Raw genomic sequence first — 60,948 nt, 5'->3', positions numbered from 1 at the left:
TCTAAGTTTAATATCTTATTTAGCACTAGGACCCAAACTATTTAACAAGTCTTCACTACCTCAAGCCTTCTCCTGGCCATCTTACTCCTTACCTCAGCAAGTCTTGAAGAAATCATTGAGCAATTTGCAGGGTTTGGACGTGAACAACGATGACTGCTCTGTGTGGACATTAACTATGCCAGGATTCATTTCATAAGAATGAGGAGTTTGTCATTTTAAGTTGTGCAGAGCGTTGTGTGCCAGATGACTTCTGCCTTCATCCCTGGAGACTGCTACTGAGCCAGTTCTGAACAGATGCAGCTTTACAGACCACCTTCTTCTGGAATCATCAAATAGTCAAAACAATTTTATGGCCTCCAAACATTCAACTTCTCTTTTTAAAACAAAACACACACACAAAATCCCAACAACCCTATCTCCATTAGAAAGCAGCTTCCAACACTTTTGTTCTGCTCAACTTACGAGCTGAGAATTTACCTCACAGCTGCAGAAGTAGAAGCCCTTCCCTCCATGTTTTAGCAGGGAAGGCACTGTAGAACAGTGGCATCAAGCCCAACAAGTATATTCCATTACCATTCCCAAAGTGTTTCCCTAACAGCAGGCTGATGAGAAGCAAGGAGAAGGTAGTTGTGTTGACTTCTTTTTTTTGTAGGCCAACTCATTCTTTCCTTGCTGGGAAGAAGTTAGCACAGTTAACATGAAAAGAAATTAAACCAGATGATAAGAGACCTGAGGAAGATCTGACTCTATGCCTTGTCTTATTAAACAAAACTTTGTGTTGTTGCATTCAATCCATAGAATATTAAACTCTACATACTCTGGAACTGGCTTGCAGCCTAACAAAACTGGAACCACCCCATGCATATTGGCTTTATATAGATAGGTACAGAAATACACAAAGTTGAAATGATTCATGCTCTCTGGAATGAAGGGCAGCAGCACAACTTTGCTAAAGCACAGATATTCATAGGAGCAGGCAAAACAGACCAAGAACTCTGATGGCTGGGAAAAGTCACTAAGGGCTCTTCTTGGTAGCTATGGAAAAGGCTGAACATTACTGCAAAAGCGTGAAGAGAGGGCAGCAGGATCCCACAGACAAGAAGCCTGGAAAGTTCATGGTCAAACAGAGTTTAGAACTTCTTTTGAATCACCAGTCAATTAAAACAAAAACCTGTGAAATAAATCAACCACCAAATGTCTAAAATTAAAATCCAGCTGACACCTGACATTAGAGTCCTGTTTCTCTTTTGAGGCAGTCACCTACTTAAATCATTTGAGGAGCTTCTCTGCACGTGACACAACCAGAGGACAAGGCAAAGGTAAGGTACAGCGACGAAATTAAAGCCCAATATACATAAAACTCTGAGTATCATGCTTCTTACAATGCAAGAAATGCTCTCCACTTACAAGCTGAAAGTACTGCTCTAAATGAAACAGAGCCTCAAGGTGTTTTCAGCCATACATTCCACACTTTTCTTAACTACACAAGTGACGCTTCAGTGCTTTAATGAAAACACTGCTTCAAAAAAATGCCAAAACAAAACTTACAAACAGCCAAGTGTTCTAGAAATATCCTAAACTGTTTTGAATTTCTTTTAATCATCACTTCAGGATGTCAGAGTTCCTAAGAAGAACTAGCTCATTTTCCAAAGGTTTGATCTGAGACTGCTGATACCAAAGCAGAGAACGACTGTAGATGTGTGCCAATGTTATTTTTCCACAGAAAGGCAGTGAACTTTGTGAAAAGAAAGCAATGTCAGGTTAGACCATTATGCTGCTTCATCAACTCCAAACTCATTGTAGTAGAGTTTTGTATTGCACTAATGAGATGCCAACACTCACCAAACAGATGTCCAGCCTTCAGAAGCCAGACGTCAAAGTTCTGCAGTTCTGCCACTTGACATTTTGGGTCTATGCCCTCCTTTGTGATAACAAATATCAGGCCACAAACTAGCATCTCTTTAGATATCTAATATGTTTAACACTCAAACCAGCTTGAAAATCTAAACACTTCTGCTGTTAGCTTTGAATTCTCCTCAAAGAATTATGCTGCAATATATACCAGATGAATAGGCTAGGGATAATGCAGCTATTGGCAGTTGTCAGGATGGGTTTCTCTGCCATTTTGGATGTATATTTTTAATCCTGCAGTATATACAAAGTTCAAACCATCTCCCCTCCTCAGTGCCTTTGTTAGCAAAATCTAAATCCACCATCCTACCACACATGTCAATGCCTAAAACTGAAAATCTTAAAAGTCACTCCTAATCATATGTTCTGTATGAGCAGGTACAAAGAGAGGTTTGTATGCAGGACATCTGTAGAAACAGACAGAACAGCATTATGCTTTTCAAGTACCAATTAATAGGCCCCAGGGCATTTTCTTCACAGGGCAAAGAGGGAAATGCGATAGCAAAGTTAAACAAACGATTCAGCATCAGCCAGAGCAGTCTGGAACACTGAAGGCAGCAGAATTCTCTCTCAGCCTCTCATTTAGAACAACTTAACCACAACGCAACTGCTTATATATCGTTAGTATGTAAGTTAGCTTCTGCACCTCTACAGCCCAGTTAGGAGAAACTGCCATGGCTTAAACAAAGCCAGCAGTGTTATGCTGACAGATGTCTTCCAAAATTTGGTGCTGTTACAGTATACACCTAAGACAAAGCTGTGCCAAGAGAGGTTTAGATTGGATACTAGGGGAAAACTCTTTACTGAAAGCGGTCAGTCGTAGAAACAAGCTGCCCAGCAAGGTGATGGAGTCACCATTCCTGGAGGTGTTCAAGAAGTGTGTAGAGGTGATGCTTCAGGATACACTTCAGTGGATATAGTTGGGTTATGGTTGGACTCAACAATCTTAAAGGTCTTTTCCAACCTTAATCATTCTATGAAGGGTCTTTGTTTGACCCTTTACGGACTTGGAGAGTTACATTAAGGCTGACTAAACCCCCAGGATGTATCTCAGAGATCCAGCTCCTTACTGAAAACAGTCAGAACATCAGAACTGCAAATGAAGCAACACTGAACACAATTTTATGTGGTCTTGCTAGAAAAGCCCTCGCTCCTCCAATGAAAATAACAGCAACAACTGTCCTTCCTTCTCTGCCCAGGCTTAGCTTAAACAACTTAACTGTGCAATGGAAAAAATACTCACACCCATCCCATATCCATTCACACACACATATATATATATATATATATATATATATATATAAACCAAAAGCCAATCAGTAAGGTCATGTCTCTCTTTTTACAATTATGTTTCCAGACTTGCCTCCAATCAAACTAATGCTCCAAGAGCAGAACTATCACATTAATGGTTACTTTTCTTTATTATCTACAAACCCTTTTCTGGCTAAAGTAGTAAAGACTCTATAGGAGTCTGATAACTTTACAAGGTGATGGCATTTCTGTGTTCATTGTAAGTCATTTCTATTGTGAACTGCTAACAACTTTTTGAAGTGCAGCACTGATTTGGAAATGCAGGCACACTAATACATCAATTGCCATGACTAATGTATAAACTTTTAATGACCTTGGCAAAATCTCTCCTTCATTGGGCAGGTGCCACTGTTTTGACTGTACAAAATGTTTTGGAAATATGTTGAAAATTACACATGTTTTGGAAAATATTTCAGGATTTCAGTATAGCAAATGAAGCTATATTAAATAAAAGTTTGACATGGAGGAGAAAACACTCCAAAGTTGTGCAAGTTCTACTGTTTTTTCTCCCACAAAAAAAGCCTATATCCTCCAAGTGTTGTACATTCACAGAATGCTGACTTTTTATCCAAACAAAGTTAGGAAGGTAAAACATTGTCTTGAATGGTTTTCAGTTTCATTCAGTCACTGTCATCTTCCTGTTTCAGACCACCTCCTTGATCATTATCACCCTCTCCATCGCTTTCCTTGTCCCAGTCTTTCATAGAAGCTCCCATCATGAAGTCATCACGCAGTATATTCCATTCTGGCCCCTCTTCACCCTAAATGTTTGAGGGAAGGAGAACGGGGAACAGAGGAAGATGAGGTGAATGTGAAAGCCAGCTCTTACTGAAACCAAACTTAACACCTCTCACACGCTTGCAGTTTGCATCAGCAGACCTTCTGAGGTCTGCTCTTTATATGGATGGGACACAGAAATATACAGAACAATCATAAAATGACTTGATGCTAAAAAGCAAACTTGCTTTAACCAACCAATAAAAGAAATATGGAAACAAAACAATTATTCCTCACAGATGAAATAGTCAACCCTGGGCATGGCTTCCTTTATTAAAATCTTTCTTGGCAATCAGAATGGATTCATGATACTATTTATTAACTCCCAGGTGCTGCTTCATTAGAACATTTCTTGGCACATTTCTACAACACAAATATGGATTTAATAAAAGCTTACCACTCCCCCCCTACCCCCTGATTTAATATTTAACATATTCTGCAATACATGAACCAAATCCCCTTTATGTGGATCATTACCTCACTACCTGGGCTTGTCATATGGTGCAAAGCTGCCTCTAAAAGAAACAGTTGACCTACACTCAGCAAGCCAACAACACCTTACTCCAAATTTCCTACTACTTGAAAATGGATAAACTGAGGCCACACTACGCAGGCTGCTGAATAATAAAGGAAAGTAAGAGGAGTGGAGTTTTTCGGTGAGCACTAAAAGCAGTGCTGGGTTGCAGGCGTTAAAGGACAGATCGTATATGGGCAGTGCAACAGCGCCACCCTGTGGCAATAGACTCAAAGAACAGCTCAAAGCTACATTCTTACTGATGTACTAAAAACTGTTCCATGAAGTGAAGGATTTCAGTGGTTTAAGCCTTAGCAGCAAAATACCTCTGAGGAACAATGTGGCTCAGTGTCCAGAAGGCAAGCAAAAAAATGTTGTGTGAAAGTGGAATCGGAGGCACTGAAAACAACTATTTAGTTTTGCAGGCCCTTTGAAACAACGCCAGGTGAGGGGGCTTGGAGCACAGCCCTGCAAGGAGCAGCTGAGGGAGCTGGAGGAGGCTCAGGGGAGACCTCATTGCTCTCTACAACTACCTGAAAGGAGGCTGTAGCCAGGTGGGGGTTGGTCTCTTCTCCCAGGCACCCAGTGACACAACAAGAGGACACAGTCTCAAGCTGCACCAGGGCAGATTTAGGCTGGACATTAGGAAGAAATCCTTCACAGAAAGAGCCACTGCCCATTGGAATGGGCTGCCTGGGGAGGTGGTGGAGTCACCATCCCTGGAGGTGTTTAAAAGGAGGCTGGATGAGGCATTTAGTGCCATGGTTTAGTTAATTAGAAGGGTTAGGTGATAGGTTGGACTCTATGATCCTAGAGGTTTTTCCCACCCTGGTTAATTCTGTGATCCTGTAATACAGGCCATCTCAGGTGTGCTTTTCTCACTCCCCAGCTCAAAAGGACAGACCTCAACTGACTCACCCTAGTTTAAGTAACTACTACCCACTAATACTCTACTGTGGTGGGAGTCATCTGTGACAGCACCTTCTGTAGATGCAGATTTGCTGATTAGTTCCAAAATGAGATCACTGTAAGCATCTATTCATTCCTCTTCTTTGTTATGCATAGAGGAATATGCAATACATAGAACTATAGCATATTTGAGCTGACATTGGTGCAGTCTTCAGGAGAAAGCAGTTTACATAATTATATAGAAGGAAAAATGAAGAACAGAGAATGCAGGTCCATCTCTGTAAATCTAATACATCCTATCATGACAGCAATATTATTTGAGTGCAAAAAGCCTGCCACTTAATAGGTGTTCAAAGTAGAAACGCTGAACATGACTTCTCCTGCAGTTCTTTTTGAAAGACTACTCCCACAAAAACAGTGTTAACAACTCTTAACACTTTCCTTCCCTAATCTCCCAGGGCCCAGTTAAAAAAAAACAGGAATTCTACAGCTGTCCCTCAAGATGTGTGCATTGTGTTATATTCTGTTTGTTGGCTTGTGGTTTCTTGTTTTGGCTTGTTTGTTTGGGGGGGTGATTGTCTTGTTTTGTTGGGTTTCTGTTTGTTTGTCTTTCAAGGGGGGGGGAGGATTGTAGTTTGAGGGGGTTGTTGTTTTTCTTGGGGTTTTTTGGTTTGGTTTTGGGTTGGGTTTTGTTTGTTGTTGTTGTTGTTGTATTCACACATGCCTATTTTTAAGACTAAGTCTCCAATCCCAAAAATCACTCTTTTCCCCTCAGTAGTGCCTCCTAACCCGTTTCCATGCTCGAAGCAATTAACTTCAAATGCTATACCCAGCAAATCCTGAAATCATCTCAGACAGGCTCATCAATTATCTGGAATTAAAGAGTTACAGATAAGGTAGGTCCCTAGGCAGAGCTTCAGCTAGATGTTCACATGGGAATGATCTGTGTTAGCACAAACACAGCTATTCTGTTCTGGAATGCAAGGAGAGGGTAGCTGGCTTTTTTTGTTGTTTTTGGTTGGTTTCTCTCCCCACTTTTAAACTATTTCAGTTGTTGTATATGTTTACCTTTGCAGAACTGAGAAATGTCAGACAGCTTTTCTCCTTTTCAGTCTCAGAACTTTTACAAATCACTGTCTGAGCATGCCACAAAGTTAAGTTTGAAATACCTAGATGGAAAAATCCCATCTTCCTTACAATCTGATGTTCTGAGTTCCTTTTTCAATAATAAAGCCTGCAGAGATTTTAACTTTTTTTTCCTTCCTTTTTTTCCTCCCCTTTTTCCCCCTCCGATGCATAGAACAGGGATTTTTTTTTTGTTTTGTTTTTTAAATAGCACAGAAGCAGATCATTGTCACCAATGACAGTGAAAGGCTCAGGGTTTGAAAAGCCCAATGCTCAAATTCATCCCAAGCTACTACTCAGCAACCATTAGCCCTTCTTTCTGGTGATGTCAAGTGAACAACAGGACAAAACCAGGATCTCAACAAAAGAGGGACGCTGATCCTCCACAGCATTACTCACTATGTAGGGCACCACAAAGGTTTGAATGGAGTTTTACAACAAGCTCTAAAGAAAAAGACAGAGGTAGCATGTATCTGCCTCAAAGATGAAGATTAAATGCTTGAAAGCAAATATTTGATCAATTTTAAGCATGCTCTCAAGTGAAGAAAACCCCATGCTTAATATCTTCATTCCTAACTAATTTGCTGCTCTATTTTCCTCTCAGAATAAAACCTCCCTAAATCTATCCCATCACCAAACATTCTTCAAGTCTTTAGAAAATATGCAGCAAGAAGATTTGTATAATTAACCATTAGTTCAACTGTAACATCATTTCCCCAAGTTGCTTTATGTAAGAATGGTAGAACACTTTTGTTTTCAAGCCCATAATCTGATTTCATCTAAATAAAACACAACTGATTCTTGGCACAGGGAAAATAAACTAGCTTTCATTCTCTACAACTGCTTTTGAACTCCCAGTCAGCTGTTCATCCACGTCTCCCACATTTCACTACAACACTGAAGTCCCCCCTTTGAACATCCCCAAATGAAAACAAGGCAGACTGTATAAACATTAGTGTGCAGTGCTACATAAAGTGGATCCTTTGACAAGGCAAAGAGTGAAAAAAATCGGTGCTGCTTTTTTAACTCTTTTTTGGTACATACATTTCAATGAGTTTGTTCTTTGCCTGAAGGTGTGGCAGTCTATTTCAAAAGGTCTGAGAGGCAGCAGTTAGTAAAATATCTCAGGAGTCACTGGTACGTAGTGATGAGCTATCGTGAGCTGAAATAACACAGACTCAAATATCCAGTGTGGGTGTGCAGATACTTATTTGATGGGACAGGCCAACAGATCAGTTGAAAAGACACTATAGAAATAAAGCAAATATCATCTGGCCTGCTATCACAGCATAAGCTAAAGTCTGACCTAAGTGTGGCTCTGTTGGGGGAAGATACATCCCAAAACAACTGTAGTTTGAAGACATACCTTCTAAAATCTGCACCAGGACAAAACATGAACTGAGATTCTTAGCCAAATTCTAATAAAACCACCCACCCAACAATAAAGCTTAGGTCTGTCACCAATAACAAACAGCTACCCCATGCAGCACTTAGGCTGAAGGAGGAAATGGTCTATGAAAACCCCATGGCATCATCATCATCAGCTATATGATCAAGGTAGAATCTCCCTGTTTGCTTTATTCCTTTACCACTGCAAAAATTTGGAACTATGTAATTAACTCTTTATAAATAACATTACAGAAAGTACTTTCAGCTGAGACCTGCCAAACTCAACACTGGAGTTGCAGGCTTCACCGGCACTCCAGTGGAAGATTGATACTCTCTACTCCTTCTCAAGTTAGAATCAAGCAGGTTGGAAGAGACCTCCAAGATCATCCAGTCCAACCTAGCACCCAGCCCTAGCCAATCTACTAGACCATGGCACCAAGTGCCTCATCCAGTCTTCTCCTGAACACCTCCAGGGACGGTGACTACTCCACCACCTCCCTGGGCAGCCCATTCCAATGGCAAATCACTCCCTCTGTGAAGAAGTTATGAAAAGCCACAGCAGAATACTTCTGCACATACCTGCTCCAGTCTGCAAGTGAGTGCCTTAGCTCAAAGCCTGCTTCATTTGAAAGTCTAAAGGAATTAAGTTCAGTGTAAGTTACAGGACACTGTCATTTTCATCTCTTGCTTTACTGGCACAGCAACATGCTAAAATAAGAGCAGAAAAGTTTGCCACAGCTGTTTGGAACCCTACACACAAGCAGACTCAAGTCCCCAAAGGCTTACTGATGACTAGCAACACTAAAAGGTATGTTTTGAAATCAGAGTGGACAGACTGAAGACAGCATTTCACTCTTCAAGTGACACAAGGCAGTGGGCAGCACTTAACCCAGTTTCTGCATCCGCAAAAAACTGCAAACACACCACATCACTGCAGACATTCCCCTACAGCCTGTGTCCAGAAGACAGTAACTGCAGGCCATCAACAGATGAACATTTCTCAGACCTAGGAATTACAGTCATCACACTGCACTCCCACGCCTTTGCTCCATGTACAACATGAGATGCCAGAGCTTGCAGGGACATCTCTCTTTACCATCACATACAATAAACGTTTATTTGTACCTGTCAGGGAAGGAATTCCTAACATAAATCTCTCTCAAGCAACCACTCTAAGCCCTGGGAAAACAATTCTAACATGTCTAATTAAATTGAACTGCCTCCCCAGGTTCTTCTCTTTTGCTCAATACAAATACCTAAGACTTTGAAATACAGGGAGGCTTTTGTCAAGATGAAGAAGTTAAAAAGTGTACATACTGCCAAAACACATTCTCACATACATCTGACAACTGCCTTCCCTGCCAGCCTTTATCTTGCTCTGAATGACTGCTGCTATTCTGTTTCTCATCCCCAAGCAAGTCTGTTTAATCCTAGCTTGAAAAACCAAACAGCAGAGGCATATACACTTTACACTGAGGTGTGTTAAACCTCAACTAAAAAGGAAATAAAAACCAAGAAACAAAGCAACAAATGGAACAAACAAACAATATCAAAACTCCCAAAATAACAGCAACGACAAAAAGTCAAAGAAACAAACAAACAAATCTCAAACCCACAGAAAAAGAAGCCCAAACAAAAACAACAAGAGAAAAACACCAACTCCTTTCCCACAAGGAAAAAACAAACCAAAAAATAACCATTACTTGGTAGAAGTGGAGGAGGAAATGGAAAACAAAGAACAGCATCATAAGAATTTTCCCCAAATTCATTTTCAGAAATATCCAAGCTCATAGGTTAATAAGTGTCCTCTGTGCTGGAAAGAAATAAAACACAACTGCAGCTGAAGTAGCTAAAGTAACAACAGAAACAGAAAACATAATGATTTTTAGCAGAAAAAATGATACTTGTGTTTAATAATCAGTGCTGTTTGCAACTTTATCTGATTTTAATTACAGTTAGACCTTGACTACAAGAAAGGTTCCTAGGAATACCTGATCCCAAACAGACAAAACTGCCACAGATCTGAAAACAGAATCTATCCAATATCACTACCATCTTGGACTTCTGAGCTGAAGTCTCACAGTAATTCACTTTGGTAAGCATTTCCAAGCTTGCAGAACATGCAAGCTGCACAACAGAAGTCTATTCTGCCACAGTATAATTCTTCCCAATCATTTATTCCTTAAGGTGAGAGTGACTCAATACCCATTTGCATCCTCCCTCCAAATAAAAAGCCAGAGTGACTGAACTAAATTTCCCTGGTACTGCTGAAGTGACACAATATTGCAGATATCAACAGTGGCATGGAAGATTTACTCAGACCACAAGGTCTCTTGTGCACACCAAATATGCTCTGGCATTTCTACTAAATAAATCTGAGAATGAAATGTTTTACAGTGTGTTCTGAAATCTGCTGTTCCTGTTCAAACTTCTCTGCAAGTAACACCACTGGAATTTTTACTACAAGCACAACAAATACTGATTTTCCTTTTGAGCACAGCCAGAAGACCACCCAGAGCTTAATGACCTGCATGAGGAATCTCCCCATCCTTACATCCTCCTCTAGGGTTTACTATAACTGGGGATGTACAAATCAGAAGGAATGTTTTGGGTTGGCAAGCAGAGGCTTAGAGGGGTCAAAACTGTATTACAGAATATCTAAAACCAAGCATTCATATGGACTTAAGCAAAGAAAAAAACCATCCATTAGCATTGTTACTCATCATTATGCTCAGCTGTAAAGAGCAAGCACAGAAAGAGCTTATGAGAGAACAGATTTCTTCATCCTTAGTTCATCTGAAACCCCAGAAATCAGTATTTCTGTCAGAAAAAGCAAAGAATTCAAACACAACACAGGGCCCTTCTGCATATATGGCACTCTGTGACTCCTCAGCCCATGCTGTCTCTGAAACCTTTCTGCTGGCACAAGGATTATCCTACTGTGCTTCAGGAACAGTGTATGGCCACGCTGGCATTGACATTCCCTTTACACATTTTCAGTGAAATCAACACAGCTACACCCAGGAGCTACTCACAGCAGAAAACTTCTCAAAAATAGAGAAAGAAATCACCTGAAAACAAGCCTCACCTAATGAAACAATCTTATTCTAGTTAAGTTACAATATAGGTATGAACTGATACTAGAGGTAAAGCTAATAAATTCCCCTTGGGGAATTGTACATTGTACAGAACAGTACATTGTCATGTACTGTTCTGTAAAGTACAAGGCAAAATGATGGTATGGGGCATATCCAGTGATTACATCACTGTGTTCTTCCCAATTGTCAGCCCAAAAGTGACACAAAATAAAGACAAGGAAGCATTTTTAAGTAGGTACCAAATAGAAACTAGCTCAAAGTAGACTGAACATTATTACAGCCTTCCCAGAAATCAGAGTCTCCAGGAGGGCCTCCCAACCATCCTTCCACCTTCTTTCCACCCCTCTACCTTATGCCAGACTTTGCCTTACGTGCAAGGTGAGTTTGGAGGATCGGCAAGGAGGGTTAGAAAGCAGAAGGATTAGTTACGCAGAAAAGCAGGCAAGGGAGAAAAGTACAGGCACCCAGAGACACACACCAACTGTCTTATCTATGTTTTGTGTTCTTGTTTTCATACATCTCATCAAGCCTATGAGTGCAGCAGACATCACCACTGTTTCCTTTTCACAGCCTATAATCTAATTTCTCTCACTATAATATTCCAGCTAGCCTCAAACTAGCACACTGGAAAACAAGGGTCTGGTCAAGAGTAAAGCCTCTGATATGCTAACCCTCTAAAGTCAAGTAGTCTTTCAAGAGACCACTTCAGACAAGCACTTTTGAGTCACAACAGGTTTTTCTCAGGTGTCACACATCTATGCAAGACCTTTATGTACTATCTCAGCTGGGCACCTCAAAATTTCTGCAGGATTCTGTAAAAGCTTGCCTGTTGGCACAGTAAGGAAACATACAGGCCCACAGCTGTCTGGAGCTACTTTTTTGACCTTTTTATTATTTTTTAGAATAAATTAGCAGCTTGAAGATTTTTTAATGTGACTCAGATTCTTGCCTCCAAAGATGCTGAAATCATCCGCTGTTTTTCATTACGGTTCAGCAAGAGGCGTAACAGAGTGAGTCCCAAAAGGTTGCCTCAAACAATGAAGGCTACAGTAATGACCAAGTCCTTCACTTCCCAGCACTTAAGAAATCATCTCACAGAGTAGCTGATGAGGAAGAAGTGGGGCTAATAAAAAGCCTCCTCTTCCTTACTCAGGATTTCCATTTACATCTGAGCCCTGGAACAACTATAAGGATCCAAAAAACTATGAGGCAGGAGGGAAAAAAGCAAAAACAAACCACACCAAACCACAAAGAACTCACTTTTCTGTATTTTTATTACTAAATGTGAAATACTGAGGGTTTTATGACTGTTAAGCAGCTTGTATGGCTAAACCTCATTGCCCCTTCTTTTACTTAAATGCTTTTTGCAACATATCCTAAATGTCTGCAAATCCAAGTATCTTTGATTTTATATTCCTGTAATTTCCCTCACGTTGTCATGGGTGAGTGGCAAACTCATTGAGGAACAGAACATACCCCTCAACACTTCCAGGCTGCTTTCTAAAAGCAGTTTAAACCTGAAGTGGGAATATGTAAACTGCATGTGATCCCAGTTTCATAGCTTAGCCATCTGGCTACCCTTTTGTCTGCGTTTCTGACCCTTCCATCTCCTCCTACGTTTCTGCATGGGTTTTCCCAATGCCTGCAGGTGGAAAAGAAATGACACAGACAACATACAGAACATTGTCCAGGGCTCAGCAACAAACTAAAGAGACAGTCTTAGTATTATTTGTAAGAATAGGAGGTGGGAGAAAAAATAAAGTATATTTACTAAGCTTCCAGTAAACTTCAGAAACAGTCATTGAATTGACCAGATTTTCCCATAGGGAAAAAACAACCCTACACTCAGCAACCCTCTAACCACTGGAAGCTGGAAGCAGTTTGACCAGCTGGTCTTGAAGTCTACAAAGACAGAGTAGGTGCCCAAAGAGCTCATTTGTGAAACAGATCTACTAGTTCAATATTTCTTCTTACTTCCAGACAACGCTTTTTAATACAAACTTAGATATGTTTTTCTCTAAGTACATTGCCTATAAGTTGTAAAGCCAAAAGTGCAGAGCTGATTTTACAGGGCTTCCAACTCCATTTACCAGATAAAAGTCTAATAGTTTTTACTTTCTGTGTTTTGTATAGCTACAGGAAGATCAAAATATAGATACAGCCAAATTTTCAATTGTGGCTGTTTTAGACATAGTTTTACTGAAAAAAAGAGCCTTGCAACACCTGGGAAAACAGAATGGCATCTTAGTTATCTTGTGCACTAGTGACTGGAAAAGCAACTTAGTTATCTTGTGCACTAGTAACTAGCAAAGTAACTTAGTTATCTTGTGCACTAGTAACTGGCAAAGCAACTTAGTTATCTTGTGCACTAGTGACTGGCAAAGCAACTTAGTTATCTTGTGCACTAGTGACTGGCAAAGCAACTTAGTTATCTTGTGCACTAGTGACTGGAAAAGCAACTTAGTTATCTTGTGCACTAGTAACTAGCAAAGTAACTTAGTTATCTTGTGCACTAGTAACTGGAAAAGCAACTTAGTTATCTTGTGCACTAGTAACTGGCAAAGCAACTTAGTTATCTTGTGCACTAGTAACTAGCAAAGTAACTTAGTTATCTTGTGCACTAGTAACTAGCAAAGCAAGTTAGTGGCAAATATTACAGATGGTGTTGACATCTCAATACCAAGTCCCTGCTCATATTCACTTAGAAAATCTGACAAACGTCAACTGCTTCATGCTGAAAGCTTCTGCAATGTTTCAACTAAAACCACTTTATTCCTTTTCAGAGAAAGACAAACTTAAAAGTGTTTTGTCTGTAACTTTAAGGAGAGAATAAAGAGAGATTTCCTACAGACATCCATTAAAAACTTGCATCATTCATTCACTCTTTTGGAACCTAAAGAAGCAGTTAAGGGTGGATTTTGTAGTGAGGAGCAGGTCTTTTGCTATCCCCACAGACATTCTCCCAAATCTGGACGAATTATAAACATCTGGAGAGGACTGCCATCCCCAAACCTGATTTCATCACCCAAGTGTATAGGACAGGCATTTGGTATCCAGATTATCTTAAAATATCTATCTACATTGATCACATACTATCTGCATATTAGAAGACAGCATTACACTGGACTGTATGTGATTCATGATGACAAACAGGGAACTGGTCATTCTGTGCAAGCAGATGACAGGGCTGATTGTGCATTAGGCACCAAGATGCTGAGCTGAATGCTTAAGCCAAAGGTGAAGGAAGAAAGAGCACATTCAGGAATATAAATATGAAGAGCACAAACAGAGAGCTTGATGGAAACAAAGGGCAAAGGCACAATCTTTGTCCCTTCCTGACTTCTGATCAAGTGGACAGAAATGGAAATCAAACGATGTGATCCTACTAAAATACAGCTGTCATGTGACCCTTAATCTGCTTAGATGGAGTGGAACTCACAAGGTTCTTTACATCTGTCAATCAAATACACACTGAAATACTGGCAAAGGTCTACATTCCCTTCTTAACACAGATGCGTGTTACCAGCCACAGCAACAGATAATGAACAGAGCCTGTAGGCCTTAAAAACCTATCCCTGCTGATGACACAAACTGGGTAAGTCAATACATGTTCCTGTAATCAAGTAAGAATGCTGCCATTAAACAACTTCTAATGCTGCACAACAATCCTTTGCCTTAAGGAAGTTCTTCACAGAGAGAGTGATTTGCCATTGGAATGGGCTGCCCAGGGAGGTGGTGGAGTCTCCATCCCTGGAGGTGTTGAGGAAAAGACAGGATGAGGCACTTAGTGCCATGGTCTAGTTGACTGGATAGGACTGGATGATCTTGGAGGTCTCTTCCAACCTGGCTGATTCTATGACTCTATGCTCTGTTAGGAATATTGTATTTATATGTATAATTTGTTTGTTAATTACTGAGGTATAACTCAGTCACTGAGCAGTTCAGAAATAGAAGGCACCAGCTGTAATGCTGAGAAAGATGCAGGTCAGGAGTTCAAAAATTGAGATTAAAGGGATGACTTTACTGTCTTTGTCATGCTTGCTGTAAGTAATTAGATCTATCTATCTATCTCAATGAAAAAAGTCCAAATACACCATACAGTTAGGTAGTCAGCAACCTTTTGGTATAAAACCAAAGTGCCACATATGAAACACAACTACTCCAAACGTTTACAAAGTGATCTTCAAAAGAATGTACACACATTCAGGAAAAAAAAAAAAAGATATAAAAATGCATGATTTATAAAGGAATCTAAATGAAAAGTTTCTGTGCATGTGATGGGAAGACATTTATTAAAATTGGGTGAACACATCTAACTGTGGCTGCAGCTGAACTGAATTAATACTTGGCTGCCCTCTCAAACCTGCTGGAATACATGCGAGCCTGGTTACTCCTTCAATTAGTTCTCTAAGAGCAGCACACAGCAGCTGTAGTAACAAACTTCCTCTACTCTGTAATGTCATTATCCTCTAATTAAGAAAAGCCTCCTTTAAATATTAAAAGAGGTGTTGATACACCTTACCAAATTTCTAGGAGTCATCTATGTGGCCAGTAGGACAAGGGAGGTTATTCTGCCCCTGTACTCAGAACTGGTCAGGCCACACCTTGAGTACTGTGCCCAGTTCTGGGCTCCTCAATTCAAGAGATGCTGAGGTGCTGGAACATGTCCACAGAAGAGTAACAAGGCTGGTGAAGGGCCTGGAACACAAACCCTATGAGGAGAGGCTGAGGGAGCTGGGGGTGTGCAGCCCGGAGAAGAGGAGGCTCAGGTGTGGCCTCAGTGCTGTCTACAACTACCTGAAGAGAGGTTGTGGCCAGGTGGGGTTGGATCTTCTCCCAGGCAACCAGAAACAGAACAAGGGGACACAGTCGCAAGTTGTGCCCGGGGAAGTACAGGCTGGATGTTAGGAGGAAGTTCTTGCCAGAGAGAGTGATTGGCATTGGAATGAGCTGCCCAGGGAGGTGGTGGAGGCACCATCCCTGGACATGTTCAAGAAAAGCCTGGATGAGGCACTTAGTGCCATGGTCTGGTTGACTGGACAGGGCTGGGTGCTAGGTTGGACTGGATGATCTTGGAAGTCTCTTCTAACCTGGTTGATTCTATGATCCATGCCTCAGAAACAAACAATTTCCTACAGCTGGTTAAAGTGACTGTTCAGACTACCATCCCTCTAAACAGGTACGTGGATAAAATCATCTTTTCTCTTCCCCATCCCAATTCCACACAGTGGAAAGCTGTGGAAAAAAGCAGATAACGTGCCAATTGCCATTGCAGCTGCAAGAAAAAGGAATGCAGTCACTCTCACAGGTTTTAAATAGACAGAATTTTTAAGCTGGAAAGCACATTTCTATCCCCATCTAACTTGAAAAATGAAAGCTCCCATGGCACTTGTGTCCCAGCAAGAGCAACAGCCAAAGCCAGAAGTGCTGTATTCATCCTGCCCTTGAACCATCGTAAAACTACTGTTTAAAATATTTATTGAACAGTGAGTTTTATAAACAAAAGAAAAATCTACAGTAAACCTGACCAGTTTGTGTTTACAAATTACTCACCAAACACTTGGAGCACTTAGGAAATACACTTCAGGCAGAAGAAACTTCTCTGGAAAAGCATTTTATTTCAAGTCCCACATGAGCAATATGAGACAGCACTGATACAAAATACCGCTTGTATTCTTCTCTGCTCATCTTTCTTCTCATCAGTACATTATTTTAGAACAGGTGCTGTTTTAAGACCAACACACTGACTTTCCAGATGCTGTCACAACATAGGAAGCAAACTGTACCTCCAAATCATGTAGTTAGCACAGTTTGAAGAAAAATTGACTTGCAGAATTTGCCTCATAGTTACTGAAGCAGACCATAAAGTCCCACTCTCGCTTCCAGCCCTGAAATGCTCTGCAACATATCTGATGTAACAAGCAAACTCCTAAGCTGAAGCAAACAAAGATGATTCAGAAAACCACAGTACAAAGGCCTAAACTGAAAACAAAGGTTGATGCATGCAGGTTTTGCTTGTCACAACAAACATTTGTAACTTTCATGTCAGTTATTTATATGTCATTTGAAACACTTTTACCACCCAGCAGTGCTTTACAAGGAGTAGCACTGGTGGCAAGCACAAAGTCAAGATCAGAGCTTCTAGTACTAAATGATCTGGTTGTAACTCACATGTAATAAAGGAGAAGAGTTGAGGCTGCTCTAGGAATGTGAACTCTAAAATTTCCTTGTTTTCTTACAACTGAGATTTTAGGGTCCTATGCAATTCACTACATCAGTCAACTTGTCTGTACTATAAAAGATGAGAAACTTCACTCAACTCTGGAAGCAAAGGTATCATAGAATCAACCAGGTTGGAAGAGATCTCCAAGATCATCCAGTCCAACCTAGCACCCAGCCCTAGCCAGTCAACCAGACCATGGCACTAAATGCCTCATCCAGGCTTTTCTTGAACACCTCCAGGGACAGAGACCTCACCACCTCCCTGGGCAGCCCATTCCAATGCCAATCACTCTCTCTGGGAAGAACTTCCTCCTAACATCCAGCCTAAACCTCCCCCAGCACAACTTGTTCTGTTGCTGGTTGCCTGGCAAAAGAGACCAATACCCACCTGGCTACAACCTCCCTTCAGGTAGTTGTAGACAGTAATGAGGTCTGCCCTGAGCTTCTTCTTCTCCAGGCTAAACAACCCCCAGCTCCCTCAGCCTCTCCTCACAGGGCTGTGTTCCAGGCCCCTCACCAGCTTTGTTGCCCTTCTCTGGACATGTTCCAGCATCTCAACGTCTCTCTTGAAATGAGGAGCCCAGAGCTGGACACAGCACTCAAGGTGTGGCCTGACCACTGCTGAGTACAGGGGTAGAAGAACCTCCCTTGTCCTACTGGCCACACTGTTCCTGGTCCAGGCCAGGATGCCACTGGCTTTCTTGGCCACCTGGGCACACTGCTGGCTCATCTTCAGCTACCATCTACCAGCACCCCCAGGTCCCTTTCTTCCTGGCTGCTCTCCAGCCACTCTGTCCCCAGCCTGTAGTGCTGCTTGGGGTTGTTGTGGCCAAAGTGTAGAACCCTGCACTTGGCCTTGTTAAATCTCATCCCATTGGCCTCTGCCCACCCATGCAGCCTGGCAAGGTCCCTCTGCAGGACTTTCCTACCCTTCAACATATCCACACCTGCTCCTGGCTTGGTGCAGGGTACTATCCTAATACATAATCTTAAAGAGGACTCGAAATCTCTGCCAATACCTACTTTGGTATTTACAGACAGAAAGATGACTTCAGCCTCTAGAGCTGGAGAGACAGCATCTCTGATATGCACCTCTTCTAAACTTGCAGCCTAATGTTTCTTATAGTATCTTACAAGTGGGAAGCTGCAAGATACAATCAACACATTGAAATCAAAATCTCATCTGCCAGGACTGTGTTGAACAAGATTTAAAGCTCTTCTGCTTCCCAATAAATGCTCCTCCCCAAACACATCCCAAAATTAAAAAAAAAAAAACAAATCCCACCCAAACCAGCAGGAGTTTAAAAAGAAAAATTTAAATCTTTTTCTTTCCCATAGCAAGGCTTTCAGATAAGGTGGTGAGGGGAGGGTAATTAGATGATCTTACCCAGAGGCAAGCATCACATACAGTCAGGGAAAATTATTACACAGTCAGCTGGCTCAGCAAGAACTACCTTGATAAACAGCTAATGATAGGAAAGGCAAAGCTTTTGGCTCTGACAGAAGTAATTACTCCCATCTGGGCACCAAAAAGAAAAATCCCCAAGAAGAGCTACAGTTTCACATGGCACAGGAAAATTTTCACAGTCTTTTCTTACCCACATGGGATGGGTGTACCCTAAATAGTATTTAACCAATGGCTAAAAGTATTCAAGACTAGAAACAGCATTCTTACAGGGCACAGACTACCTGGTCTTCCCATCAATGTCTGAAGCTGATGGCAAGAGAGAACAAAAGTGGTTCTCAAAGTGGTTATGCTACTGTGCAAAAGATGGGACTTCACAGAGCAATTTTTCTCTTTCTCACACATGTATAGACCCAAGTTGTCAACTTAGAAGAGGTTTAATTCACCAACACCAGACACCCAAGAGAAGCCACCAAACTTTCAAAACTAGAGGAGCTATTTTTGTATTCAAAAACCACTGTAAAGTTAAGAGAAAGCACTTGCCCATTCTCACAAATACAGTCAAGTCTCCTTTCATAGCACAAGGCTTGAGTCAAGAAAAGTTTTGCTTTCACTGGTAAAACTTTATCCTGCTATTTTTCCTGCTGACTGCTTGTTTTATGTGGGTGGGGTAGTATTTTTATTGTTCTGGACTGCATTTTAATTGATGGCAGAGTGCCTGGAGTTTGGGATTGGCATCTCTTCCATTGTTTTTGTTGAGATAAACAAATGTATTTCCCCCCTCTTTTACAGAAAATTAAATGCATGCCATACTCTCAACTGCTAAAAAACAAAGCAGGCTGCTACAACACAGAAATAATGCCACAAAACAAGCAAAAGCTTTCAGATGGCACAAAATAATCTGCCAAGCTTCTTGCAATAGCAAGAAATTCACCACCCAAAAAGCCTCATTCCTGTTTATTAACCTCTGAGAAACCCTCAAAGACCAAGAAGCAGAGATATGACAGTGAAGGCCAGTAGTACTGTTTGGTGGCTAAAAAGCTTGTGTCGTTCTGAGCACACTGAAGATCAGATTTTGGCCTCAACCTCAAGAATCAACAACTATTAACAGTGGGAGCCTGCTAAATAGGTAGGATATGTTCTCAAGAGAAAATAAGGCAGATTGGAAACGGCTTGAAAGAAAGAGAGTTTGGTTCAGCAGTGAATGGAGAAGCACTGAAGCAAATACCACACAGGAAGAGAGGGTGGTCTATCCAGGCAGCTATAACTCAAATCCCCTCCTCAAACAAACAAAAAAACCCAACCAACCAAACAAACAATTACAGCTTTATATTACAGAAGTCAAAATCTGGAGGTTTTGTTCACAAGCCATGTGAAAGCAGCACCTATATAAATACTCAAAATGAGCACTACCCAACCAGCATTTAAAGCAGCTCCAGAGCATTTCTATGGAAGTGTGCTCTGTAAGACTTCTCTTTTTTCACAGTATTGAAACATTTGCAGTGTTTTCTGACCTAGTCATTAGAAAGCTGCCCTGTTACAATCTGACACAAAGCAGAAAAACTTCCTATTTTTTGCTCAGCTATTGATTCAATGTCCACCACAAGCAAGTAAGCTGGAATTAGTTAAGGCAAAATAGTGTCAGCATCAAGCTAAATTGTTCTCATTATCCAAAGAATCTAAAAAATACTTCAGTATTACACTTGCATGAAAATTGTAGGAGCTCTTCATGCCAGGCAGTGTTTCAGCATGCTCCCCAAGTGCACACAAACAAAAAACATATGACAAACTGTTGTCTCCCAACTGATTAAAGTATTTCTTCCTGGCACAGAAAAGCACTTGGTTAACTGCTGTGAGCCTGAGCCAAAAGAAGTATTCCACCCACTACCAAGCACAAAGTTCAGACCTGAGCACAAATACGCCTCAAAAACGTGCAGCTTCTGAAATACGAGGAAGAGCAACTTGTTTTCAACTCTGAGCTACTTGGTGAGCTGAAAGAACTGATAAAGAGCTGGACTACTACACTGTCTCTCTTAAGCACGTTTGGAAGATGTGTTAAAATGCTTCTTTTCAAAACATCCTAACAGTACTAAAGCCACAGCAGCCTAACACACACAGAATTAGAGAAAGAAAAGCCGACACACAATGTTTAATAGATCTCAAGTTTCTTTCTGTTGTGGTATTCACTTGTATGACAAAAGCCTTTAGTTCCAGATACCATAACTATTCAGAAGAATGGAGTTTGAAACACCCTAGAGTGTGGGTACACACAAGTAGCACAGTCTTAATACACCGTGTAAGAGGAAGTGCCCCCACACCTTCAACAATTTTAAAGAGCTGATAACTACTCTTGGCCAAATTCCAAATGTCATAAGCCACTAAAATCCTGTAGTTTATTCCATGGTCAGTGCAAAAACCAAGATAAAATCCAATTTTTTGTGTTCTTTCCTTAACCACACAACTAAACCAAGTTAGTTATACTCAAAGCTTGATGACTTATCAGAAGAGCTTTCATGTTTTGTGCCCTGATAGTCAAAAAGACAGGGAAAACAGGCTAAGAGCTACTTGCTCCCTTCTTAATTAGTCTCAGGAAAACCCAGGCACTTGGATCTCAGCTGTTCTGAAGAGCAGGCCCATTAACAATCATTACACTAAGAAGGTATCTTGCATGCACTTTTTTCCCCAGACTAAGCCTACCTGTTTACTTTTCTTTGTGGCCTTTCCAGCAGGATTCTTGCTTTCTTTAGCATCCTCCATGTTTCTTAAAACATTGATGAAATCTTTCTTTGAAACAGATGACATCAGTTTAGCACGCTGCCTGACAGAGCTCCCAGCTTTCTTCACCTTCTCATCAACGTTTTTTTGGTGTGTCCTGACAGCATTAAATAACTGCACAACACCTCTGGGATGGGAAAAAAAACAAAACAACAAAAAGAAGTTTAAAGTTCCCTTTACAGAAATCAAAGTGCTACCAAAGTACTGCTCAGAGCAGATGCCAGATGGCTTCTAGCTCCCCAAAACTCAGGCCCAGAGAGTGGTGGTGAACAGTGCCACATCCAGTTGGCAGCTGTCACTAGTGCTATTCCTCAAGAATCAGTGCTGGGCCCAGTCCTGTTCATTATCTTTATGGATGATCTGGACCAGGGGATTGAGTCCAGCATCAGTAAGTTTGCAGATGACACCAAGCTACAAGCAGGTGTGGATATGCTGGAAGGTAGGAAAATCCTGCAGAGGGACCTTGCCAGCCTGCATGGGTGGGCAGAGGCCAATGGGATGAGATTTAACAAGGCCAGGCGCAGGGTCTCGCACTTTGGCCACAACAACCCCAAGCAGCACTACAGGCTGGGGACAGAGTGGCTGGAGAGCAGCCAGGAAGAAAGGGACCTGGGGGTGCTGGTAGATAGTAGCTGAACCTGAGCCAGCAGTGTGTCCAGGAGGCCAGGAGACCCAATGGCATCCTGGCCTGGATCAGGAACAGTGTGGCCAGCAGGACAAGGGAGGTTATTCTGCCCCTGTACTCAGCAGTGGTCAGGCCACACCTTGAGTGCTGTGTCCAGCTCTGGGCTCCTCAATTCAAGAGAGATGTTGAGATGCTGGAACATGTCCAGAGAAGGGCAACAAAGCTGGTGAGGGGCCTGGAACACAGCCCTGTGAGGAGAGGCTGAGGGAGCTGGGGGTTGTTTAGCCTGGAGAAGAGGAGGCTCAAGGGGGGACCTCATTGCTCTCTACAACTACCTGAAGGGAAGCTGTGGCCAGGTGGAGGTTGGTCTCTTCTCCCAGGCAACCAGCAACAGAACAAGGGGACACAGTCTCAAGTTGTGCCAGGGGAGGACTAGGCTGGATGTTAGGAGGAAGTTCTTGGCAGAGAGAGTGATTTGCTTTGGAATGGGCTGCCCAGGGAGATGGTGGAGTCACCATCCCTAGAGGTGTTAAGGAAAAGCCTGGGTGAGGCACTTAGTGCCATGGTCTAGTTGACTGGCTAGGGCTGGGTGCTAGGTTGGACTGGATGATCTTGGAGATCTCTTCCAACCTGGTTGATTCTATGATTCTAAAACAGATACTCAGAACCTCAATTCAGGTAAGAAGTAACATTTACAATCTAAGAGACTTTCAGTTTTCTTTCTTCTTTCACATTTACTGCTAGGAATTAGAAATTCACATTACTATTCAGACCCCAAAGCACGTTAACATGGCACTGGGATCATCTGAAGAGTATATTTCATGCCCAGAAGCATGTTATTCATTCTGTAATAAAGTATTAAACTCCTTGAGCAAAATCTTAAGAGCAGTTGAAGTAGGGCGACAAGGCAGAGAGGAATGAGTAAGGAGAGAGGGGAACCTGCTCTAGCAGGGATGTTAGACTAGATGATCTCCAGAGGTCCCTTCCAACCCTTACCATTCTGTGAAACAGAGAGCATATCAAGCTGTTCAATTAGTTCTACCAAACTACCACAACACAGAACAGGCAACCAACATAAGAGATGTACATCTGGTTAATTCTCTACAAAGAAGAAACTCAAGAGTAGTAGAAACAACTGTCCTGCATTTTTAAACATTACCAAAATGAGGGGAATCCAACAAAGCACTTCTGTTAAGCAAACATTACATTCCCATTTAAATTTTTACTCTTTCATAAAGCTTCTGAAATCGTTGTTTTGAACTTGATACTGTAGAATGCAAGCCTGTATATAAATCATTCTGCTCCTGCTAGTCACTTCTTACGAGTTCCATCTGATTGGAAACAGATTACCTGCATAGGCCTTTTCTTCCCCTTTTCCTTCTTTTTTTCAATAGACATATATTTAAGGAAAGCATTCAAAGAAACCCCTCTTACCTTGTGGCAATTCTCTGAAGATTTCTTTCAGTCTCTCGGTCTTTGACAACATCTGGCTTCACTCGGCACATCATTTCCCACTCCCGCTTCTTGTCGAGCTGTGTTATAAATATTGTTATGTGAAACAACATAGAGCATTTGGCAACGCAGCAAACTCTGAGGGAGTAGGTAGCAAAAGGGGAAAAAAATAGATCAGCAAAGCAGAGATTGATTTGAGGCTAGGGGGAGCTTCAATATGGGGCTGGACAACAGGTCTGAGGCAAGTTCTGGGCTCCTCAGTTCAAGAGAGATGTTGTGATGCTGGAAAGTGTCCAAAGCTGGTGAGAGGCCTGGAACACAGCCTTGTGAGGAGAGGCTGAGGGAGATGGGAGTGTGCAGCCTGCAGAAGAGAAGGCTCAGGGCAGACCTCATTGCTCTCTACAACTACCTGAAGGGAGCTTGCAGCCAGGTGGGGGTCAGTCTCTTCTCCCAGGTAACCAGCAACAGAACAAGGGGACAGTCTCAAGTTGTGCTGAGGGAAGTACAGGCTGGATGTCAGGAGGAAGTTGTTGGCAGAGAGAGTGATTGGCATTGGAATGGGCTGCCCAGGGAGGTGGTGGAGGCACCATTCCTGGAGGTGCTCAAGAAAAGACTGGATGGGGCACCTAGTGATTGGCTAGGGCTGGGTGCTAGGTTGGCCTGGATAATCTTGGAGGTCTCTTCCAACCTGGTAGATTCTATGATTGTAAGTGACAGTCAAATCTCAAAGAGTCCCTAGCCTTCCGCTGTAACAAAAGCTAGAAGAGTTGCACCACAGTGATGTCTCTGGCTTAAGACAAGCAAAAGAAGCCTAGAAAATCTCAAATGCCTCTTCCCAGAGAGAGTGACTGGCATTGGAATGGGCTGCTCAGGGTGGTGGTGGAGTCACTGTCTCTGGAGATGTTCAAGAAAAGCCTTGATAAGGCACTTAGTGCCATGGTCTAGTTGACTGTCTAATGCTGGGTGCTAGGTTGGACTGGATGATCTTGGAAGTCTCTTCTCACCTGGTTCATTCTACGATTATGGGACCAGCTGCTCCACTCTGCTTTGCAGCACTCCCACATATTGACTAGACAAGTATTTAGGGCAACCACAACTGAGCAGATGGCATACTGAAGCTCTGTGTATTTAAAAGGCAGGCTGTGGCCTACCACAGCATGTCCTGGACTGTCAGGTGGATAGCCTGGTTATCTTATTGAAACAGAACTGGGATGATGAGACATTAGAATTATTAATGTATTTGTAGCCTGAAGGTAAATCAATCACAGACTGGAATTAAAAGTTCCACTAAAGACATACAAATAACTTTACTGCCAACATAGCTATGTTTTCCTCATAACAGTTACAGAATCAGAAGCAATTTAGGGCACAGGCACTGGAATAGAAAGCTCCTACCAGGAAAATCATTGAGGGGAGCAAACAATGATCCACAGCCACATCAATGATCACTGCAGTTTCAATCCAGAGGCTTTTGATTTTGGAAGTAATTGCAGAATTTAAATGAAAACAGTCTTCTCTTTCTCCTTCTCAGTTTTTATGAGAGAGAACTATTACAATTTGTAATGCTGACAAAGTGAATTATACCCCAATTAACAACTGCAATTACAAACCTAAGCTTAAAGCAACAGCTTGCTTTCTCGCAACAACAAAATCACCTTAATTTGACAGACTAGAACAGTCCTGCTGCCAAAGATCAGTCTGCCTGATGGCCTAGAAAAAGCACTCAGAGGAAAAAGCCCTACAGCATTATTGTCTGCAAAGTAAAAAATATATTGAAGCTACAACATGATGGAGCAGAGATTTCAAAGCTGAGACAGTCTCTGAGCACTCTCCCAAGCCCTCACTGAGGGGATCTTACACGTATCCCCATCTGACTGCACAACATACTACATCCTTTCCTCACCTTTATTCTCTTCTCCAGCCTCTCTTGTTTTTCCCTTTGTTTCTCCTTCTGCAGCTTTTTGTTCTTGGCCAAAATGGTAGACTTATTTTGTGGAATCTTTTTGTTGAGCACTTTTGCCATGGCATCTGCCCAACCTGCACCTGGGTCAGCTTTGGAACTTGTTGCCTCTTCAACCACATTGCCAGTTTCATCTTCATCATCACCATCCAGGGCTTCACCACCTGAAGAGTAGCTGTCCTCTGGAAGTCCTGAGCTTAATTCAGAATCTAGGGGTAAAAAATCCCAGAAACAAACAAACAAAATGTATCAGCAGTTGTATTTCTAGTAAGAATCTGTCACTGGCTTAATTTGTTCCACAGGTGTATGTTATTGAAATTCAGGGCAATGTAGTGCTTGATGTTACAAAAGATTGCTCAAGTAGGCATGAACCACAATTAAGTTATTAGAAAGTTCAAGTGCTTGCTCATCTTGGTGATGATTTCAAGTGATATAACAGTTTGGGAAACAGGCAGCCTTGGAAACTTATTACTAGATTAATAAATATTTTAACATTCAGAGATGCAAATTTGTGGAAGGAAAAAAAACAACAACAGTATTTTCCAGTTCAAAAATGATAATTTGTAAATGCAGATATAAACACAAGCGTATACAAATGTATGCACTCATATACAAGCTGCAACACTGACATCTAGTGTTTAAATAGAACAGGTTGCCCAGAGAATCAGGTAGTGAAGTCATCCTCCCTGGAGGTGTTCAAGAAACGTGGACATGGCACTTGGTGACATGGTTTAACAGCCACAGTGATCTTAGGTTGAAGGTTGGACTCAATGATCTTAGAAGTCTGTTAAAATCAAAACAATTCTTTGATTGTATGAAATGGAAACAGCCACATGAATTAACTTAGCAGATTCTGCTTAAGGTAAGTAATACTAGCAAAACTGATTACCTAAGCATAATGAACAGAGAGAGAAGATTGCTTTGTGAAATAAAGAATTAAGATAGTGGTCAGTCTGAAAGAAACCAGTGGCAGTGAAATTTTCTGCTCAAATTCTCGATACACAAACAGAACAAACTCCTCTTTAAACTCTGTCTAGTTGTTAAGAAGATTGTTTGAAACTCAGCCTGGCTTCTGGGAGTTAGAAGCTATTATTAGTCATCCCTTGTGTTTCAGTTTATATTATAACAAGCAAATAATTTGAGCTACCTGAGAGTTTTATTGTATAGATGCTTTGGGCTATTTGTTATGTTATAGAACCATAGAATGGTTTGGGACAGAAAGGACCTTCAAAGGTCATCTAGTTCAACACCCTCTGCAATAAGCAGGAGCCATTCTCAACTAGATCAGATTGCCCAGAGTTTTGTTGAGTCTCACCTTGAAGAAAAAAGAGAAGCAAGGTTAAAATTAATACTACAAGATTATGTTATCTGGGATGGAGCAATTATACCAAATAGACTCCTTGATGCCAGCTTAAAAAAAAAAAAGCAATTTTGAGAACATAACAAACAAAAATTCAACACAAGGGGGAACTTCTTTACTGTTAAAGGTCACAGAGCACTGGAATAGGCTCCCCAGAGAGGTTGTGGAGTCTCCTTCTCTGGAGACTTTCAAGACCTATCTTGTTGCATTCTTCTGTGACCTGAGCTAGATTATATGGCCCTGCTCTGGCAGAGGGGGTGGACTTGATGATCTCTTTGGGTTCCTTCCAACCCCTAACATCCTGTGAACTCCACATTCAAATTACACACTCTATGCTCCCTGCAAAACAGAAAGGGGGGATTGAAAGTTAAAGTACTTAAGTCTGGAATAAAGCAAGAGCAAGACAGAAGAGAATGGTGGAATAGATGGCAAATCAAACACATGAAGAATCCACCAATTCCCTCAGCAGCCTGTTCAGTGGGTCAGATAGCAAACATCAAGTCTTCAATGGTGCAGATGCTAAAGCAAAAGGAAATGAGTTGCAGCTTTAGGGTGTGCTAAAATATGTTTGGGTTTTTTCAGTGGACCCACTATATCAAGTAATCAAGAGCAGAGCATTCAAGTGTCATACAATCATAGAATCAACCAGCTTGGAAGAGACCTCCAAGGTCATCCAGGCCAACCTAGCACCCAGCCCTAGTCAATCAACTAGACCATGGCACCAAGTGCCTCATCCAGTCCCTTCTTGAACACCCCCAGGGATGGTGACTCCACCACCTCCCTGGGCAGCCCATTCCAATGGCAAATCACTCTCTCTGTGAAGAACTTCCTCCTAACATCATAAGCACATACAGTTAAAAATAGCAGTCATTAAGAAATGAGCACTGAAAGACACTGCACACAAGGCTTCCCTTTGGGTTCACTTCTGATCCTCAAACAGAACCACTGGGGGTTACAGCTTCAAATGTCCACAAATTTGATTTCTCCCAAAGTAAAGAAAATAATTTCTATATATAATACAATTAAGAATCAATCACAGCTAGTTAGGGATCACAGGATATTAGGTGCTAGAAGAGACCCAAGGAGATGATCATCGAGTCCAACCCCCCTGACAGAGCAGGACCACACAATCTAGCACAAATCACAGTGGACCACATCCAGACAGGTCTTGAAAGTCTCCAGAGAAGGAGACTCCACAACCTCTCTGGGGAGCCTGTTCCAGGGCTCTGTGACTCTGTGACAGTAAAGAAGCTCCCCCTTGTGTTGAGGTGGAACCTCCTGTGCTGCAACTTACACCCACTGCTCCTTGTCCTGTCCCAAGGAGGAAGTGAGCAGAGCCTGTCCCCCAGCTCCTGCGCAGCCCTCAGGTGTCTATAGACACTCATCAAATCCCCTCTCAATCTTCTTTTCTCCAGACTAAACAGCCCCAGGGCACTCAGCCTCTCCTCATCAGCCATGCCCTCCAGTCCCCTCATCATCCTCGCAGCTCTTCGCTGGACCCTCTCCGGCAGATCCCTGTCCCTCTTCAACTGGGGAGCCCAAAACTGAAAGCAGTATTCACAGTGAGGTCCCACCAGGGCAGAGTAGATGCCCCCACAACACGTGAAGAGGCAAAACCGAGTGAAGCCTCATCCGTAAAGGCCGTACGAGTGTTTGCTTACACTCCTTGCTCTCCTAATGGATTAACGCAAACTGCCTATCTGGCGGGCATCCTTCGGAGCAAGAAGCTGATCCCCGTCTCGGAAAGGCACAGAAGACACTCAACCCACAGCTCTGCTCGATCGCTCCCTGCCGCCCTCCCAGCAAGGGATACTCCAGAAACAAAGAGCAGACAATGATTTTATTTGTGCGCGCAGCAAATAAGCGAGCTGCTGTCGGTAACACACGCACATCACAGGCTAAGCAGAGAGAAACCAAAAGCCACAGCACACGGAGGAACAGGCAAGGAGCAGGCGCAACGTCAGGGGCCACAGCAGAGTAACCCCCACGCAGCCCCGCTGGCAGAACCCGCGGGTTCCCCGTGTCCCTCTGCCTCCGCACTACCGGCAGAGCTTCTGCAGCAGCTGGCCCGGTGTCTTAGCTCCCGGCGCCCCGCCCAACTGTTTTCAACACCCGGTGCAGGCTCTGGAACGGTAAAAGAGGACCGGGCCCACCGGCGGGCTTGTGCACGGCAGTGAGAAGCACCTTATCGAGGCCGGAGGTGGCCCACAGTGGAAACTGGGAAGCCCCTAGCAGCCCGTCCGAGAAGGCAGGACCCCGAGCTCAGCGCCCTCCCGCCCCGTTGGGTAAGGAGTGCTGTTACCGCTGTCCGCCTCCTTGCCCGCCGCAGCTTCACCTCCACGTGGGCCCCCCACGGCAGCCGCCATCTTCCCCAGGGTCCTTCTCTATCGCCTTCCGGCCCGGCCCCCGCTCCGCGGATCTGCGTCCCCGCTCCGAAGGTTCCGGGAAGCCGAGCGGCGCCGGCGGCCGCGGTGGCGCTTTCCGGGGTGGGAGGCGGATGGGAGCCTAAGCGCCTGGGGATCTGTGATAGGTTTTGCCGTGGGCTTGGTGGTCTGAGTTTTGGTTTTTGGGGGAGGTTGTTTGGGTTTTTTTCCTCACAGATCATCAAGTCCAACCCTTTACCACAGAGCTCAAGGCTAGACCATGGCACCAAGTGCCACGTCCAATCCTGCCTTGAACAGCTCCAGGGACAGCGACTCCACCACCTCCCCGGGCAGCCCATTCCAGTGTCCAATGACTCTCTCAGGGAAGAACTTTCTCCTCACCTCGAGCCTAAATCTCCCCTGGTGCAGCCTGAGGCTGTGTCCTCTTGTTCTGGTGCTGGCCACCTGAGAGAAGAGAGCAACCTCCTCCTGGCCACAACCTCCCCTCAGGTAGTTGTAGACAGCAATGAGGTCTCCCCTGAGCCTCCTCTTCTCCAGGCTAACCAATCCCAGCTCCCTCAGCCTCTCCTCGTAGGGCTGTGCTCAAGGCCTCTCCCCAGCCTCGTTGCCCTTCTCTGGACACGCTCAAGCATCTCAATGTCCCTCCTAAACTGGGGGGCCCAGAACTGAACACAGCACTCAAGGTGTGGTCTAAGCAGTGCAGAGTACAGGGGCAGAATGACCTCCCTGCTCCTGCTGACCACACCATTCCTGATGCAATTACAGCATTTGTCTTAGCACTGCCTGTTTAGAAGAGCAGACCATCCACCATGTACATGAAGAAGAAAAATGTCCCTTACCTTAGGTTTGAGAATGTCTTACCTCAGTAACACAAAATTACTGTAACCACAACCAGTAAATGGACAGAGTTTTTAAGACCAGACTTCAGCACTGCCAGTCATCCAGCTACTCAGTTTGGTGCAGCTCAAGATGTACATCTTGAAAAAAGCACCAGCCACAACAGCAGAACTGTACAAGAAGCAAATCTTCTTAGGCAACTCTTTACTTAAAAACATTAAACCAAGCAAAGAAAAGTTAGTTATCAAGAACTGCTCTTATTGTAACAATTAAATATGCTGGTAAGCAGAAGCTCCAGGATGCTGTGGAGCCCTAAAGGTGCAGTACAAATAGCCTTGGACATTGATGAGTGTGTTTGTAGATCTAAGTATAGCTAGTAATGTATTTGAGAAGGTTTGCCCCAAATGCTTGGTGTCTGAGGCATGATCATAGAATCATAGAATCATAGAATCGACCAGGTTGGAAGAGACCTCCAAGATCATCCAGTCCAACCTAGCACCCAGCCCTATCCAATCAACCAGACCATGGCACTAAGTGCCTCATCCAGTCTTTTCTTGAAGACCCCCAGGGACGGTGCCTCCACCACCTCCCTGGGCAGCCCATTCCAATGGGAAATCACTCTCTCTGTGAAGAACTTCTTCCTAACATCCAGCCTATACCTACCCTGGCACAACTTGAGACTGTGTCCCCTTGTTCTATTGCTGGTTGCCTGGGAGAAGAGGCCACCCCCCACCTGGCTACAATGCCAATTCCAATGATCACATGGATGGGACACCTTACTCCTCCCTGCACATTCACTGACACCTTAAAGAGCATGTATACATAAGGAATAATGGCTTACATTGTAAATGAGGTGCAAGCTAGTGCCATACCTAGACATTAATAAACTCAGACTGGAGGTTTGATTTTGAGTTTACTGTGTTGTATTTGAAGCTCATTTGTCGTATGATGGTGCCTCAGGAAAAAAATTACTACAGGACAAAAATGTTACATGTAGTAGTTTCTCACTTTTCTGCAGGTTTTAAAACCTTCAGAATGCCATTTCATTACTACACCTTGCATTTTTATCACTATGTTATTTGTTGCTACTCTGCACAGTCAATGGCTTGCCTTTGTGCTTCTATCATTCCTTGTTTTCCCTAATGATATGGGTGGCAGCCAAGAGAGCAAATTCCGTTTGTTACGTCAGTATCAGGTGGGTCAGCAAAAAGTGACACAAACTATTGCATGGCCAGGAAAAATGTTGCACAAGGAAAGGTTGTAAAGGCTAAATATATATATATATATGTCTTGGTTCAGTGCCAGTTCAGGACAAACAGTACTGGACTTATTGTTTCTGTCGTAAGCTGTCCTGCAAAACAGAGCTGTGTGGAAAGAATTTCAGTCTAATTCAGTATTACAAAGAAAGAGAAATCACATGCTGAAAATTTTGGACCTCTGCTGTGATCTGCAGAGTAAGAAGAAAATCATAAACCCTCCCATGTCAATGAAGAGGCCCAAGCTTTACAACAGGCATAACTCCTAATGTTTTACACCGTAGGGCTCAAATCCTAGGGTGTTCTTCCAACCCTGATGATACTGTGATACTGTGATACTGTGTTTGCTGATAAGCACTAACCATTTGGTAAAGTCTGCTGTGCTAGGATGAAGACACCATTTGCTTGGCACACTTCATCTCTGAACCACGTTGCATCAGAAGGGACACTGTTAGGAGGTTATTAAACTGCACAGAAAAGAAGCTCTTCCTGTATTGCAATTACAGTCCTCATTTCCTAGTACACACACCTTATTGAACATGTCTTGGTAGCATATTTGTCTTGGAAGTATGTTGAAATCTTTGGATTAAACCCTCTAATGGGCTCCAGTAAATGAGGGGTCTGAACCTTCTTCCCTCAGATTGAATTAACAAGTCACATCTCTGACAGCATACTTCCCCTCACAACCATTACCCCAAAGCATTCTTCAGCAGATTTGTTTACCAAACTTCATTTTGAATGGCTGGCATTGTCTCCCTACACTCTGGCTGGAATGTTTCTCTGGATTGAAACTGTGGTCTGAGGAATGCTGGAGATAAAACCACCATAAACAAATTTTCCACTTCTGACGGTTTGGGAATTACCTGCCCCCCCTACTCTTATTAAATAACCCAAACTAGACTCAGCCAGCTGGAAGTTAAGGAGTGAAGCTTTGTATTTACATCTTAGTACAATATACAAGCAGATATTTGCAATATATACAGCTCTATGCAGAAATATACAAGTAAGGTAATACAGAAGATTACCCTTACTGTAAAAAAGGTCAGACATGCTGTAGTTACCAGCTGTGATTTTCATCCCATATGTGCTAGTTTCAGGCTAGCTGGAATATTTTGGTGAAAAGAAATAGATGATAGGCTGTGAAAAGGAAACAGTGGTGATGTCTACTTCACTCACAGGCTTGCTGAGATGTATAAAAACAAGAGCATAAACATAGATAACACCGTTGCTGTGTGTCTCTGGCTGCCTGCACTTTTCCCCCTAACCTGCTGTCTGTGTAACTAATCCTGCCTCCTGGCTGATCCTCCAAACTTGCCTTGAGCATAAGGCAAAGTGGGATAAGGTAGAGGGGTGGAAAGGAGGTGGAAGGGTGGTTGGGAGTCCCTCCTGGTGACTCTGGTTTCTGGGAGGGCTGCTGTGTTTCTGTATTACTTGTATGTTTCTGCCTATAGGTGTAAATATTGTAAATATCTGCTTGTATATTGTGCTAAGCTGCAAATATAAATCTCCATTCTTTAACTTCCAGATCGGCTGAAGCTAGTCTGGATGATTTTATAAGAGTAGGGGGGGGCAGGTAACACCCAAACCATCACACTATAGGGTAACCTTTCATATATCCTGAGTACAGGCCACCGAGAGCCTTAAAGCTAGGAGTCCAGTTTTGACGTAGTTGGATATAATGTGGAAGCACATACAGAGCCCTGCTACCTCCAGTTGTCGATAATTACATTTCAATAGAGTAGAAATGAAAACAATAATTGTCATAATTTCTAACACAGCTTCTTCTGTGCTAGAAATTCTTATTAGTGTCACTTAGAAATGAGCATTGTAGCATTCCTTGTGTGTTTCTGTGGCATTAGCTGCACCTTCCCAAGTATTGAGCCCATATTATCCCAAATGAACTGGTCTGTGAGCCAGTGTTTTCTTTTCCATCTTTCCCCTATGGCTGCTACCACCCCCTTCCTCTTCACTTTTTGAACACTTTTTGCCCTGACTCACATATATCCACTGAACAATTGCCCTTTGGGTTCAAATGGAGACTGAATCCCAAGCCATTATAATGAAGTTCAAAATCTTTGCCCCTTTTGTAGGTCATATTCACAGCCTGATTCCTGAACTGAAAAGATCAATAGCACCAGGTAGAAGATGAGCATGATAAAGCTCTCCAGTGTCCAAATATTTAAGCATGTATTCTCATTTCAATTTCTTTGGTTTAACTCTGTTTTCTCCCTGACTTGCATATGAAGAAAGAAGAGTAGCTCATGAGTAAATCACAGAGTATTGTGCTGTCATATAATAACTACTGCTGTAATCTTTTATTCAATAAAACTCATATAAACTGACATTTAATAAATTAGAACAAAATGCTACCTGGTCCTCTGCAAATGTTTTGCCTTATCAGCGTTCTAGTCCAACTCCCAGCAAGGTCAGGTGGAAACTTCCTATTTCTTTCCATGGGATTTCATTTGCCCTCTTAGCTAAACAACCAACATTGAACTAAATCTTAGTATTTTAAAGAGAGAGAGAGAAAGAGGTAAATACAACATTTTCAAAGCTTTACACCTGTATTTATGAACAGAAATGCATGTTTTCAGACATAGGTGAATACCTGTGCAACTGTTAGCTATCTAAGCAATAGAAAAGCCAACAAGAACTCTCATGTGCATTAAAAAGGGGGGGGGGGGGGGGGGGCTTTTCTTCTGAGACTTGGAGTTATGGACTGAAAAATGATGCTAAGAATAAATTGTGGAATCTTGCTCATTGAATGCAGCAGATCATCACTGGCCTCAAGTTGCGTCAGGGGAGGGTTAGGTTGGATGTTCGGGGGAAGTTCTTTACTGAGTGGGTGGTCAGGCACTGGAACAGGCTGCCCAGGGAGGTGGTGGAGTTGCCATCCCCAGAGGTGTTTAATAGGAGAGTGGATGTGGTGCTTGAGGCTGTGGTCTAGTGATGAAGGATGCTGGGATGAAGGTTGGACTGGATGATCCTGGTGTTCCTTTCCAACCATAGCGATTCATAGTGATTGGATGTTGTGCTGAGGGATTTGGTTTAGTCAAGGACTTGTCAGTGTGAAACTAATGGTTGGACTCTATGATCCTGAAGGTCTCTTCCATTCTAAGGGATTCTGTGATCATGTTGCATAGACATAGAGTAATGCTGGGTAATCTTTAATCTGTATTTTCCTGACTTGTAAGTCCTTGAATTTGCAGCTGTCTGTATTATTTGGCACAATTTATCCTGCACATAGCTAAGCTACTGATTATTATATGTTAGCTTCAAATCAATGCTTTGGTGCCATTTGAAATAGAGCTTTCTGGTTTAAGAGGTTACTATACAGTCATTGAATGATAGGAGTTGGAAGGGACCTCCAGAGATGAAGTCCAACCCCTCTGCAAAGCAGGACCACTTAAGGCAGGTCACACAGGGACACATCCAGGTGGGCTTTGAAGATCTCTAGAGAAGGACGCTCCACAATCTCTCTAGGCAGCCTGCTCCAGTGCTCTGCCACCTTCACAGGAAAAAGCTTTTGTCTTGTGTTGAGATGGAATCTCTTATGATAGAGTTTATGTCCATTGCCCCTAGTCCTATCGCTGAAAAGAGACTGGCTCCATCCTCCTGACAGCCACCCTTCAGATATTTGTAGACACTGACAAAGTCCTCTCTCAGTCTTCCTTTTTCCAAACTAAACAGCCCCAGGCCTCAGGCTTTCCTTGTAAGAGAGAAAATGAAAGAGAGATAAAAGGGCTTAATGTACCTGCTAGTTAAATCTTGCATTCCTGTCTGTTTCTTCCTCACTAATTCATTCATGCAGGCTCAATGACCATTCATTTTCCCATATTTCATGGGAGCAAATTATGGTAGGGATATATTACCTGACACAAACAAGTTCAAAACATGAACTAATAATGGGAGTTCATGAATTCTTGGCAGATTTTCTCCATATCTTCACATCCATGATCTGAATCACAGTAGGTAGCCGGAGTTACAGTGAGCAAATGAGAAGAAGAGCTTGTGCCCAAAAATGTGGTTTAATGTTCTGAGTAGATTTTAAATGTTTAAAGACTTGTCAAGGAGGCAGATGGGAGAACAAAATAGTCAATATTTTATCCACATCTTCAAGGTTTTGGATCTTTCTTTTTCCACTTAAATTACTATCAGCCATATTCATCACATCTGATAATTTAAAAGAATGCTTAGAAAAGAAAAGGCAAATTCAGGTATGCTTAGAAAGTTCTCCTACTGCAGTCACTTCAGCCTGTCTGTAGTAGAAGATAATGCAAATGTTTAATGCCCAAAAGGTAACAAAAGCTTCCAAAAGTGGCAGAAGTGCCAGAATAGTGACTTAGCCTGTAGGTACTGAGGGTTATGCAGGGACAGTTCCTGTAAATTCTGTCCATGAGAAGATAATTCTCTAAGGTGATTAATGAAAAGGTGAATCATTTATTACTACACAAGAGTCTCAGAGAAGTTTATGTACATTTTTATTTAAAAGATTTATCTATTTGTTACCTGAAACTGTTTAAATTATGCCTAATTATTATCTCAAGCTGTAAAATCTTCCTGTGTCTACTTTATTAATTATTATAACTCTCTTCACAAAAGCAGGTGAAACTTCACTGCGGTGATTTCACATCAGCCATAAAAGTCACTATAAAATAGAGATGCAGAAGGGTTAGCCAAAAACATTATTGTAGCTGCAACGCAAAAGCTTTATTTGGATAATTGAGGAGGATGAGATAATACTCTTGTACAATGGTGTAGGAGGTAGAGAAGAATTTCATATTGAGCCAGCATAAAATTTTACTAATATATTTTATTTAACTATAAGACTGGGAGATTCTGGGCTTTAGCTTGACTTGACCTTCACTTTCAATTTTGCTTGCCCTACATAGAATCGCAGAATCAAGCAGGTTGGAAGAGACCTCCAAGATCATCCAGTCCAGCCTAGCACCCAGCCCTAGCCAGTCAACTAGACCATGGCACTAAGTGCCTCACCCAGGCTTTTCTTGAACACCTCCAGGAATGGTGAATCCACCACCTCTCTGGGCAGCCCATTCCAGTGCCACTCACTCTTTCTGTGATACATCAGCAACTGTGTCTATTCTCACAATTCATTTAATACTAGAATTTTATATATTTGCCTTCAAAAACACCTTATTGCTGTAAGTTATCCTATTCCAGTCAGTTTCAAAAAAGAGTCTGACATAAAGTTTCCAAATCTCTATTCAGCTGTGAACTCTCAGCACATGAAACCTCTCCATCAGTACTTGTGAGCATGAAACAAATGCTTACTAAGCAGTCTGAATCTCCTCACCTCCAGCTTTGCTCCATTTCCCCTTGTCCTGTCACTCCCTGACAGCCTAAAAAGTCTCTCCCCAGCTTTTTTATAGGCCCCCTTCAGATACTGGAAGGCCACAAGAAGGTCACCTGGGAGCCTCCTCTTCTGCAGACTGAACAGCCCCAACTCTTTCAGTCTGTCCTCACAGCAGAGCTGCTGCAGCCCTCTGAGCATCCCAGTGACCCTTCTCTGGACATGCTCCAGCACATCCACATCCTTCTTGTAATGGGGGCTCCAGATGGGGTCTCAGCAGAGCAGAATAGAGGGGGAGAATCATCTCCCTCGACCTGCTGGCCACACTTCTGATGAAGCCCAGGCTCTGGTTGGCCCTGCAGGCTGCAAGTGCACACTGCTGGCTCATGTTGAGCCTCTTGTCCACCAGTCCCCCCAAGTCCCTCTCCTCAGGGTTGCTCTCCAGCCACTCACTGCCCAGCCTGGATTTGTGCTTGGGATTGCCCCGGCCCAGATGCAAGACGCTGCACTTGGCCTCGTTGAACCTCATGAGATTGGCTTGTGCCCACCTCTCCAGTCTGTCCAGGTCCCTCTGGATGGCATCCCTGCCCTCCAGTGCGTCTGCTGCACCACATAGCTTGGTCTCATCAGCCATGAGGCACATGGAGCTGTTCAGTCTTCTGTTGCACGGGGAATGAGCCTCCCCATGCTGGAAGGGTTTTCATTTGCTTCCTAGGAAAGTGGCTGCCAGGGAGTATCATGGTGGCAGCAGGAAATCCAGCTTTTATTTCTATGTCACAACTGTCTCAATGTGATTTTTTAGGAGATTCAAAATTCTATGGTGTGTATTACTATTTAAGATCAGACTCAAGTTTGTCATGTCTGTCTGAGAAGATGCATGTCAACCCCACATACATATGTGTGGTTCTGATGAAGCTCTGTGGAAGCTCTTTTTGCAGCTAGTAGAAACTGTTTCTGGTTTTCCTTAATAGAAATCCATTGCATGTGGCTGTGTAATGGAATGTCTTATTTTTTATTTGCATCTGTTAGCTTTTTATTGCAAATAGGGCTCTAAATCTTACTTTAGAAATGAGTATTGCACTATATGTCAGTGCATGTGCAAAGGAAGCCATTAATAATGTTCGTTATGAAAACCTGATCATAAGTGTTTTTAGTCCATTAGCCATTCAATTTTATTTATGTCCTCTTTCAGGAAGAATTTGAAGCCAGAATTCAAAAGATGAAGTTTGGAAAAAGAGCCACATATGAGGTCATAAAATGCTGTCATTCAGGATGCTAGAAAATTCTTTTCCTTCTTCAAGGTTTTCAATAACCTTCAGAAAGAGGAATGCCTGCTGCTTTGCCAGTCTACTCTTTTGCCATCATTATATTGCTTTTAGGAAACAACTCTGGTAAACCACCCAGAAGTAATCTGATATCACAAAATTAGACTATGTCATACTTCCCTGTGCTGCTTAAACATAGTGCAAGTATGGACTCTGAGTCCCTTCCTCTTGAGGCTGACATAACTATTCTTGAGCATTTGTCCTGGCAGCCAAAATGTTTATTTCTCTTATTTCTTCTAGGATAGGGAACTTTTCAAATAAAATACTGGAAGGCATGCAGTCAGCTACCTCTCTTCATGGATTTACTCCCAACTGAGTTACATTTGGTTTAGGTACTACTGAAAAAACATTAAACCCTACCTTTCAAGTGTCAGTTCATCCTATTTTGCAAAAGACAACCTCAAGGCTAAAATTTTGCACTAAGAAACCCTCATATTATGAGTGGATGAAAGCATAATATTCAAAAAGGAAAATACTTTATCTCTCTCTCAAACAGCAACTTGTTTTCTCCCCCTCCTACCCCTTTTTTTTTCCTCAAGAGAGATGTTGAGGTACTGAAATGTGTCCAGAGAAGGGCAACAAAGCTGGCAAGGGGCCTGGAACACAGCCCTGTGAGGAGAGGCTGAGAGAGCTGGGGGTGTGCAGCCTGGAGAAGAGGAAGCTTAGGGCAGACCTCATTGCTGTCTACAACTACCTAAAGGGAGGTTGTATCTAGGTGGAGGTTGATCTCTTCTCCCAGGCAATCAGGAACAGAACAAGGGGACACAGTCTCAAGTTATGCTGGGGGAGGTATAGGCTGGATGTTAGGAGGAAGTTGTTGCCAGAGAGAGTGATTGGCATTGGAATGGGCTGCCCAGGGAGGTGGTGGAGGCACCATCCCTGGAGGTGTTCAAGAAAAGCCTGGGTGAGGCACTTAGTGCCATGGTCTAGTTGATTGGACAGAGCTGGGTGCTAGGTTGGACTGGATGATCTTGGAGGTCTCTTCCAACCTGCTTGATTCTATGATTCTATGATTTGCATGGTGTATAAAACTGCTTGTAGTTGCTATTTTATCTGAAAATAAAGCCACTTCATACCACTGTGCTTGGGAAAAAAAAACAACAAACAAAGAAAAGAAAAAAGAAGTTTCTTGCAACTTCCTTGGAATGTAGTTACTGTCAGCTCCTGAGATTTCTTGTGTGTGTTTACTGTTTTAATGTATCCCTGAAGCTATGGCTTGATCTTGTTGCATTTAGAAGCTACAAGTTCGGGATTTGAAATGTCAGCAGAGGGGCTGCTCTCAATGCATCACTGCTGCCACAGGTAGCGGTGGCTGTGGCAGCCGCTTTCAGGAGCTGCTGTTGTTCATCTCGCACAAGAGCCTTAGGAAAGGAGGCTATGCAGAAAAGAAACATTCTCAGCCGATCCATCTTCATCTTTGCTCACCATAGTAAGAGGCAAGTTGATTGTGTGCAACACCAATTCTCTCGTGGTGTACAGGGGGACCTTTTTTCCCTGTGACTGACACAAAACCGCGGCGGTTAATCTGATGTAATAACCTGGCAGTCGGTGTTTCGCGACCACCCCAACGCTTTTCGTGCGAGGAGCAGGTCGCTGACGTGCAAACTCATTTCTGTCTGCAGGAGACAATACGGATGCAGTGTTTTCCAGGCTTCATTTGGATTCAAATGGATGTGAGGACAGGCTCCTTGAGTCACCTCGTCTTCCTCTGTGGAATCATTTCTAATTGAATGTTAAGATCAAAGTTTAAGTTTATAAGAAAGAAAAACAAGTGCAGATAAATAGTTATTATCTGACACCCTTATGAAAATTCATGACCTGCCGCTTATCAGAGCCCTTTTAAGAATTCTAATTGTGAAGTATGCATACCTATTAAATGGCTAAGAGAGCTCCAGTCTCTTGATAAGAAGCTGAGTTAAATAATTGTCCTGTTTAACTTGTGCTTGTTAACCTTTAAGGTCAACTAGTTTGAACATACGTTTAATGAAATCCTGGAGCCAGAATTTATGATACTGCTGCTGAATGTTAAATTGGACAATTTACATAAGCAGGACATTAACCTTCTGAGCACTAAATAGCATTTTAGCACTTAGCCGCTGGGGACAATAAGGGACATGTTCTATATATTTGTGATTAGCTTGCCTGGAAACTCTCATGATGACCAATTGGCCTACCAAGTTTAGCAGCATAATTAAATGAATGGACTCAGCCTAAGTAAATTATCAGTGCTGTGTACAGTATATCATTATAGTCCTAAGGAGAAAAAAAAAAGAGAGAAAGAAAGATATGAATAATTTAATCTTACATTACTAATTTATCAGTGCTAAGTGACTGCGAGGAGGCTCTTTGTAATTCGTTGTTTTAAATTTGATATTTGATTTACTGCTGGTGTGATTAAACTTGAACCTACTTCATTTCTTTATCAGGAATTTATGGTAACCACAGACGTTTCTCTCAGGGTAATGGATGTTTTTTTTTTCCATGTTCTACTGCTTTGATGCTGGTAGCAAATACAAAGTATTACGTATTGCCAAAGTTGTAATGAAGCAATTCATTATAACAAGGCATGTGTGTCATCTTTTGGCTGGCAGATCCTGTACCAGATAAGGGCAGCAGACCTGAAGTTGTCAGTGCTCTGAGCTGAAGGAGCAGCATAACAGCTGCAATAGCATCTTAGGGCACACTTTTCTCCCTGAGGTGTGTGATGGAGCAAAATAGCCATGCTCTGCATACCCAGCTGTGCTCTTGGAGCAAGTCAAAGGCATCTATTGCCAGCAAGCTATGTGTATTTTTCAGGGTAGGCACTGTACTTTTTAGGACTACCTAGAAGTGGTACCTCTTGTCTGTCTTGTGTTAGGTGCTGCAGGAATATGAATAAGGGTATGTTCTGAAGGACAAGTTAGGACCTGAGCCATTTCCCAAGAAGGATACCTAGGAAGCAGTGGTTGCTTTTATTCAGGTGCTTGCATTAGCTGTGAGATGCCTTCACGTGGGGGTTACCGATGGTTGTGGCTCCACAGGTGCCCAGGCCCACACCTGCAGGCAGAAGTCATAGTGCTGAGCAGATGCCTCATGTGCAAGTGCTGCACCTGTCTCAGTTCAGAACTTCTGCCCAAGAGGTTACCCTTGGTTAATGGAGACAGGAGGGCACACTTGTGTTCATGGATCTGGAGGCAAACAGGAGAGGACAGAGCTGAATGCCATTTCTGGCAGCTGCCTGTATGGCCTCTAGACCAGGACAGTGCATTTTTGGCAGATATTACTCTCAAAGGCACTGCTACTGGTAGAGTGACCTAGGGGACTCTTCCAGATAAGAGATTTGGGACAGCAATGGGCATTTAGTAAATTAATAACTCATGAACATCCCCCCGCAGAGAGAATAACCTCAAGATTCAGCTCTCTAATTGCACAGGAACACTGTCAGGAGTATGTGGTGGCATTGCTGTCCTTCCCTTCTGGGATGGAGCAAGGGAGGCTGATTGAAGTCCACTCTGTGAGACCCATGGACTTTCTGAGGGTGCTGGAGAGGCTATTGCCAACAAGCTCCGTGTGTATGTTGGTGTTTGTGGGAACGAAGCACTCAATATCACTGATTTTCTGGCATTCCAGTGTCTTACTACAGGTTCTGAACTGACCTGTAGAGAAAGGACAGCAATACTGAATATGAATTCAGGCATATTGTTGATGTGCCAGTGAAATACAAATTTAATCTACAAGTGAATCTACTTCTGGATGGTTGTGATGTACTCACAGAGCCTATATAATTAGGTCTTTAATCTCATTCAATTAGAATCACTTCCCTAGCATCATTTATTGTACCTGAAAAAGTCATGATATGTGAGAAAAACTCATACTCCATGGATGTTCCTAGGTACTGACTCATTATGAAAGAGAACTGGTGCAAGTTCATGGATGTAATGACAGGACAAGGGGTAATGGCTTTCAACTGGCAGAGGGGAGATTCAAAATAGACTTTAGGAAAGGGTTCTTTGCAGTGAGGGTGGTGAGACACTGGCACAGGTTGCCCAGGGAGATTGTGGCTGCTCCCTCCCTGGAGGTGTTCAAGGCCAGGTTGGATGAAGCCTTGAGTGACCTGTTCTAGTGGGAGGTGTCCCTGCCTATGGCGGGGGGTTGGAACTGGATGATCCTTGAGATCCCTTCCAACCTAAACCATTCTATGATTATATCTATGTTGCCTTGTGTCATCCAAAAGTGAATAAGCACAGTCAGTGGCTTATCTTTCCCTCATTTTTATGTTTGTTTTTTTTTGCCAATGCATGGGATAAAAAGGCTGCTTTTCTTCAGACAGATGATTAGACTGGTTTCTTACATCCCACTTCTTCCAAGTATTTTTGGTTGAAGGAAAAAAAGGGGGAAAACCTGTAAACTCTGCTCTCTGGAAGAGCACCTCTCCTCGCAAATGTAGTTCAGGTTTCTGTTAGCAGTCAAGTACTCATGAGCAGGAACAGCTTTACAAGATTCCTGCCTGTGTTCCCTGGAAACCTGCTGAAACTATTCCTGAATATACAATCCTGCCCTTGATTTTTTTCCTGAATTTTCAGATACTTCTTGATTCAGGGTAGAATAAATCAGACATACTGTTAAGTTTGTGCCATTCTGACTGGCTAATCTGTGTCCAAAAGCCCATTAATCTCAGGCTGTGTTGATAAAAAAGGATGAGCAGGTAGCACGGTGTGCTGTGCTGCCTCATTGCATCCTGAACTGCCTGGCAACTCGACTGCCTCAAGTTTACCAGGAACAGGCTACTAGCCACACTGTTCCTGATCCAGGCCAGGATGCCATTGGCTCTCTTGGCCACCTGGGCACACTGCTGCCTCATCTTCAGCTACTATCTACCAGTAGCCCCAAGTCCCTTTCTTCCTGGCTGCTCTCCAGCCACTCTGTCCCCAGCCTGTAGTGCTGCTTGGGGTTGTTGTGGCCAAAGTGCAGAACCCTGCACTTGGCCTTGTTAAATCTCATTCCATTGGCCTCTGCCCATCCATGCAGCCTGGCAAGGTCCCTCTGCAGGGCTCTCCTACCCTCTAACAGCTCCACACCTGCTCCTAGCATGGTGTCATCTGCAGACTTACTGATGATGGACTCAATCCCCTCATCAGTAAAGATATCGAACAGGACTGGGCCCAGGACTGATTCCTGGGGCACAGCACTAGTGCCAGCTGCCAACTGGATGTGGCACCATTCACCACCACTCTCTGGGCCCAGCCTTCCAGCCAGTTCTTGACCCATACCAGAGTGAATCTGTCCAAGCCATGAGCTGCCAGCTTTGCCAGGAGCTTGTTGTGGCAGACAGTGTCAAAGGCTTTGCTGAAGTTCAGGTAGACTCCATCCACAGCCTGCCCCACATTCACCAGGCAGGTAACCTGATCATTGTTATTAACAATCTTTGCCTGGGTATCAAAATTAATACAGATTATTACTTCTGCATAATTCATCACACAAGTCACCAAGTTTGAATGCATCAGCTTCTGAACCCAAGTCCTGCCATATATAAAATGTAGGTAATAGTGTTGACCATCCTTCAAATCCTTCAAATAATTCACTGTTACTGTGAGCTGGTATGGCCATAACAAAAGCTTTGTAAGTAATACCACTTTCCAGTAAGTAGCAAAACTCAATGTGTGTGTGGGAAGTTAACTTTCTGCTAAAGAGATTTCAGCCTGCTGCATAATAAATAGACTTACATCTGAATGGAGGAAAAAAGGAAGAGGCAAAGTCATGCACCAGCCCTTTCTAGCCCCAGAGACTCAAAGTGTTGAAAAAGATACATTATCAGCACTGCATGCATCTATTTTTCTACTCCATTTTTGTGGCATCAGTGCTTTCAATCAGCCATCACTGGGATTACAAGGTGCAGGGGTCTTCAGAAACAATTTTAAATGAGCTCTTCTATGTCTGACAATTGCCCTTCCCCTCCCCTCTTCCTCCTGGATATTTGTCATTTGAGACATTTCCCTATACATTTTCAAAACAGTCTTACAAATGCAGTCAGAGTTCTTGGCTAGCCATTACTTGCTGTAAAGGAGAGCACAGCCCGTGCAGATCATCAACCCTGCAGCTGTACAGAGAGGAGAGTTGCAAGGGGGAGGTGAGAAGGGAGAGCTGACAGAGGACAAAGAGGCTTGAAAAACAGGGGATTTATAGGCTGGATGTTAGCAGGAAGTTCTTCACAGAGAGAGCGATTTGCCATTGGAATGGGCTGCCCAGGGAGGTGGTGGAGGCAGCATCCCTGGAGGTGTTCAAGAAAAGCCTGGCTGAGGCACTTAGTGCCATGGTCTGGTTGACTGGCTAGGGCTGGGTGCTAGGTTGGACTGGGTGATCTTGGAGGTCTCTTCCAACCTGGTTAATTCTATGACACACTGAAGCCTAAGAAAGTGCCTGCTAGCACCAGATCCTCAGAGTTTTTACTCTTGTAGGGTGTTTTTCATGGTAGGTGTGAGGGGACCAGAATGTAGGTTACTATGCACTCAAGTTGTCCTTAGTGTTGTGTCTGTGCTATACTATGGATCTGTTGTTTTATAGAGCCTGGGTATCATTGTTTAAGTGACAGAGAGGTGAGAAGGAGGACACTGAGCACAAGAAAATGGCAGTTCTGTTGCTCCTCCACTGTTGCCCCTTTAGCCCTTTTTCATTTTGTCAATTATATTTACCAGTCTGAAATGCTGAGGAGACTGGTGAGGGCTGTTAACTACTGCCAAAACCAGGATTTTTAACTCTGTGATCACAGACAATAGGATTGCACTGGTGAGGTTATGTTATGCTTGAATTAAGAACAGATGAAAGAAGTGGTGAGTTCAGATAGTACAGCCAGTGCAGATGGAAAAAATTAAGGTGATAGGAGCCCACACATTGTAGCAGACTAGCACAAATCTGAAAAAAAAGGAACAGATGGATCTCTTGAAAGACTCAGTGGTTATTTATCACTTAACCTCATCAGCTTTTCTCATAGCAAGATTAATTTAATGCCTCTTTTGTTTCTCCTCTTTTCACACTGTTGAAATTCAATGTAATTGGACAGCTATGTGGTTTCAGGCTCTGATTCCCATCCAGGTGAATTTAGCCTTTCAGTTTTTCTCTTTTGGTAAGCCTACAAAATCTGTTCTCTTTCAGCCCTCAACCACAGTCTTATTTTAGGATGCTTATTTTGTTTCCACTCTATTGGAAGACCTGGTTTCTTGTTCAGCTGTCTTTTTAAATCCCTTCCATCAGGGAAAGTTTTAATTCTTCTGAAGCAGACAGTCCCTCTTAGGGAAGTAAACTCACACATTGCACTGGGTGATACTTAAGAGGAAGAGAATAAATACCATTCCCTGCCCCCACTGAATATGCAACTTGATTAAACAGATAAGACAAACTTTTCCTTTAGTGGATCACTTACCATAAGTCTTGGTGCAATATGTTTTCCTTAGGCTCTTTGCAAGTATTTAACTTTTGTAGTTTTAAAAATGCAGCAGATAGCTCAGGAGAGTGCATCAGGCAAGAGAGACTTTTCATCACACCTTTAAAGTTGCCTGCATTAATTTATACCTACAGGAAACGGCACATTTAAAGTTACTGGCATTGCTTTGTCTTCACTTTCATATGCATTTTAGTTTCCCTGTTTAATGATACCATCCCTTCCTGAAATATCCCTCAGCTTCTATTTAAGCATGCTAATGGCAGTGTGTATGGAAAAACCTCATATACATGAAGAGTGGGTTTGTGTTACTGGAAGACATGGAGCATCTCTGAATCCTTCTCTCTTCCTCTTACATTTTCTGCTTAGTAAAATGGTGCATCTACTATTGCTTACCAACAGTGGTATGGAAATGAACATGAGCCAACAGTGTGCCCAGGTGGCCAAGAGAGCCAGTGGCATCCTGGCCTGCATCAGGAATGGTGTGGTCAGCAGGAGCAGGGAGGTCATTCTGCCCCTGGACTCTGCACTGCTTAGACCACACCTTGAGTCCTGTGTTCAGTTCTGGGCCCTCCAGTTTAGGAGGGACATTGAGATGCTTGAGCGTGTCCAGAGAAGGGCGACGAGGCTGGGGAGAGGCCTTGAGCACAGCCCTACGAGGAGAGGCTGAGGGAGCTGGGATTGGTTAGCCTGGAGAAGAGGAGGCTCAGGGGAGACCTTATTGCTGTCTACAAGTACCTGAGGGGAGGTTGTGGCCAGGAGGAGGTTGCTCTCTTCTCTCAGGTGGCCAGCACCAGAACAAGAGGACACAGCCTCAGGCTGTGCCAGGGGAAATTTAGGCTTGAGGTGAGGAGAAAGTTCTTCACTGAGAGAGTCATTGGACACTGGAATGGGCTGCCCGGGGAGGTGGTGGAGTCACCGTCCCTGGAGCTGTTCAAGGCAGGATTGGACGTGGCACCTGGTGCCATGGTCTGGCCTTGAGCTCTGTGGTAAAGGGTTGGACTTGATGATCTATGAGGTCTCTTCCAACCTTGGTGATACTGTGATACTGTGAAATATATGTTTTAAACAAGGTGAAAAATGAGCCTAGTCTTAACTTCTGAAACAAAATACTGTAGCAATCTCACAGGCAGTTTGAAGAGATGCAAAAGTTCTTTCAGCTTGGCTGTAGCTGCAAGATCTTCCCACAAAACAACTGTTATCTTTTAAGAAAAAAAAAGACAGACACTTCTCTGGCATGTTTTCTGCACAGACATTTGTAAATGTAATCCCTTCTGTTGCTTTGGTAAGTCAATCACACTAACAGGTACCAGTTATTCAGTGGCTGCCTTGGGCTAAATAGAGCAAGTGACAAAAACACTTTCAGGTTGTCATGTGTTAATGTAAAAAGCCCCCAGACCCCAATGCTTATTCATCTTCATCTGGTTGACTAATGCTTTTCCCATGTTGTTACATGTTGGTAAATTAAAGGAGCCTTACAGACAGTTCTGTCAACAGTTTACTGAAATGTACCTCATTAGTAAGGTTGAGCTGTCACATGAGTGTAATTTAATCCTATTGAATTATCACTCAAAAATGCTTGAATACCAGAGCTTTACACAGTGAGAAGGAAGGCTTGCTAGGAAGACTGTCACGCTGTAAATTGATCAGATGTGAAGCATGCAAAGGAAAAACCCCAGAGTTTTGTCCTTCTTGTTGTTTCATACTTGCTGTAAGGCTTGTGACAGCTCTTCCACTATACCTTGTATTTCAGAGAACTGCACAGGGCCAGGTATAAGTCTTGTGAGCTTTTTTCATATCCATAGTAAAGTTGAGAAGCTGAGTGCCATGTTTAAGATGGAACAATTTTTTTTCACCTGAACAGAAAGGTGTGTGTGGGGGGGAAGTATCACAGTATCACCAAGGTTGGAAGAGACCTTATAGATCATCAAGTCCAACCCTTAACCACAGAGCTTAAGGCTAGACCGTGGCACCAAGTGCCACATCCAGTCCTGCCTTGAACAGCTCCAGGGACGGCGACTCCACAACCTCCCCGGGCAGCCCATTCCAGTAGCCAATGACTCTCTCAGTGAAGAAAGTAAGGAACTAAAAGCACAAGGATGGATTTCAATTAATAACATAGAAAATCACACACATTTAGTGCCCCTTTAAGAGAATAGATGAATAGTGTGCTGCAGTGGAAAAGAGAGCCAACAGGATGCTGGGCTGCATCAGCAAGGACGTCACCAGCAGTGATAGAGAAGTCATTATTTCTCTCTACTCAGGGCTTGTCAGGCCACACCTAGACAGCTGCATGGAGTTTTGGACCCCACTGTACAAAAAAATATGTAGACAGGCTGGAAAGTGTCCAGAGAAGGGCCACAAGAATGATCAGAGGCCTGGAAGACCTGCTATATGAGGAAAGGCAAAGAGAATTGGGTTTGTGAAGCCTTGAGAAGAGAAGGCTTAGGGGAGAACTTATTACCATGTATTGGAACACAAAAGGTGGCTACCAGGATGACTGAGACTCCCTTTTTACAAGAAGTCCCATGGAAAAGAGAAGGCATAATGGGTACAAGTTACTCTTGGGGAGATTCTAATTGGACTTCAGAAGAAAATTTTTCACCATGGGAACAGTTATACATTGAAATAATCTCCTAAGGGAAGTAGTGGATTCCCCTACACTGGACAGTTTTAAGACTCAGCTTAACTGGGTACTAGACCATCTCATTTAAACTACACCATTACCTGTAAAGGTTGGGATCCTTCCAACCTGGCATTCTGTGACTGTGTGAATAGTGGGCATTTGGAAGTCATTGGAATCCATTCTGTGTAGTTTGCCAAAGCCTGTATGATTTAATCATGAAGTGTAAGCTCTTTACAGTGAGTAGACAGAACATTGGAAGAGGCTGCCCAAAGAGATTGTGGAGTCTCCTTCTCTGGAGACATTCAGAACCCGCCTGGAGGTGTTCCTGTGCAGCCTGCCCTAGCTCATCCAGCTTTGGTAGAGGGGTTGGACTGGATAATCTCTGAAGCTTCCTTCCAATCCCTAACATTCTGTGATCCTACGATTGCTATCTGCTTGTGTACATGTCTCTGTGGGTGCCTGGGGTCTTCAGGCACACTGTTCTTCTACTCAAATCAGAGAAATGGGCCCCATCTGCAGCCTGAGTGTGATATGCTTGGGAAAACTCAAAAATGGCACAGAAAAATCTGTTTATTGAAATAGAGCACTTCCTTGGCTTAGCATTTTAATAATGCTTTTATTAGAATTCATTTGGGAGGACTCAGGGAAATCATTTCAAAGCAGAATGAGAGACAAAGATAAAGTCTGCCCAATAATGGGCTTTCTTGGGCCATGATGGATCACAGGACAGAGGGCAGCTACACTTGCTATACCCTACCTGTATGCACAGAACAGTAGGTGATCAGATTCACAGCAGAAACTGCAAGCAATCATGGCTACTTCACTAGAATGGTCTTTAAATCTTACACAACAGGATAATGGTTTCTCTGCAGTCACTCCCAACCAAAGCACTGGTGTGATGGATAAAGTGTGGCATCTGCATATATATTTGTCCACTACTGACAAAGAGAGAGGGGAATATGGATAAAGTATGGCATCTGCCTATATATTTGTCCACTACTGACAAAGAGAGAGGAGAATATGGATAAAGTATGGCATCTGCCTATATATTTGTCCACTACTGACAAAGAGAGAGGAGAATATGGATAAAGTATGGCATCTGCCTATATATTTGTCCACTACTGACAAAGAGAGAGGGGAATATGGATAAAGTATGGCATTTGCCTATATATTTGTCCACTACTGACAAAGAGAGAGGGGAATATGGATAAAGTATGGCATCTGCCTATATATTTGTCCACTACTGACAAAGAGAGAGGGGAATATGGATAAAGTATGGCATCTGCATATATATTTGTCCACTACTGACAAAGAGAGAGGGGAATATGGATAAAGTATGGCATCTGCATATATATTTGTCCACTACTGACAAAGAGAGAGGGGAACCAGAGAGCTGTCCCAGCAGCATACCTTGCTGACAAATGCCCCACAAGACTTCTGCTTTGGTGGGGGAAAGCTCACCTACACACAGTTCTCTCCCCACTGAAGGTCACCAGGGAGTCTCTGTGGAGCACATCCTCTATGCTTGGGGCCAGCCCTACCTAGTTTCCTCTCGTGGTAGCTCTGCTGGCTTTACATATTTAATGAGATTTTATGGTTTTAGGCATTGTAAATTATATTCACTTTCTCAGACCTCTAAGACCTTCCTCCACCTACCCTCCCTTACCTGTCAAGTTTCACTGAGTATGCTTTAAATTCTGGAGAGGAGAGTACTGACTTTGCATAACATAAATGAAAGAGCTGGAAAGCATTACATTTTCATACAAATTACATGAAACCCCCAAGATTCTGTCCTTGAGGGGAAGCAGCAAGTGTGCAGAGAAACAACAGCTTTGGGTTTTTGGGGGTTTGTAGGCAGGGAATAATGTTTCACGTACATCCTGTAAGGTAAGGAAAGCTCCTGTGCTTTGCACATAGCAGTTGCTGAGCAAAGCTGGATTTTACCAAGTCTTGTAAAACTAAGAATCACTGCTGTAATCCTACATGGGGAAAGTTGTACATGGCTGTGGGAAGTTTGTATCCAAAATGGAATTGCAGCAATTTCTCTTTTGGACTTTGAAACCTGTGATTTATTCCTCAGGGGAGCAAGCACCGCCTTTCACTGTGCATGTCAAACCTTTCTTCTGCAACATAGGCTGCTACAGGCAAAGTATTTTCCCTGATGAAAATGCAGTGTTGCATCTCGTGCATCTGGCTGAACGCATCAGCTGAGCTGAAGAGACTGCTCTTGAGAATGTGTAACCTGTATGGAAAGGCTTCCTTTTCAGAATTACTGTATTGGAGGTAGAGATACTAAGACTGGTAGATGGGGCTGTCAGCAGAAAGCTAATCACTTCCTTGCCACTCCTAAGACATTATTGAATCATAGAATCACAGAATCAACCAGGCTGGAAGAGACCTCCAGCATCATCTAGTCCAACCTAGCACCCAGCCCTAGCCAGTCAACTAGACCATGGCACTAAGTGCCTCACCCAGGCTTTTCTTCAACACCCCCAGGGATGGCAACTCCACCACCTCCCTGGGCAGCTCATTCCAATACCAATCACTCTCTCTGGGAAGAACTTCCTCCTAACATCCACCCTAGACCTCCCTTGGCACAACATGAGACTGTGTCCCCTTGTTCTGTTGCTGGTTGCCATGCAGTCCCTGTAGAGACTGCACATGGACTCTTCATGATTCAGCTCTGCATAAAGACTTTGCTATGTGCTTGCACTTCCAGAAATCACTTTACCCTATGCATATTTTCTTTCATGAAATCAGTACCTGCTTGGCAACATTGCTGAAAGGCTTTTTCTGAGCTATATCTAGTCCTGCTGAGCACCATAAAGAGGCACAAAGAGGCTAGCAATTTGTGTTTGAATATAGAGTTAGTTAGCAATAGCCATATAATCCACTAGAAAGCTCTTTTGTAGTAGTCAAGAAGTGAAAAATCTGCATACTTCCAACTCTGAAGGAAAAAGAGAGAGGGTGTTGCCTGAACGTTCTTCATTCAGTAGTTCACCTGCAACACAGAGGCACAGGAAAATAATATACTGCAGTATCATCCCATGATATTAAGATCATAGCTTTTCCCTTGTGAAAAAAGCAGAAACTGAATAGCTGGGCACACAAGTGTAACATAAGAAAAGAGACAGTCATTATTCACAAAGAAAAATGAGAATATGAAAGCTGATATGGCTAGGAATTTTTTGCAGAGGGTTAAGCATGCTCCCAGAGCAGACACACACGCATGACTGGAAGAGGGCATTTGCATTTGAAGACAGATCTGCTGCTTGCTTTATTCCTCTTCCTTCAAGTAACAATATCTTGCAGAATTAGATGATTTGAAAGGGAAGGTTTGACTTCCAAGAAAAAAGGGGGAAACAAACAAATAACCCCCCCCAACAAAGCAACAGAAAATAAAAGTCTTCATGGGAAGAGTAATGCTGTTGGAAAGCATGCTTAAAGAGGATGCCAATGAAAAGGGAACCTAGAAAGACTAATTTTTGTTGTTGTTGCTGTTCTGACATGCTTGTAGCTCTAGTACTTGGGAAAATCCTTGACCTGTTGTCTTTACCATCATCTTTCTTAAAGACAAACTTTGAGAGATTGCTTTTGCTCCACCCCTCACTAAAGTGCAATACAAAAGCAGCAGTGTGAGAGTCATCACCCTAGCAATAAAGCATCTCTTCAAGCAACCTGTCCCCTAAATATGAGAAGAAATAGCTTCCAAAAATCTCAGTTCTGAGTACATGCTTCTGTTTCTGTGTACTCTAACAGCATTTTAGTAAAATGGAGGCATACTGAAATTGTAGCATTTCACATGCTCTCCACTTGTCTTTAAGGACTGCCCAAGAACAGATAGCTTCATTTTTCCCCCTCTTGACCTATATGCTACAAGTTCTCCTAGAAATCTTTCTGTGATAATCTTATCTGGCAAGGGTTACAAATGTAAAACTACATTACTCCCTTTGAGCTCTTGGTTCAGCATTTCAATACAGCTGGGCTGGCCTCATTACCTAACTTGTTCTTATCTAGCCTGGCTTGGTTATTTCCTTGTTATGTTGTTCAGACATACCCAGCTCTGAACAAGAGGAGCAAACAGTCCAGCACAGCAACCTGGGTTAGGCACAGTCCAGGCAAAGCAGTGTTTACAAAGTGCAAGGACCACCAAGGCAGGTACACTATGTGTGAGATGCTGGTCAGGACAGTCAGAGCCTGTTGGTGTCATTGTGGCCTTAGCACAATCATCTCCACAGCCTCTTTAGATTAGGTTGTTTTAGTTATTTTGGTTTTGGTGTCAAACATAAGGTTTAAAATCATGTGGATATGAGTGGTGAGGAGGACACTTGTACACACTTTACTGCTCTGCACTTTCCTGGCGCAGCAGACCTCAGAGGAGCAGAGAGAAGTAGACTTCTGCTCCCTCTGGTGTGCTCAACTGAGACTGTAAGCAGAGTAGCTTCTAGATTGTCTTAATTTACATCTGGACAGGGACCAAGGCAGTTTGAAAATTAAAAGGGCATAACCACAAGGCTGATGGCCTCCTTCTTTTCCTTTACCAAGTAGATCTTGCCAAGTGAAGTAGTCTGACCTATGTGTCTGCAAAAGGGAGTGTTTAAAAATGCTCTAGCCTTTTTCTTTGTCATGACTGGGTTGAGTAGATGTTTAGGAAAGATTTTTCTTCCTAGTAGGACCTAAGTCAATGAGGAATCCTTCAAGAATTTGGGAACAGAGCAGTACAGTTTAAAAGATTACTCTTCGGTTCTTCATTGGGTTTGCTCTTGTTTTTTTCTCCTTCATCTTTATGTTCATGAAAAGTGCTAAGTTAACAGACTTGGAGATGAACTTCCCTCTTTATCCAGCTGTCCTGACAATGTACTTCTTCCCTGAGGGACCACTTTTAAGGGGACTGGATGGTAGGTTGATTCCTACATTATGCGTCTCTGCCAGTAACTAACTGCCTGTGAGGAGATGACCTAATTCTGCCTGTGAAGGTGATGGGATTTTGGTGGGCCAACCTCCTAGCTGGAAAAAAAAAAAAGAAGTTGAGCTTATAATAATTACCTTGATCTATAGAGAAGGCACTTGTTTGGTTTAAGTGTAGAGAGAAATCTATATGCACACAGACATAAAATATATATACTCTTAAATGCCATGTGCTTACTTTGCCTTATGGTAGTATTCACTCTGTGGGCACGGCCCATGGAGTTATTATCTTTACAGCTATTTTGTAGTCATGACACTGTTATTACCATGCAGGAATGGGAAAAAAAAATATTCTCTTTTTTTTTTTTTTTTTTTTTTTTTTGGTGTCAGTTTTGATTAAATTGCTAACATTTTAATACCAAATAAAGAGTGGAGACTGTCAGCAGCTTCACGCTTTTTTAACATCGCTAGGTGAACATCAGAGGCTTTCTTACAGATACTGAACTGTGAAAAATGCTGCTTTTAAAAGGATAAACATTTTGTTATATAAAATACAGTACATTAATTCTCCTGCAGCTTAATGTGACTGTACCTGAATTTGAGCCTTTCTTTAAATCCTGAAATCAGTTGGTGTTCTGCTACTTTTCAATGACATTTAACAGTTAGACTTAAAAATACAGAAGAATGCATTATAAGTTTTACCCAAAATGATTATGGCAGTCATTTGAATAAAATACAGATTTTGCAAGCTGTAAAGCATATCATTATACTACATACTGGTCTAACTAAGGTTTGGTTCACAAACTACAGTGCTCTAACCAAGTCATTAAATCTATCTAAAAGGGCCTCATTTGAGAAGCAATAAAATTTTTAATCATTTTATTATTAAAAGAGTGTTTAATATGTAGCTAATTAAATGCCAAAGGCAGGTTATCTGAGTTTAACCTTCAAAAAGAAAATGATGTATCAAAGTCTGCCTCTGGCATCATGGGATAGAAATGTCATCCTCATAATCATTGCGTGACAACTAGCTGGTGGCCTTTTCTAGAGCTATAGTTAAATTACCTGATTAAATTAATAGCCATTTAGATGTTTTAGGAACTGCACAGACCTATACTAAATGAAAATTAGGTCCATTACATTTTCTGAGTGGGCTAGACAGACCCTAAAATAAAACACGTATGCCATTGTCCACATTACTTAGATTAAGCAATTAAAAGCCCTTTCTTAAAAGCTACTAATTTTCCATAATGTGCCAAGAACTAGCTTTACACCAATGATCAGGCAGAGAGAGTTTTTCCTCTGCTTTCTGCCACCTTTCTTGTTTATTTTGCTGTTGAAAAGTCCCAGGTACTTGTGTATGTGTGGGTGTATTAAACATATCTCAAATGTTCAGATCCCTTCATGTGTTCATAGAATCATAGAATCAACCAGGTTGGAAGAGACCTCCAAGATCATCCAGTCTAACCTAGCACCCAGCCCTAGCCAGTCAACTAGACCATGGCACCGAATGCCTCATCCAGTCTTTTCTTGAAGACCTCCAGTGTTGTGCTGCTTTGGCCTCTCTTAAAGTCTGACCTCCTGGTAGAGCGATAAGGAAGGATGTTAAATGTCTAAAATGCCACCAAAATCAAGATGCTCTTCTTTATTCAAGCTCAAGTTCTTCAGCATTGGAGTTAGTTTCTATGACAAGAGGAAGCCTTGTCTGGCACAGGTGGAGAGCACAACACATATACTTGCTGTGCCACAGTTTTGATTCAGATATACATTGTGTGCATGCTTATGCTTTAATCTAGATGCCAATATTTTGTACAGACCTCATCTAGCAAAACAATCCACAGGTGCAGAGATTCAAATACCTTGAATCCCCTTGAGTCTAGCAGGACCATACATGCACATCTGAATTTGTGTGTACACATTCTTAAAGGCTGTTCTGAGTGACAGCATAGATTTGTGTATCCAAAATAAAGGAATCCATTCAAAAGCAGACTTCTGCTGAGCAGATCTGTCTGCTTCATAGATCAAGTCAGTACATTCTCTAAGTCAAAATCATTCAACAACCTAGTCTTTCTTAGCACATTAGATGAAACTGGCTTATACAGTAGGCAGTGAGCTGGATTAGCAAAGCTAACTGTGAAGCCTGATTTTTTAACAAACAAACCAACCAACCATGCAAATCCCAAACTGTTTCATATTTTACATTTAACTCCAGCACTATTCTCAGGGTTAGTAAAGTGAAATATGAGCCAATCTCATGAAAGACAAGCTCTCATAGAACCTACAGCTTAATAAAACATGATTTAGCATTTCATTTTGTTGTACTAATATTTATAACCATTGTTGTGCTTTTAAATGGTGCCTGCTTTTTTGTTGTTGTTGTTGTTGTTGTTGTTCTGGTTTTGTGTGGAGTTTTCATTTTAAAGTTCTGCAACTGTTTTTACAAGCAATGTGGCAATAATATTTCAAAGAACTGCCTACATATTTTCATGTTGTGATAAATCCCATGCTTCAACTTGTAAGATCACAGGATCACAGGAGGTTAGGGGTTGGAAGGGACCTCAAGGAGATCATCGAGTCCAACCCCTCTGCCAGAGCAGGACAATGCTATCTAACACAGATCACACAGGAGCACATCCAGACAGGCCTTGAAAGGCTCCAGAAAAGGAGACCCCACAACCTCCCTGGGGAGCCTGTTCCAGTGCTCTGTGACCCTCACAGTAAAGAAGTTCCCCCTTGTGTTGAGGTGGAACCTCTTTTGCTGCAATTCACACCCATTGCTCCTTGTCCTGTCACAGGGAGCAAGTGAGCAGAGCCTGTCCCCTCGCTCCTGGCCAGCCCTCAGATGTTTATAAACACTTATCAAATCCCCTCTAAGTCTCCTCTTTTCCAGACTAAAATGTCCCAAGTCTCATGAAGTCCCAAGATGCTCGTGAAGTAATATTAATAGCACCACTTTCACTTCACAGTTCAGATTGAAGGAAATTTAAGGGGCATCCTGGATTTAGCACAGCTTTTGGATCAGTGATACATCTCCTCACTACTGGAGGGCAAGGACCACAAAATCTGGTCTACTCAAGTTCATTCTAACTGATGTGCTGAATCACATTGGTATTCACAGAAAGTGTCTTTTTGTATCAATCTTTGGGAAACAAAAACACATCAAAAAAGGCTGCCCAAAATTGTAATACTTTTCAAATTGGCTTGCCATAGAAGTGCTCTGCTTTTGAAGGGTACTGGAGCTGCCATTCAGTAAATGGGAATGGTGAACAGAAGACAGGCGTAGGATAAGGAACTAATTTGGGCTGGCAGTGGATCTGTAGAAGAAGGAGTGAATCTGTGTCTTGAAATACTTCATAGAATGAATCATAGAATGTCAGGGGCTGGAAGAGACCTTGAAAGATCATCTGATCCAGCCCCCCCTGCCAGAGCAGAATCACCTAGAGCTGATCACACTGGAGTGCATCCAAACAGTTCTTTAATATCTCCAGAAAGGGAGGCTCCACAACCTCCCTGGGCAGCCTGTTCCAGTTCTCTGTCACCTTCACGGTGAAAAAATTCTTCCTCAGGTTCACATGGAACCTCCTATGCCTCAACTTCCACCCATTGTGCTGTCACTGGGCATCACCGAGAAGAGGCTGGCCCCATCCTTCTGGCACTCACCCCTTCTCTATTTATAAACATTGATCAGGTCACCCCTTAGTCTCCTCCTCTCCAAGCTAAAAAGCCCCAGCTCTAAAAGCCCCAGCTCCTTCAGTCTCACAAGCCTATCTTAGACTGTCATCCTTTGTTTCAATTTGTATCATAGCAAAAGTTTGTTGCTGTTAGTGGTTTTGTTGTTTCTCTTTTCCAAGCCGAAGTATCAATGCATGCATGTTTTCTTGAATAATATCATGACTCTTACCCTTTGGATTATTTTCAGGAGCCCTTGGTAAAATTTGCTTTTGGTAGGGATGATTAAACAGTAAAGTGAGAGTGAGCTCTGTCTCCTTAGAGTGGCTCCCCACTGTGTCCCTGGAGTTCACTGCCTTAGTCTTTGTCTCCAAGCAAGGATGCACAACCTCCTTTGGTACTTGCAGCATAACTCCTCGCCTCTCAGTACTGCAATGTTTCTATGTTTCCTCACAGAAATGTAAAAAACAACAGGCTGAAGAGGATGTTAAATAACATCTGACACTTCAGCAGTGTCTTTTCATTTTGTGGGGATCCCTACATGCTTCACAGCGTCTTCCATGGCATGAGCAAAAGGAGCATTTCCCCAGTACTACAAGGGGACATAAGGGCCATCTGGTCTTGGCTGGCCCAGTGATACAGCACTGTAGGGACAAGCAGAGACACTGGTCAGGCTTCAGCTTGAGTGCTGTGCCCAGTTCTGGGCTCCTCAATTCAACAGAGATGTTGAAGTACTTGAAGGTGTCCACAGGAGGGCGCCAAAGCTGGTGAGGGGTCTGGAGCACAGCCCTGGGAGGAGAGGCTGAGGGAGCTGGGGGTGTGCAGCCTGCAGAAGAGGAGGCTCAGGGCAGAGCTCATTGCTGTCTACAACTATCTGAAGGGAGGCTGTAGGTCTCTTCTGCCAGGCAACCAGCAACAGAAGAAGGGGACACAGTCTCAAGTTGTGCCAGGGGAGGTCTAGGCTGGATGTTAGGAGGAAGTTGTTGGCAGAGAGAGTGATTGGCATTGGAATGGGCTGCCCAGGGAGGTGTTCCAGAAAAGCCTGGGTGAGGCACTTAGTGCCAGGGTCTAGTTGATTGTCTAGGGCTGGGTGCTAGGTTGGACTGGATGATCTTGGAGGTGTCTTCCAACCTGGTTGATTCTACAATTCTGTGTGAAGAGAGGAGCTGTATCTGCCTGAAATAGTGGGCAGCACATAATTCATATAGCTGGGATTTGGTAGAGACTCTGGCTCAGTCTGATTTGAAGCAGGATTCATCTAATTTTTTAGGCCTTGGAGAAGACAAAGCTACTGGATAGGGTAAAAGTTTCAGGAAAGCTTCTAATTTTGAGATTTAGGAATCCCATATGTGAAGGAGAAGTTATCCCCATATTGAGCACTGGATTTATGCTGATAATCTGGGTATTAGCATCATGAGCTAATCATAAATGTTGCTCCAGGGTACGTAGGAAGGTGAGAACCATGGAACTGCTCTGATGCTGACACAAGAAGTTTGCCCCTAAAAAGCAGCAGCAAGCTGTGCTAGCCCTAAGAGGAGCTCATTTTTCTTGATAAAGATTTATTGTACAAAGTCAACAGAAACTATCACAAAAATAGCAACTTAAGTCATGTCTTTCATCTGGAGAGCCCAACATGGTTGGGGAATACTGGAGCACCAGTCAGACTGGAATATAAATGTTAGCCCTGTTTTAGTACCTTGTATGTTAATGCTTGTGTGTGAACTAAGGTGTAGAAACAAATGATCATTTTTATTAAAATGTTGAGTCCTTTGTAACTGTCCTGGCAGGCTAATAGGGCTGTGAGATGTCCTGGCTTGCCCCACCCTTCTGCTGATGGGGAAGCAAGGGCAGGAGGAAAACAAAGGCTTGGGCCATTATGTCCCCTCCCAAAGTGATAAACAGGTACCCACAGGTGTTCAGGTACTTCGTGGTGTCTTGCCCAGATAAGGGTGAGCAAGCCCTGGGTTCACCTAATATGGTCAGCTTTGCAAATGCCATTTTGATTGGTGAATCTCTGTGGCCAAAGGAGCCTTTGCACTTGGGCAAGTAATATAAATTGAGCTAAGTTGCAAGCAGTTGAGCTGCTTCTGCTTGCCTGCCACTGCCTCACTGCTCTTGGACAATGTGTTCTGCTCTGCCTCATGCTTCAGACCAGCTTAGCCCTGATGTTTTGGGCTTGAAGTACTCGGAAATTTAAGTGCCTCAAGCTTCCCAGGAGAAGGCATTCAAGTGCCTCACGACATGGCAAGAAGTGCCACTGACATTGTGCTCCCAGCATATCTGCAAGAGATCCTGCCTGCACCTCTGCAAACCTCCATGCCAAGAGGAACCAAGATCAGCTCTTTCCCAGCACCCTGGGAAGATCTAGAAACCTTTCAACAGCTGAGCAGTTCCAACACTGCCACAAAGGAGCCAGGGACTATCTTGACATTTTTACTCCACTGCACTGAGTAGCACAGACTTTCCCTAGGGCTCCAGGCTACCTATTTGTAAGTGTAGCAAAGCCATTTTGTGGCTAAACCCTTCCAATTTTTCTGACTCCCTAAATGAATGAATTGCCCATAAACACCCTTGTGAAGATTTCCCTGACCGAATTCAAACCCAAATTTAACTCATTAGTACATAGGTATGGGCAGGGCTTTCCAGAAATAAAATTAACTATGTATTTTATAATCCCTGCCTTGTTAATTGCCCCAACTAAATGAGTAACCCAAACTGTTTAATGAAAACTCAAACAGTACAGCTGCACAGATCAAGCCAGTGCCCAGGGCTCTTTGTCATCCCCATAGGACTGATGTTTCAGGGTTTTATTTTCAATGAATGAAGAACATTTCTTAGGAAGATACCAGACAAAGTATGAGAAATACAAAGTAGTGATGAAGCAGTGCTTTTTCTATTAAGAGACTTATGAGAGAAAAGGAATCTAAGTAAAAAAAAAAAACAAAACTGAATGTCAAATGCAGGCCCCAGCAGAAGGAAATGGTGTGGGGAAAAAGTTTTAGCAGTGCCAGTGCTTCAGAAATACACATTTTAAGTGACTTTTCTCTAACAGTAGCTGTCTGACATTTTCCATATGCTGTATTCCTTAAAAAGACTTTAAATCATCCCTTAAAGTCCTCATCTCACAGGGGCAGGGCTGTACCATACCAAATTTATAGTGGTGGCACCAAGATGAAATTTAGATCTCTTTGGTGGAGCATCCCTTTGAGTACAGCTGAATCTGTGTTCAGGAGACTCATCTCCAAGTGTGCAGCAGAGAGGATTTCCAGGTCAGCCTTTAGCAAAAGCTTTCCCACATCCTGTACAAGAACCCTGCATCTTTCCCTTTATCACTCCAGTTCACAGTGTGTTAGTAGTGGAGGAAGGGGCTGCTGGTGTGGCTCCTGTAAGATGCTTCAAGAAGCTTTTAAGGTGGACTTGCCTCTGGACAGAGCTAAGCCAGTCTGCACCTCTTCGATAACTTAACCTAAGAAGGGAAACCCTGTTGGGCGAGTTCCCTTTTTTTGTGGGGGTAGGGGGAACTCCTTTGTTTTGGAGAGGAGTGAGACATGGGAGAGACACCCATGTGGACACTGAGGTCAGTGAGAAGGGACAGGGAGAAGCATGCCAGAGCACACATTCCTCTTTTGCCCATGGTGAGATGGCAGGCTGACCTCTTGTAGCCCTTAGAGATCAGTGGTCTGTCTTTTGCCTGTAATAGGTTGAATGAGTCCCCCCTGAACTGTCTCCACCCTTGATCCTTTTGTGGTATTTTCTCCTCCTCATCCCAGCAGAATGGAGTAGGAGTGCATGAGGCTGCCTGTTGGTTGTTTGCTAGCTGGATGTGCTTAGGCCATCCACACAGCTATTCTGTGGAGAAAAATGCAGGCAGGTGAGTACATTTCCAGCCTACTTGCTAAGCTTTCTCTGCAACAATTCCCACTGCCCTCTGTGATTGTTTAAAGTTCTTTCAAAGTTTCTCTCTTGAGTTAAGAATCTACACTTGGGTGCTACACTGAGTCTCACCGTCCCATTGGCTCCATTGGAGCCATTCAGTAAGATGTAACAGAATTAAGCAGCAAGTCATTATTCTGGCTAGAAAAACATGCTTTAAGCCGTGAAATATTAACACTGAACACAAATCAATGTCTTTTTACAGCTAGATCATGATTTCAATAATGGGATATTGGATTTGATAAGCAATGCAAGCTGCCACAACTGATGAGATAAGTGATAGGGGAGAAAAATGACTCATGGGAAGAGAGCAGCAACAGACCTGTTTAAAATTACAAAGCCTGAAGAGAAATGGGAAGGTAAAGGGTACAATTTATTGTTTAGGGTATGATTAGAGGTCACTACCATCAGGGTACTGAAAATGCTGAAATGAAAGTGATTTTCAAGAGTGC

General features: G+C 42.9%; 1 protein-coding gene across 1 annotated transcript; it reads right to left on the bottom strand.

Moving 5' to 3' along the window:
* Positions 1-3,298: 3,298 nt before the first annotated feature.
* On the bottom strand, positions 3,299-29,296 carry RRP15 (ribosomal RNA processing 15 homolog). Its single transcript, XM_064164530.1, has 5 exons — positions 29,136-29,296; positions 25,417-25,682; positions 23,496-23,593; positions 21,359-21,563; positions 3,299-3,983 (listed from the first exon to the last, which is right to left on the bottom strand). The coding sequence occupies exons 1-5, from the start codon at positions 29,197-29,199 to the stop codon at positions 3,843-3,845; spliced, it is 774 nt and encodes a 257-aa protein (XP_064020600.1). The 5' UTR covers positions 29,200-29,296; the 3' UTR covers positions 3,299-3,842.
* Positions 29,297-60,948: the final 31,652 nt, after the last annotated feature.

This window comes from Pogoniulus pusillus, chromosome 25 (genome assembly GCF_015220805.1).
Source record: "Pogoniulus pusillus isolate bPogPus1 chromosome 25, bPogPus1.pri, whole genome shotgun sequence".
In the NCBI taxonomy this organism is placed as follows: Eukaryota; Metazoa; Chordata; class Aves; order Piciformes; family Lybiidae; genus Pogoniulus; species Pogoniulus pusillus.
Note: the sequence above shows the minus strand (reverse complement) of the source record. Positions and strands in the feature narration are given on the sequence as shown.

What these genes read in the sequence shown, in the direction of transcription:
- RRP15 (XM_064164530.1), bottom strand. Translation starts at nt 29,199, where the DNA reads ATGGCGGCTGCCGTGGGGGGCCCACGTGGAGGTGAAGCTGCGGCGGGC. An exon ending in GGCTGGAGAAGAGAATAAAG is followed by an intron (nt 23,594 to 25,416) that starts GTGAGGAAAGGA and finishes TTTATAACACAG; the next exon opens with CTCGACAAGAAGCGGGAGTG. An exon ending in CTTCAGAGAATTGCCACAAG is followed by an intron (nt 21,564 to 23,495) that starts GTAAGAGGGGTT and finishes TTCCCATCCCAG; the next exon opens with AGGTGTTGTGCAGTTATTTA.